The 72089-nt window shown below is 38.8% G+C and overlaps 1 protein-coding gene and 2 long non-coding RNA genes across 4 annotated transcripts; all 3 read right to left on the bottom strand.

Annotated features, from left to right (window-relative positions):
* Window positions 1-14304: 14304 nt before the first annotated feature.
* On the bottom strand, window positions 14305-64142 carry LOC308701113 (hydroperoxide isomerase ALOXE3-like). Its single transcript, XM_081383204.1, has 16 exons — window positions 64113-64142; window positions 63958-64005; window positions 63688-63838; window positions 36553-36754; window positions 35362-35443; window positions 35118-35240; window positions 31970-32067; window positions 31056-31225; window positions 30800-30943; window positions 30086-30289; window positions 28963-29049; window positions 28620-28789; window positions 28116-28237; window positions 27679-27779; window positions 15290-15460; window positions 14305-14964 (listed from the first exon to the last, which is right to left on the bottom strand). Exons 3-16 carry the CDS (start codon window positions 63829-63831, stop codon window positions 14785-14787), a joined length of 1998 nt encoding a protein of 665 aa, XP_081239330.1. The 5' UTR covers window positions 63832-63838; window positions 63958-64005; window positions 64113-64142; the 3' UTR covers window positions 14305-14784.
* LOC308700315 lies at window positions 47070-50842 on the bottom strand. Its single transcript, XR_014031292.1, has 4 exons — window positions 50770-50842; window positions 50472-50667; window positions 47950-48061; window positions 47070-47325 (listed from the first exon to the last, which is right to left on the bottom strand). It is a non-coding gene; the product is annotated as an uncharacterized lncRNA (long non-coding RNA).
* On the bottom strand, window positions 55595-60741 carry LOC308701114. Of its 2 annotated transcripts, XR_014031394.1 has the most exons (8): window positions 59122-60741; window positions 58232-58425; window positions 57930-58064; window positions 57799-57846; window positions 57531-57638; window positions 57398-57439; window positions 57142-57203; window positions 55595-57017 (listed from the first exon to the last, which is right to left on the bottom strand). It is a non-coding gene; the product is annotated as an uncharacterized lncRNA (long non-coding RNA). The 2 variants fall into 2 exon arrangements; XR_014031395.1 differs by having other exon boundaries at window positions 58232-60739.
* Window positions 64143-72089: the final 7947 nt, after the last annotated feature.

Genomic DNA, 72089 nt, shown 5'->3' with positions numbered 1-72089 from the left:
TCTACAGCTCGAGTGATAACATCCACCAACTCCTCATATGCGTGGGAAAGAGATGGCGAATTGTCTTCCCCCTTATTATGTGTGTCACTGCCAGTGCTTAATACATCTACCTCCTCAGAACTAGAGCACTGAAGCACTAGGCTCACTTCACGGGCGGGAGAATCCGCAGAGCGGGCTCCCGACACGGAAGAGAGAGCACTAGATCCCCCAGGTAAGGGAGGAGAAAGGATCCTCGGATCCGTCTCCAACCCTCCTGAAAGACCCATTTGCGAACCCCAGGTATGCCTTCTCCGTGCTGCCTCGGCAGCAGCGGGTCCAGCACCCTGAGGATCGCGAGCCTCGCCACTTTCCTCGAAAAGTGACAGGTGAGAGCGGAGCGTACGGAGAGGAAGCCGTTCACAATGCTGGCAATCAGCCCCCTCGAAGGCTGATACCGCATGCTCCACTCCCAAACACATTACACAAAGCTCATGTGTATCCCCACCCGTTAAATAATGCGGGCAAGGATAATCACACTGCTTGAATACTTGTTTCGCCATATAAACGTGTGACAGACAACAGTAAATATAGACAGACAGTTTTGACACAGATCGCTTGCTGAGGCAACAGAAGTTAATGCCGGTTGCACCGGATGCGCTTTTATCTCTTCCTGGTCATGACGTCACCCGCCCGTGACGCTCATTCATTCCATTGGACTAGTTGACATAGATGTTTCAGACGCAATCACGCTAGGGGCGTTCCCAAAGCGTCATCGACGCATCGCGAGTTCCCTCGAAAGGGAACCCATTTTTTGTTGGAAATTGTGTGTCCTCGTGCCTTACTATTTGGCTTATTGCAGCCCTGATAATGTACAAACATGGTCTGCAGAATCCTTGCTCAGCAGTCTCAGGACGAGGCCCGGACTGGTAATCTGGCAAACCAAGTTGGAGCCAATCCAACTGCTGGAACGTGAGCCCGTCTATTTAAAAATTCTCAGGGTGAGTGATGTCCTTGATGATGTTATTGGCCCTTCTCAAACAGCGAGTGTTATGAAGGTGTTCAAGTGATGGCATATCAATATAATGTCCTTGTGGCGAGCAGGACGAGGTCGAGGGCCGTGGGAGGACGGCGCGAGATCGGTGGCGTAATTGTGATGAGCTACACCTGTGAGACGCACCGGTCTCGCATCTCTCACGGAGGAGCGGAGGCATAAAGGAGGAGCGACGACAGTGAAGAGCGAGAGAGGACAGGCCTGTGTTTTAGTTCATGTTTTGTTTTTGGTTTGTGTTGCCAGCAGTCGTCCGTGAGGGGCTGCTGGCTTTTACTTTCATTTTTGTATTTGTGTGTTTATTTATTAAAATCTTTAAATGTTCGCCGGTTCCCGCCTCCTTCTTCCCGTAACATCTGAATCTCGTTACACTGGTGCCGAAACCCGGGAAGAGGGAGGGACACGCTGTCGGAGAGCCCTCGCTGCTGGGAGGAATCGCGGTGCTGAGGAGGTCGGGCAGCACGAGGGAGCGTCGGCCGCCGATTGCTGCCCGAGGCGATGGTGCTGGAGCGATGGAAGATCTGGTGGGACAGAGAGCTCGACACCGTGCTCCTGGATCGAGGAGGGGTGGCTGCCGTCAAGAGGGAGCGGAGGAGTCGCTCCCGTTCGCCGTGGGCCGGAGCCTGTTGCCGTCGGCCATGATGGGGGCGGAGCAGGGAACGGGAAACTCGCTGCCGGCTGCCCTCGAGAGGAGTCACCGCCGGCCGCCAGGAGGCGGAAGGGCGTCGAGCCGTCCCCCAACGAATGTCCAGTACCATCGCATGGCACCGCGAGTGACTCTCAGCTGGTTGAGGACCGAGCGGCAGTGTGTCCGGGAACCGGATCAAGAATTTTTTTTTTTCCTCTCTCCCCTCTCTCGTCTCTGTCGCTCCTCATGCTTCCGGCTCCTCATGCTTCCGAGTAGGCGCAGCCTCGGTGGTACCCCCCGGCCTGCGAGGGGCGATGGGGGTATGTGGCGAGCAGGACGAGGTCGAGGGCCGTGGGAGGACGGCGCGAGATCGGTGGCGTAATTGTGATGAGCTACACCTGTGAGACGCACCGGTCTCGCATCTCTCACGGAGGAGCGGAGGCATAAAGGAGGAGCGACGACAGTGAAGAGCGAGAGAGGACAGGCCTGTGTTTTAGTTCATGTTTTGTTTTTGGTTTGTGTTGCCAGCAGTCGTCCGTGAGGGGCTGCTGGCTTTTACTTTCATTTTTGTATTTGTGTGTTTATTTATTAAAATCTTTAAATGTTCGCCGGTTCCCGCCTCCTTCTTCCCGTAACATCTGAATCTCGTTACAGTCCTGTGCTGTTTTTACAACCTGGTGCAGAGCTTTTTTTGGCAGCTTTGGTATAGCTGCTATTAGTGTTGCTTTCGTCAACGAAAATTATGACGAAATATTGTCGTCAACGAACCGTTATCACCTGACGAAAACGAGACGAGACGACACGAGACGTAAATGCTGGTCATGTGATGATGACTATAATACATGTATAATGCAATATCGTTGACGAATAAAAATGAGACTAAATGTGGTTTACAAAATGAAAACTATGCTAAAATGTCTCTTCATTTTCGTTGAGCAAAACGAGATGAGACGAAATGTTATAACGTCACGACGAATGAGAGAGTTGTGCGTGAACCCATAGCTTTGTCAGGTTTAAATTCTGGTTTGCGATCTGGTCACCCGATTATCAGCGAATTTAACAATATTACTCCATTAGTTATTCTATTAAAATGTCTCATTGATATATTTGACACATTCATAATCATTACTTTTGCCGGTTCTTTGTGACAGCTGTATGTTGTTGGCAGCGTCTCTGGTTACATGAACGCGTCACCGCATCAGCACCAGAACATGGAGATTTTATTTTAGAGCATAATCGCACAACCTATTCGATATTCTATAATTAAATAAACTAATCGAATATCCAAAAATCGTGACTCATCCCTGCATGGAATCTCTTGTTTCTTTTCCCAAATCTTCCCTCACGTCTCACCCATTTTCTAAAGGGATTATAAACGTTTCTTCATTGGTTCGCTTTTAATTAGGCCTATTATATACGTATTCTTTACTGTGGTAAAGTAGAAAAACGCTGTAGGACTGATAGCCTACATTTGTACTTGCATGTCAAATTCTTTTTAACCCCCTGGGGTCGGCGGTATCGCCGGCGATACCAGCACGCTTTTTTTTTATCAGTTCAAAAGAGATTAATTTTGCTCTGTTGACTTTGATATTACAAACACATTTCATACATCAATCGATTCTGTTAAATGTGTATTATTTTTGTGTTTACTCACAATAAAAACAAAGTGTTGTGCTTTTTGCCAAATAAAGAAAAATAAACATGATGTGAGTTCTGCTTTCTCTCTGTCAGTGTAGTCCATTCTGAAACGCGTCCGAAAATGAACAATAAATCAGCAAATACTCAGTCAAACAGACATACAGACACACAGACATGAAGCTTGAATTCTCTTCTTTTAAATGAAGTAATTTATATAAAAAACAAATATTGTCAGTTCATGTAATCTGTAAGAAAAGAGCGAGATGTCAGTCGTTCTCATCTCAGCTAATTATTTTTAATGTGACTCCTCCCACGGAGAATGGCTGAGGTAATCCACGCAAACCTGTGAACGCCCCCATATCAGCTCGAGAAAACACAAGTTTAATCAGATCATGGTACATGGTACGTCTCGCGGCGCTATGATTAATAATAATAATGGAAAATGTAACTCAGAAGTGCTGGTATTTCGATGAGCAACGGATGGAATACTGTAGTAAGTTTTTTTCATTCTCAAGTAAATCGCGTTTCTGTGTGAATGAATGAACGGCAGAAATGCGCTGTTTACCACAACACGCAAAAAGATGGTTTAAATTTGAATTGCGTTTCTGTGTGTGAATGAATGTTTCGCTTTTAGCAAACTATTTTGCTTTACTGAGTAAAAATCGACTGAAATATGTTGAAATAAAATGTATTTGTATAAGCAACGTATTAAACTGCAAATTAACATTTATATTCCTTATAATAAAAACGAAAGACCTATGTTACAGACATATGATAGACAACATTTCGTTGACTAGTTTTGGATAGATTACACATTTTGGGAACACTTTACGGTAAGGGTACATGAATTATCATGAATTCATGTATAAATGCATGCATGAAATATGCATTAATTCATGCATTAATATTTCATGAATCATCAGGAACTAACACGAGTTCAACGTTTTTCATTCATGACTTCATGGATGAACAACAGCTTAATTAAAACATTAACTAAGATGAGTACATCATCATGAATTATGATTTATTACGCATGATCATGATGTTTTCTTTGTTCACACAAAAAATTGGTCTTTACCACCCATTGTGGATAAAGCTACAGTTATGGTACATGAATCATCATGAATTCATGCATAAAAAAGTATTAATTCATGCATGCAAGACTACTCTTCGAATTATTAAAGGAATGGACAAAAATCCACATTATCTAATGCATGCATACAGGCTAGAACAGTATATCAGTATATGAGAACTTTTTTTCTGAATTATGATCTGAGTTATCCAGCATGTTCATGTCTTCTTCATAGCCTGCAGGTAAATGGACAGACCCCAAAATTGGCCAATCACAGCACATAACATACGAATTCTGTTGGCGTTCAAATACTAGTCATCATTAACTAAGCATTATTTATCAATGATTTCATCATGTGTGTGGCCCCTCAACTAAAGTGGTGACTTGGTGCTTTGAAACACTGATGAACAATGTGGCATAACTGTGAAATGACATGAATATGAGCATGAAAGTTCAAGCCTTTGCAAACAATGTTTAACCCGGGGCCTGACTTAAATATTTTAACAACTTTAGGCATATTGCACCTGTGGGGATTGTATGCATATGCAAATTATATTAGATCATTTACTGCCATATCACAGCCACAATGTACGGGTATACCTATAACTGGGGGCTGTTTTCCCCATTCTAGAATTTTAGCTCCTACTACTTTTATTTCACCACCTTTTCCGATTTTATCTTCTGATTCTGAACCACCTTCTTTTAATCCTTTAGTTAAAACTGTTAAAATTCAGCGATCATCTCATCCAAGAAATAGTCCAGCTAACCCAGCTCAACTTGGTAGCACCAGAGGCTTTAAAATCTGCCACTTAAATATCCGTAGCCTTGTTCCTAAATTAGACGAATTTAAAATCTTGCTTGCACAATCAAAAGCACATGTAATGGCTATCTCTGAATCATGGTTAACCCCCAATATTCCTGATTCTTTTCTCTCAATTGAAAATTATGAATTGTATCGAAAAGACCGCAATAGTAAAATCGGCGGCGGAGTGGCTTTCTATGTGAGTCGGAATTATGCACATGAAATATCAATTTCTGAAACTGAAACTGAAACACTAAAACTTATTGTACATTTTACTCCGCAACACGCAATTACCATCATTCTCACCTACAAGCCACCTAATGTGAGTGAAAGTTTTTACCTATCTCAGCTTTCTGATCTAATTAAATCTGTTACAACAAAAGAGCTTGTAATTCTGGGTGATATCAACCTTGACTGGGATGATAAATCATCAAAATCTTTGAAAGCTATTGCATTAAAACTTGGATTGTATCAACTAATCAAGGAACCAACGAGAATTAGCAAAACCCGCAGTTCCATTCTGGATCTCATTTTTACAAATCAGCCCTCAAAATATACAATGTCGGGTGTTATAGAGGTGGCTATTTCAGATCATTCACTAATTTACGCAGTTAGACGAATTTTAAAACCCAAAAAAACTCATGCTCCTCACTCTGCTCCTAAAATACCAACCTCAAAATTACCACAATTTAATGCCGATCTTAGTGCTACTGACTGGAATGATGAGCTGTCATTACAAGATCCTGAACAAATCCTAACACAGTTTCATTCTAAACTACAGAAAATACAGAATAAGTATACTACAACTAGCAAGGTTCGTCCAAGGAAAAATAAATTACCTTGGATGAACACTGGATTATTCCAACTCCTTAAACTGAAGGGCACTCTTCTTAAATTATATAGATTAAATCGAACACCTGAGACTAAAAACAATTTTATACAAATTAGAAATAAAAGTACTCTTGAGCTGCGTAAAGCTAAGGCGGTCTATTTTAAACAGCAAATTACTCAGTCTGCTAATAACCCAAAGACATTATGGCAGACTCTTAAGGCCATTACTGGTGAAAAAGAATCTGAAAAGAAAAATAATGCTAACACTCAAATTTCTCTACGGGGTACTCTGATCTCTGACTCAGAAAAAATTGCATGTGCTTTTAATGATTATTTTGTATCATCAGTTAGAGAATTAGCTATGGATTTTGCTACTCCCTCTTTGCCTTCACCAATCCTCAACTCAACATCTGACCAGTTCTCTTTTTCTGAGATAACACAGAATGAGGTGATACAAGTACTACATATTGTTTTATGGTGTTCAATTTAATCCCCCTTATAGTTCTTAAATATCTGCACCTTCTACCTTATTTTAATTATTCTCAGGTTAAGGTAAAGTAAGTCAAATTCGTACTAAACAATAAGTATTCAAATGTCCATACTCACAATCCAGTCGAAAGACTTCTCCGTGGTTTTGTTCAGTTCAACTCTTTCATAAATTGGAGACTTATAGCAAGTTGGTTCTTTTTGTATCAATTATAAGTGTTTTATTTTTCCTATAACAGTTGTTCTACGCACAATATCAAAATTCACTACAAAGTTCAAAAGTTGTCAGTTCACAAGCTTCGTCAGCAGGTGGCAGGCTTGGATCATCAAACAAGGGAGAGGCCGTCTTTCTTCACAGCGTCTGCCTCTCATATGTCTCACTGTACTTTTTATAATTCATTTCATCACACCCCTTCATTACATATTCAATTACATATGGATAATTTCTCCAATCCCAGATCTGGAACAATTGTCAACTCCTTCATTCTTTTCACAATTTTCTTATAAGACGCCTTGCTTTGCCTTGCTCTCTTCATGCGAGCTCGGATCCTCAGCTGTCTCCTCCTCTTGGTCTAGAATATGACAACCAGGTAATACTTTTTCATTTTACTGAATATGCTTTCTAATACATGTTATCTTTCTTTCTAACCTACTTCTTTCTTTGATGCATGCTTACAACACAGGATATACTTCAGTCATTTCAGTATTGTAATGTAACAAACTTGACTTGACTTGACTTGACTTAATATTTCAATAAACATATTTTTCTCTCGAATGGTTCACAGTGTCTTTTACTATAAACCAATTAAACAATTTCCAATTAAACATGTCTCAGTGTCTTTTACTATAAACCAATTAAACAATTTCAAATTAAACATGTCTCAGTGTCTTTTACTATAAACCAATTAAACAATTTCAAATTAAACATGTCTCAGTGTCCTTTACTATAAACCAATTAAACAATTTCCAATTAAACATGTCTCAGTGTCCTTTACTATAAACCAATTAAACAATTTCCAATTAAACATGTCTCAGTGTCTTTTACTATAAACCAAAGTCAAGAGTTTCTTATAAAAACCTTTACACTTGTTTTCCTTTACAAGGTTTCTTATAAAAACCTTTACACTTGTTTTTCTTTACAAGGTTTCTTATAAAAACCTTTACACTTGTTTTCCTTTACAAGGTTTCTTATAAAAACCTCCACACATCGATTTCTCTTATAAGGAATCGCATTACAGTGTTTTTCATTTACCTATCGATTATAAGCCTGATTACAGGTCATAACAGAATCAATTGCATATTTTACACAACAATATGTTAAAAAATTCTCATGCCCATGATATATACGGTTTAAACACCATATTTTTAAAGACTCATGCTAATAGCCTGATACCTCTGTTTTTACATTTAACCAATCTTTGTATCAGGCTTTCCATTTTTCCGAATGAGTGGAAAGCAGCACAAGTTATTCCAATTTTTAAATCTGAGGATCGCACTCTTGTCTCAAACTACAGACCAATTGCAATACTACCAGCAATGTCTAAATTGCTGGAAAAAGTCCTGCATAACCAGCTAAGTGCATACCTTGAATCCAATAACTTGCTCAGTGACTGTCAACACGGTTTTCGTGCTAAGAGATCAACTATGTCAGCACTACTTCTTTTCACTGAACAATTACGTGACTCTCTTAATAAAGGTCACATCACGGGAGCTATTTTTATTGACTTTCGCAAAGCATTTGAAACAGTGAACCATCAGATATTGCTGAACAAACTCCACTCGTTTGAACTGTCTCCATCGGTGATTGAAATGCTTTCCTCATATCTGACAAACAGATCGCAGACAGTAAATTTTAACCATGTCCTATCGCAGCCATTAGGCTGTAATATGGGCGTGCCTCAAGGCAGCATTCTTGGCCCCCTACTTTTTCTTTTATACATTAATGATTTCTCACGAGTCTGCAGACATTCAAAATGCTTATTGTATGCGGATGATACTGTTATGTTTCTTTCTGATTCAAATCCTACTGTCATAAACTCCAAATTATCATCTGACCTTCATCTCTTACATGACTGGTTGAAAAAGAACCATCTGACCATTAATGTAAAAAAAACTGAATGCATGTATTTTCACTCATCCAGAAAATGTTTTTCTTTTAATGATTGTATCAAATTTGCAAACCAAAATCTTGTTATCACAAAGACCTATAACTATCTTGGTGTTCTACTGGACTCGCATCTCACATACCAAGAGCATATTTCCAAATTAACAAAAAAGCTGAATCAGAAACTCTATGTTTATAATAAGATAAGGTCGTATCTCTCTTTCTCAATCTCTGAAACTTACCTACATGCTATTGTGTTCTCAACAATGTCTTATTGTTTGCCAATATGGTCTCTCACGACAAAAGAAATCACCGAACCGATAGCACGACTTTACTACAGAGCACTCAAGATTCATAGTAACCTCCCAAGATGGTCTCATCATTGCAATGCCCTAACACATACAAAAGCTTTGACTTTCCAGAACTATGTAAACTGTCATGCCATTACATTTTACTCTCAGATTCTAAACAGCACTTCACCAGCACTCACAGAGCTTCTTCCGACACACAAGATGAGACCACAACGTCTCACTAGGTCAGTCTCTCAGGAACTTATCCCAGTTCCGTCTTACAAAAATAATTTTGGTAAGAGATCCTTTTTCTATACTTACACCAAAATTTGGAATGACATTCCCTATCACATTCGAACATCTTCTATCATACTTTTTAAAAAAACATATAAACTATTTCTCCGGGATAGTCATACTTGCACACATTAATTTGTTTATAGATTTGTCTTCATGTATTTTATTGTTATATTGGTCGGTACTCTGTTTAGTCTATGTCTATGTCTTGTAAAAATGTACTGAGCTTGTTCATTGTTTTATGTTGCTGCAGAACAGGAACCTGCTGTAAACCAGTTGCTTAAACTGAGCCAGGACCGTTTGACGGTGACTTAACTGTTACTTTTAACTTTTCCTGTATAATAAATGAAATGAATGAATGAATGTACTGTGGACACAAATGGACTTTGATCTTAACTTGCAACGTGATCTCATGAGAATACATGTGTATTTTTACGTAAAGTGTAGTTCTACCATACGTACATTTATTTATGTTTTATACACACAGAAACGTATAATACTGACAGTGGACAGCACAAAAACGTAATTTATTTACTTATAAACAACTTATACAAACAACGACGTACAAATTTAGGCGTATTCCTATTTAACTTGTGCATATTAAAATCGTGGCATTAATATTTTGACACATAATACACTAAAACACAACATTAATTCACAAAAGAAATCAATTTTATTAGCTTAATGTGATCCAAATCTTTAGAATCCATGCGTTGTTTGCAAGAAACAGATCCAAATGCAGCCCTTTATCCAGTGATCTTCATCTCCATTTCTCGGCAGAGACCGTCAACGTCATATCCCGGCATCCCGCGCTCGTGGTGAATTCAAATTCAAAAATTGCGCCCGAAGCGTTACGACATGTTTTACGGCAGTGATATCAAACGCTCATTGGCTCTCGCATGCTTCGTCACAGATTGCGACATGCCGTGTTTGTTGTGTACTACATTTGAAATGGAGAAGCGCGCGCGCCTTCACAGAGCGAACAGCGAACCGAAACCGGATTAACATTTTCATGGATTAATAACTTAAATTCTGCTCTGTAACGTTACCTCATACATAACTATTATATAACGTTACTGCCAGAGGGGACTGCGACACATCGTCATGTGAACGACTTTTGGTACCGGTTTTGACATTTTCTCAATAAATAAATGATTGTGATTGTCTGTCTGTTGTTTTAATTTATAATTGTAGTTACGTAGTTTTAAGAAATGGTTAGGTTTAGGGGTAGGGGTAGGATTAGTGGCTCAAACAATCTTTTAATGCTACATTGTTAATAAAACGGAAAAGGGAAATTATACAGATATCTTTATGATATGAAATATTCGTAAATAGTTTAACGTACGTTTTTTAGCTGTAAAATCGTAATAATGTTATGTAACTTTACTGCTTTATTCTGAAACCAAACGGTTAAATCAACAGCTGGAAAGAGCTGAGAAGGAATTCAGTATACACCATGAACTTTATTTTAAGTGCCTGTATATCTGAAAACTCTTTACAAAACCATAAAGCTGTTACAATTTCATGATATGGAGGAGTCACATCAGCAGCTTTATACGTTAAAAGGTGACTCTTTACCCAAAAAGAGATCAAGCTGTTTGTAAAACTTTTTTTTTTTATGATTTTTAACTGGTTTATACCGTTTAAGAATAAAGCAGTACGGTTAAGATCAAAGTCCATTTGTCCACAGTACATTGTTTGCAAAGACTTGAACTTTCATGTTCATATTCATGTCATTTCACAGTTATGCCACATTGTTCATCAGTGTTTCAAAGCACCAAGTCACCACTTTAGTTGAGGGGCCACACACATGATGAAGTCATTGATAAATAATGCTTAGTTAATGATGACTACTGTATTTGAATGCCAACAGAATTCGTATGTTATGTGCTGTGATTGGCCAATTTGGGGGTCTGTCCATTTACCTGCAGGCTATGAAGAAGACATGAACATGCTGGATAACTAAGATCATAATGAAAACACATTGTTCATCAGTGTTTCAAAGCACCAAGTCACCACTTTAGTTGAGGGGCCACAAACATGATGAAGTCATAGATAAACAATGCTTAGTTAATGATGACTACTGTATTTGAACGCCAACAGAATTCGTATGTTATGTGCTGTGATTGGCCAATTTTGGGGTCTGTCCATTTACCTGCAGGCTATGAAGAAGACATGAACATGCTGGATAACTCAGATCATAATTCAGAAAAAAAGTTCTCACATTAATTGATATACTGTTCTAGCCTGTATGCATGCATTAGATAATGTGGATTTTTGTACATTCCTTTAATAATTCGAAGAGTAGTCTTGCATGCATGAATTAATACTTTTTTATGCATGAATTCATGATGATTCATGTACCATAACCATAGCTGTATCCAGAATGGGTGGTAAAGACCAATTTTTTGTGTGAACAAAGAAAACATCATGATCATGCGTAATAAATCATAATTCATGATGATGTACTCATCTTAGTTAATGTTTTAATTAAGGTGTTGTTCATCCATGAAGTCATGAATGAAAAACGTTGAACTCGTGTTAGTTCCTGATGATTCATGAGATATTAATGCATGAATTAATGCAAATTTCATGCATGAATTTATACATGAATTCATGATAATTCATGTACCCTTACCGTAAAGTGTTACCCACATTTTTACTGTAAAATATCTGCCACCTCAAATAAGATTTTGTTTGCCAATTTTTGCTAATATGTTAAATATAGTATGTTTTGTCAATGTAGGCTATATTCAAAGTAATGAATCCTTAACTTTGAAATATGTATGATAAAATGTATACTTTAGTTTTTACAAAGAAAGATTATACTTGAATTGTTGTTGTAATTGTAACCTTTTTAATAAAAAATATATATTTACAAGGTAGGTGTAAACAAATTTTAAAAGGTAAATATAAGCCTTTTCTTTAAATAATTTTTATTGTGTTTTATTATTGACAAATTTGGGGAGAAGATACATATTCCAAAACTGAAAATACAGTATGAGAATTAACTGCACAATTACTAGACATGTTTACCTTGGATATTATACAATTTGCAAGCACAATAAGTGAAAAAAAAAATTGAGATGCTTCCAACTGTGAACCAATTTGGTAGAATATACATATATATATTGCTCTTGCATTCTTTCTTGTGGCTCAGTGACACCTGAATGAATGGCTCATTATGTATGTGGGCCCCATTGTCTCCTCAGGTGTGAATCACTAAATATGCATGATGGTGTTGGATTGTTGACGCCCCTTGCGCATATTGCCTTTACAAACAAAAAGTGTTTTACAAGATTTAAATCAATGTATTGTTATGTGAATGATTAGGCAGGATGATTTTCACATCATTTTGAAGAAAAAACTCTAGGCAATATTTAGTATGTGTTTTGTGGCCTTATTTCAGAAACTTTAGTTTTTTGTTTTTTCAAAAACCACGCATAAACATTATTCTCTCAAAAATACAAACATGTACATGCAAGTTGTTCACATATTATGGTAGCCCTGTTTGTGCTAAATAGAGTGAATTTATACCTTTGCCATTAATATGTTTATAAGCAACTGAAAAAAGCACAAATGTCAGGGCATGTCAGAACATCTCAAGGACCCCTCAGACCCCAGAGGGTTAACAGAGTTTGTGCTTGTTATATTAGACATAGGGTGCGTCAAGTTTAGTTGTAAAGCGCGTTTTACACGTGCGGGTGATTTTTAGTTTCACTTTCTCTGGCAGCGCAATCTCAAACATACCCTAAATATTTCGCCCTTGTGGAAGATAAAATTCGCTCTTCAGACCAATTTACATCAAGTAGAAAACACGAAGATATCATAAAGAGATCGATGGTCTCTTTCCTGCTCGTGTCCCACATCCCTCTCAGAGCGCAGATTGGTAGGCTATATCACGCGTCTTTGTGTGGAAATATAAAATGAGTTTTTATTTTTTTATTTTTTTAAATACCGTGGTGGTAAAAAAAAAAAAACTGCCGCCGTCACAGCCCTAAAGATACTAAGTATACTAAATATAATAAGATAACCTTGTTTGAAATTCTATATTGACTGGGTTAAATAGAATTGCATTACTAAAAAGAGACTAAAATACAATTTTCATTGACTAAAACTAGACTAAAATGTCATGAGTTTTCGTCGACTAAAACTAGACTAAAATATCATCAGTTTTCATTGACTAAAACTTGACAAGACTAAAAAGAGTATGAATGTGACTAAAACAAATAAAAACTAAAACGACAGCTTGACACAAAGACTAGACTAAAACTAAAATTAAAACAGGCCGCAAAAAAAAACACTAGCTGCTATAGTCAAGTGAAGTCCTCTTCATTTACAACCAATCACCGACAGGGGGAGGGTGTTGTGAGGTTTTGTGCTCGTGCACGGCTGCACGCGAAGTCAGAGCTGAAGAAGAAGCTGGCTCAAAACCTCACAACACCCTCCCCCTGTCGGTGATTGGTTGGAACACTATTTGTTTTGGTTTTGAGTGTTTGGCTAAACCATTTGTTTTTGTGTGCAGATCTCAGAGCCTAGGCTGCCTACAGAGACGCAGTTTTTTGACGGCATGCTTATGGGGCGGGCAGCTAGCGGATCGTTAGGAAAGATTAGATGAATGTGATAAAAATATTTTTGGGCCTGAGATCACTGATACCACCTTTAATAAGAATCACAAGCTGAAGTGTAGTAAAATACATGAAGACTGTTTTTTATATCCTTTATAGACAGACAGATTGGACCAGCAGCACACCCTCTTCTACCACTGTTTGAAGAATTCATCTTCCAGAATCTGACAGTAAGTTTTGGGAGTTCATTGTTAGTCCATCTCTGCAAAACGGACTTCAGGGTAGGAGATGGATTAACAATAAACTCCAGAAACTAATTAAAACATATTCTGGAAGATGAATTCTTCAAACAGTGGAAGCTTTCTTACACAAAACATGTCTTACAAATTTTAAAATCATTATATTGTTTTATCTGAATGAGTATGCAGGATGATTTTCACATAGTTTTGAAGCAAATATTCTAGGCTGTGTGATACAATTTTCAAAAGTCTTGTGAAGAAATAATCAGTATGGGTTTCATGACCTTTTTCAGTGACAATTTTTATTTTTATTTTTTTTCACAAACCATGCATAAATGTCATTATTTCAAAACTACAAACTTTTACATACATGCTGCTGACATTGTATTTAGCACAAACTCTGCTACAATAATGTGTAATCAGACTTTAGCCATGAAAATGTCACAAGTAACAGAAATAAGCACAAATGTCAGAGCATATCAGAACACCTCCAGGACCCAGAAAACACCTCAGACCCCAGAGGGTTAAGTATAGTTCTGGGGTCTCTATTTTCCCCATTACCTGACAACCCTGCCACACATGCAATGTTTAATATTGCAGGATTGTACTGATTAATGTCACTAGATGGCACCACTAAATAAAATAAAAAGCACCACACATTAACTAGTGCCTTTCACATTATTTATCTTATTTTCCCTGAAAGGCAACATCCATGACTCACTTTGATTTATTTTTGCTTTAGTCTTATTTTTATTGACAACGCTATTAATAGAAAGAAAAATGTATTAAGGACTACTGTTTCCTTTCAAATGGCTACACTGTTGTCCACATTTTTGGGGTTCAGATAGGTGTAGGGAAGCTCCAACTTCTTGTTCCGCTTCTCGATGAAATCTGACAACTCCCTCAGATCCTTTTGAAAATCTTCAATGAGCTTGCAAGGGACCGTTTCATCATGCAGATTTTCAGGGAAATTTCCCAGAGGGTACTATGGACAGGGTATCAAGATTGTAATAGTAAATAACATGTTGATAAGAAACATGTTTATGACAATGTTTAACGCACTTCGTATGACAGCACAATAATATTCTGTAAAAGCCCACTGCAACACTACGCTTACAGTTTGCTAAATCTCCTTCTAATGTAACAGTCAGGAAATGCAAACTAGAGGAATAAAAGCAGTGTAAGTAAGCCATTGTCATCCAGAGTAATATGATGGCATACACAAGAACACCATTCATATTTTTCACTTTTTTAACAGCTAAATTGAATTCCAGTCTTTTAACATGTGCCCTGATGGTGTAAAAACTTACATGGTCTGCAGAGTCGTTGCTCAGGAGTTTCAGGACAGCCATCCCATTCACTGTTGTGCCCACATCAGGTAGGGTTTCCAGGATCGTGTTCTCAGTGGTCTGGCCTTTCTCCTTGGGAGGGGGCTTTCTGAGGGCAGTGGGGTAGTTAGGCATCCAGCCGCCAAAGTCATACTGGGGGGAAATAATTGGTGAAAAATGTGATATATAAGCGAAATATTCATAAAGTATAACAAGAGCACATAATTAACATTACTTAGGCCATGGAAAGTGCATATGAACAGGTTTTTCTTGTCGTCATGGGCTACTTGACGGGTATTAAAGCTGACTGGGTGAACTTCAGGGAAATAAGTGATGGAAGAATGAGAGAAATTAATATTAATAATGAAATCGATTAATTAAATCGATTTAATTACTTGAGTTATAGTAGAAGCAGCAGGTCAGTCAATTCCTAGGCGTAAAGGAAATAGCAAAAAGAAGATTGTTCCATGGTTGACTGACGAATGTGGGATAGCAGTAAAAGAGCGAAACAAAGCATTTAAAAGACTTAAAAAGACTCATAACTTTGAGAACCTGATCATGTATAAAAGGATGCAAGCAAATGTCCCAAAAAAGATGCAAGCGATGCCCAACTGCCGACAGAACTCAGAGAACACGCGTGACTCAAAGTTCTTTCCCTGATCAGAATGCATCTCAGAGGGAACCCCAAAGTGAGCAAACATATCTTCTAACGGTCCCTGCATCACATATCCAGCTCACATTGTGGGCAGGATGCCATACAGGTGCGCCTTGACAACTCGTCCGCATTCTGGTGACTTTCCCCCTTGCGATGCTGAATGGTGAATTGAAAGTCCTGCAGGCATTCTATCCACCATGCCACCTGTCCCTCTGGCTCCCGGAAAGACAACAAGCATTATCTGTTCGGACCACAAAATGAAGACCACAAAGGTGATGACTGAAATGGCTGACTGCCTCTACCACGGTTAAGAGTTCTCGTCGGGTCACACAGTAATTACGCTCTGCCCTGTTGAAGGCCTGACTGTAGTAGGCAATAACCCTCTCTCCCTTTTCCCCCTCCTGGGATAGAACCGCACAGGAAGGTAACGGCTTTCTACATCAGCTGGCACTCTGGAAGCAATTTCAGACCTGCCTGGGCTATTCTGGTCATGACAAGGTCAAGGGCACTCAGGGCCGATTCAAAGTCTTTTCCATGCACTAAAATGTCATCCAAATAGATCAGGCACACCTTTCTTGGAATACCCTACAGCACCCGCTCCATCAGCCGCTCAAATGTTGCCGGAGCGTTGCACAGACCAAAGGGCATAGTCTTGAATTGCCAGAGGCCTGTCCCTGTTGTGAAGGCAGTCTTCAGTCTCGCGTCAGCACTGAGAGGGACCTGCCAATACCCGCTACGCAGATCTATCGAATAGACCCACCTAGACCCAGCGATCCAGTCCAGGGACTCATCAATAAGCGGAAGCGGGTAAGAGTCCTTGACAGTCACTTCATTCAGGCCTCTGAAGTCGATGCAGAAACGCCAGCCGCCATCCTTCTTAGGGACCAATACAACTGGCGAGGCCCACGGTCTTTCCGATGGCTCTTTAATTCCCGAAGCCTTCATCTCTTCTAGGCAGTGATCTGCAGCCGACTGCCTTATGGGAGGTAACCGTTGCGCACGTTGCCGGATGGGTGGTGCATCCCCCGTGTTTATACAATGCTGTACCAACTTCGTCTGCCCGACATCACTGGCTGAGGCGGCAAAGATGTTATCATGGCGTTCCATCACTCGCCATAATTTGTACTTCTGGAGTTCTTCCAAACCCTCACTACTTCTCTCCCAAACAGCTTTTGCCGCTTGCATCAAAACTGGGCTCTCCCCAACTTGACTGCAGTTCCCGCTATCAGGGACGGCAGGTGGTGGAAAGGTGTAAAGCCCCCACCGCAGAGCCAGGAAATGGTGTCTCTACAGACTGTAACGTTGGTGATAAAATGAAAGAGGGACCCCCTGGGCTTGTGAGCTAGGATTCAGACGACCCATGTAGCGCGACTGAGGAGCCGGCCATATAGAATTAAAATGAATTGGCACCGAACATTTTCTAGCTAGCGTTAGGGTCGCTGCCCTCAAGTCCAAAACCGCAGCTGCCTGGTGTAGGAAGTCGATACCCAGGAGACAATATTCTGGAATCTCAGCGGCCCAAACCCACATAACTGTACTCTGTCCCTCCACACAGATTTCCGCCTCACAACGACCCATCAAAGTTGCCTTCTCACCCATGACAGTGACCAGGAGAACACGAGAGGTCTGAAGGACCCTTCTTGTCAAGAATTTAGAATGAATAATGATGACTGTAGAGCCAGCATCCAACAAAGACTGTACCAGTTGTCCATCCACTTTGGCCTCTATTCGGCAGCACTCTACTGGACTAACAGACGATCCACAGGGAGGTTCTGAAATGGCTGATGGGCCGAGAGCACCTCCCTCTACTCCTGCCCTGTCCATTTCCAGACGGCGGAGTGGACACAGCCACATCCAGGGTCGCACAATCATGGCGCAAATGACCTGTTTTTCCACAGCGCCAACAAACCACAAGCTCCCTCTGGGACGTATTTTCCTTAACAGTTTGCGACTGGGTCTGCTCCGCGGAGTATGCAGCAAAAACCCTGTGGTGGCCAACATTATTGTTGCTTAACCCTCTGGGGTCGGCTGATTGTCTCGCTTTTTTTCTTCTCAGTGCAAAAGAGACTCAAATAACTCTGTTGATTTTTGTCATGCAGGCCAGTGTTATACATCATTCAAAACTGTTAAATGTTTACTTTTATTTGTGTACACTCATAATAAAAACAAAATGTTCTGCTTTTCGTAAAATAAAGAAAATACGTTCGGCCGTCTCTCTCAGTGTGAAGTTCATTCTGAAATGGGACAGAAAAATTAACTGTAACTCAGTGAATACTTGCCACCCACACGTGATAGTTATGTCTTTACTAAGCTTGGAGTCTTTGTTTTAAAATGATGTAATTCATATTGAAAACAAATATTCGTTTAAGTAATCTGTATGAAAGCAACGAGAGGTATATTTTTTCACACGAATGCTCATTATTTTTAATGTGACCACACCTACGCGCGCAAGAGCAATTGACATGCAAATCGTTCACGCGGTGCTGTTAACGCCCTCATCACCTCTAAACAAAGCATGAAGAGAAAAGAGAAACTTCATCATTGTTCTTCTTTTCATTGAGTTTGGAAGGCATCCTGTGAGTTTACACTGGGTTTACTTTAGAAGAAGAAGAACGCGATTTGAAGATTCGATTGTTAAGGTAAGACATGCATTCCCATTTATAATAGTTAGTTAGCATGTTATTGGTGCATAAACTTCACATTGTACTAGTTGAACTGGCGCCAGACTAAAATTTAAGAAATCGATGAAAACATGTTAAAATATGAACTATAGACAGGTAGGCAACCTTTCAATGATAAATAAATATACATGTACGACACGATCCCAGATAGTGCCAGATCAGCATCCCAGATAGCTTAGAAGAACTTGATATTGCAACAGAAACTTTTAACTCTCTCTTTTCCAGCACTTTAGACACAGTTGCTCTGCTGTGCTTAAAGAAGATTAACCCTCTGGGGTCGGCAAACGCGCCGGCACGTTTTCCTTGATTTTTTTCAGATAGCATCAAAATAGACTTAAAATACTCTGTCATGTTTTGTCATACATGAAAAATGAAAAAATAAACTGTTAAATGTCTTCTTTTTTATGGGTTCACTTAAAATTGAAATAAAACATTGTGCTTTTGTAAAATAAAGAAAATAAACAGGGTATGCTTTCTGCCTCTCCGTCTCCGTGAACTTTTTTTCAAGAGCACGTCTCTAAACTTAAACAAAACTCAGCAAATACTATTCACCCAGGCATGAGCAATATATCTTTATAATCATTTAAGTGTTTAGTTTTAAATTATCTAATTCAAAACTAAAACAAATATTCTCTGTTTATGTAATCTATATAAAAAGAGAGAGATATCAGCCGTTCTCATTATCGTTCTCGCAGGTCATTATTCTGTTAATGTGACACGCCCACGGAGAGCGCGTGCTATTCAAACGCAAATTATCTGAGGCAATACATGCAAAACAGTGAACGCCCACATCAGATGGATAAAACACAGAGTTTAATCAGATTAATGTAAGCTACTATGTCGTCTTGCGAGGCTGTGAGGAATAATCCTGGGAAATTTACCTCAAGTGCTGGTTTAGTTTCACTTTGAGGAGCAACGGATCCAGCTCCAGATTGTGAATAGTAAGTGCTTTATTCTTAAGTGCTTTGTTCTAATTGCGATATGGAATAGTGTCTGTGAACCGCAAAAAGACTGTTTAAATATGAATCGTGTGTCTGTGTGTGAATGAACGGCACAAATGCGCGTGGTTGTTTATAGGCACTTAAATTAGTAAATATGTTGTTTTTACATGAACACATCTAACATTACTAGTTTAGCTTTTACCAAACTGCTATATTGAGATGAGTAAAAATCGACTGAAATATGTTGAAATAAAATGTCTTTGTATAAGCAATGTATTAAACTGCAAATTAACATGTATGCCCTAATATATCATACAAACGATATTACAGACGAATATTTTGGATGGATTATAAAGTAGTTTTTACTGTAAAATAGACTACTGCCACATCAAATAAGCTTTTCTGCGTCAATTTCTGCTCATATGTTAAATATATATTATGTTTTGTCACAAATAAAGTCATCAACTAAGGTGTTATAGTGTTTGTTCCAATGTAGGCTATATTCAAACTAATGTCAAGTCAAGTCAAGTCAAGTTTATTTATATAGCGCTTTTCACAACACAGGTTGTATCAAAGCAGCTTCACAGTAATAAATTAGAACAATACATCAATGTTTGTCTACGTTTGGTAATGCTGATCAATAGTATCGTTGATTGATTAATTAAATTAAAAACTAATGAATCCTTAACTGTGACATACATATGATAAAATTAATACTTTTTAAAAAGAAAGATTACACTTGTTGTTGATTTACATGTGAAAACTGTTTAATAAAATAGCAATAAATATATTTACAAGGTAGATGTAAACAAAATCTTAATAGGTCAATATAAGCCTTCTCATTAAATTATTTATTGTTTTTTATTAGTGACACATTTGGGGAGAGGATATATATATATATATATATACCTTATAACCTTATAACTTATCAGGCCTTATAACTCTCAGAAAATACAGTATGAGAATTAACTGCACAATTACTAGAAACGTTTTCCTTGGATATTATACAATTTGCATGCAAACAAAATTTGTGGAAAAATAAAAAAAATTCAAGATGTTTCCATTTCTAACTTTGAACCAATTCTGTAGAATGGCCCATAGGTAGGCTATTCCAGGTATGACATGTACTAAAATTGTGCTTTTGACTTTCATTTATATTTGGATTTTATTGTTATATAGTGTGTGTATATATATATATATATATATATATATATATATATTAGTGCTGTCAATCGATTAAAAATTTTAACTAGATTAATCACACATTTTTTCTGTGATTAATCGCAATAAAAAAAGAAATGTTTTTGTACGTTTTTAATATATTTTATACAGTAATGTAATAATTTCACAGTTAATCAAATTAATGTAGAAACAACATAAAGACAGTATTTTTTAAATAATTGTTTAATGGCATCTTTTTATGAATGAAGGCCAGTATTACTGATATTAATACAGCTACTGATTTTTTTTTTTTCACATTTATTAGGCTTCAAAAATATAACAGTTTTTAATTTAAGTGAACTTAAAACAATGCTAACATAAACCCATAATAAATGTCATATTTATTCGTGCCCTTCCTGTCTTAACAGTTAGGAAATATACAGAAATTTAATAAAGTTATCAAAGTTATATGCAGTCTGCACTGCATAAACTATAAATTAAATAGTTAATCCTTATTAAAGCTACAAAAGTTATTTAGTCAACAGCAGTGAGTCATTTTCTCTGTTCCCTTTGTTCTTTAACTTTACTGACAGGAAGCTTTATTGGCTGCTGTCCCTTTAAGAGCAGACACACACGCCACACACACACACACACACACACACACACACGCGGATCTCACCATTTACTGTCTATGGATCTCACACGCGCCTCATTCTCTCGCAACTCTTTGTTCATTTTAGACTTTATATAAATCATTTAAGACTGCTCTTATGAGGATAATCGACAAAACGGACATTTTGGGATTGTTATTGTTATTGTTAGTTCAAGCGCGAAAGAGAACTGGATTCTGGCGCCCTGTCTATGTGTGTGTGTGTGTGTGTGTGTGTGTGTGTGTCACATAAGGACATTCACAGACAGCGCATTCTCTTTTGTCTTGCCGCGCTTGAAATGTTTGAAAGCATTTAAATGAATAAGAGCGTGATCATAATGTAAAGCTAGCCAACGGATGGCAGAAAAGACGGATGCTGCGTTAATTGCATTAAATATTTTAACTTATACCATGGGCTGTTTAAATACTCGATTCTGATTGGCTGGAAGGTGTGCAGTAAAACCGTTTAATGCACAGGTAGTTCCAGTCAGTTTGATTACAGTTCGAAATTAATCCGCTACATTGGTAACCATAATAACACAGATACACTTGCAAGCAGAGTGAGAGACGCATATGGAAACGTTTAGGTAGGCTAAATGGATGGTTTTTGAATATCGTTTAATTTGTATTGCCTGTCATTCATAAATAATTGTAATAAATCCATTAAAAAATTATTAAGTTAGCTATATGCTTAAGCAACGAGGGGACTGTAGCTGCTAGACTTTAAAGAAGAGATCGACGCACACAGGTAACTCGCGCACGCATCTCTCTCTCTCTGTTCCTTCTCCTTCAGTTCTCTGTCTCTCTCTTTTAATAATGAATTTAAATAAATGTGAATTCATTCAAATAAAAGCAATCTGATGGCTCTACTTTATTTAAAGCGGACGGAGTGCAAGAACTGACGAGCCTTAACTTAAGAAATAACCGTCATTTTTACACGTCTGTTAAAAATATACACTGTAAACATCAGTTACAGCTTTAACTTATTTTTAACTTGGCAAATAACCAAGGTATAAGCGGGATAATCCAGGGCTAGCCATGCATTAAAGAATTTTAATGCACTTCGTAGAGGCAACCACCCTCCGCTTCGCGTCGGGTGGTTCTTCGCCTCTACGTCGTGCATTAAAATCCTTTAATGCATGGCTAGCCGTGGATTATCCCTTACACGTTAAACCAGACAAAAATTAATCGAATGCGTTAACGCGTTAACGTTGACAGCACTAATATATATATATATATATATATATATATATATATATATATATATTAGTGGTGGGCCGTTATCGGCGTTAACGTGCTGCGTTAACGTGAGACTCTTATCGGGCGGTAAAAAAAATATTAATCTATTCTCAAAGTTGGGTTGGGAGCTGGGACTATACTACGCAAGCTATGACGACTTTCACCTTGATATTTTAGCGCGGATGTACGCCTAGCCAAATTCGGTTCAGTGTTCGGTACGCATTTTCAAACCGAACGGTTTGTTGGAGCATTTTTCCTGCCGACCAAAATTTCTTTATTTCAAATGTAGGCGCGTTGCGCATTGCAAGCGCGCTCATAATGTAAGAAACGCTGGCGCGACCACAACATTGTCTGACATCAAATGGCAAACGTAATGTAAGCGGAACGAAACTGAGCTACTCCTTATTGTGTGGTTGACGGACCGTTGTTTATCAGTTTGGACCAAAGCAGCGCGATCGTGATCATGCGACACTGTAACTACACAGCGCTAAGAGATCCAGTAAAGAAAGCATTTTAATTCGCCACAGAAGTAATAACATTGCTGCGAGATCTAGTGAGAAACATTCGCATTTCTCCGTTATTAACGGATCAAACAGTGCGTGGAAGCCAGGAAGAAACATTGTGCCATGAATGAACTATCCATTATTCATGACATTATGAATAAAATTGCTGCCCTCAAATGTTAATCTGAACTAAAAATAGACCTTTGTTTATAACTACTACAATATTAGGCTACATTTAATTTTTTTCCAAGGAGCTGTTTTGTTTTATATGCTCATAAGAAGAGTCTATTATAGCTCCATCATTGCTCAAAGTAAAAAAAAAATAACAATAATAATTCATACTTTATTATGTTAGTTTTAATAATAATAATAAAAAAATCTCTGGCATTTCTTCACAAGTTCTTTTAAATGTCACTTTGTATTTAAGATGTGCCCTTTAGTCATTATTTGGGTAGCACACATATTCTGAATGCCTTCGGCAGAATTCAAATGAGCCATTTTAATCTAGATTAATTTCAAGATTACAGTGAGATTAATCTAGATTAAAAAAATTAATCTATGCCCACCACTAATATATATATATATATATATATATATATATATATAAGAATTGTCCTCTCATTCTTTAGTTCCCTCTCAGAGACATACATGACTGAAAGGCTCATTATGCAGGTCATTGTCTTCTCAGGTGTGAATCAGAGCATTATTCATGATCATTCACGCCCACACGCATATTGCCTTTTCTAACAAAAAGTGTCTTACAAAATTTAAATCAATGTATTGTTATACGTGAATGATTAGGCAGGATGATTTTCAGATCATTTTGAAGCAAAAACTCTAGGCGACAACATCCATTAGTCAAAAGTATCATGGACACACATTTAGTATGTGTTTTGAGGTCTTATTTCAGAAACTTTCATTTTTATTTTATTTAATAACCATGCATAAACATTATTCTCTCAAAAGAAAATAAAAGAAAATAGTCCCAACGCCATGGTACAACAAGCACACTGGGCCCTTAAGAGAGCAGCCAGAAAAATGGAGCGCAACTGGAAGAAAACAAAACTAGAGGTATTTCGCATTTCATGGAAGGAGAGCTCGATTGCATACAGAGAGGCTTTAAAAGCTGCTAGATCTGCTTATTTTTCAACCCTATTAGAAGAAAATAAACATAATCCTAGGTATTTATTTGAAACAGTGGCTAAACTAATGAAAAAGAAAGCTTCAAACACAGAAGTTTCCAAGCAGCACAGCAGTAATGACTTTATGAACTTCTTCACTTATAAGATTGATAATATCAGGGACAAAATTATAACTATGCAACCGTCTACTACAGTATCGCATCATGGAGTGCATTGTAGTCTCCCTGAGGAAACATTTGATTCATTTATTGCTATAGGAGAGGAAGAATTTACTAAACTCGTTAAATCATCTAAATCGACAACATGTATGTTAGACCCTATACCGACTAAGCTCCTGAAAGAGATGCTTCCAGAGGTCACAGATCCTCTTCTTAATATTATTAATTCACCTTTGTCACTAGGATACTTACCAAAAACCTTTTAGCTGGCTATGATTAAACCGCTTGTTAAAAAAACGCAACTTGATCATACGGAATTAGTCAATTACAGGCCGATCTCGAATTTGTCTTTTCTGTCAAAGATACTAGAAAAAGCAGTATCCTCACAACTGTGTTCCTTTCTAGAAATAAATGATATCTGCGAGGATTTCTAGTCAGGATTTAGACCGTACCATAGTACTGAGACAGCTCTCATTAGAGTCACAAATGATTTGCTCTTATCATCCGATCGTGGTTGTGTCTCTCTATTAGTGTTACTCGATCTTTGTGCTGCATTTGACACTATTGACAACAACATTCTTTTAAATAGACTCGAACATTATGTTGGCATTAGTGGAATTGCACTAGCATGGTTTAAATCATACTTATCTGACCGTAATCAGTTTGTAGCAGTAAATGAAAAGATGTCTTATTGATCAAAGGTTCAGTATGGCGTACCGCAAGGCTCAGTACTAGGACCGCTGCTGTTCACTCTGTACATCAGGGATGGGCAACTTCAGTCCTGGAGGGCCACTGTCCTGCAGAGTTTAGCTCCAACCCCAATTAAACACACCTGAACAAGGCAATCAATGTTTACTAGATAGATACAGGCAGGTGAGTTTTTATCAGGGCTGAAGCTAAACTCTGCAGGACAGTGGCCCTCCAGGACCGGAGCTGCCCATCCCTGCTGTACATTCTACCATTAGGAGATATCATTAGGAAACATGGAATTAGCTTTCACTGTTATGCCGACGATAGTCAGCTCTATATTTCTTCAAAACCTAACGAAACTTACCAATTCACTAAATTAACGGAATGCATTGCTGATATAAAAAATTGGATGACTCATAATTTCCTACTCCTAAATTCTGAAAAAACAGAGATTCTAATTATTGGACAAAAAACATCCACAAGTAATAATCTAGAATACTGTCTAACACTTGATGGCTGCTCTGTTAAGTCTTCGTCGTCGGTTAGGAACCTGGGTGTGCTCTTTGATACCAATCTTTCATTTGAAAGTCACGTGTCTAGTATCTGTAAAACCGCATTTTTCCATCTTAAAAATATTTCCATCCTAAATTACGCAATATGCTCTCATTGACAAATGCGGAACAATTAGTTCATGCGTTCATAACCTCAAGGCTAGATTATTGTAATGCTCTACTGGGTGGTTGCCCTGCACGCTTAATAAACAAACTACAGCTGGTCCAAAATGCAGCAGCTCGAGTTCTTACCAGAACCAGGAAGTATGACCATATTAGCCCAGTTCTGTCAAAACTGCATTGGCTCCCTATTAAACATTGTATACATTTTTAAATATTGCTGATCACTTACAAAGCACTGAATGGTTTAGCTCCGCAGTACTTGAGCGAGCTCTTAACGCATTATAGTCCTTCACGTCTATTACGATCTCAAAATTCCGGCCAGTTGATAATACCTAGAATATCAAAATCGACTGCTGGCGGTAGATCCTTCTCCTATTTAGCACCAAAACTCTGGAACAGTCTTCCTACCATTGTCCGGGAAGCAGACACACTCTGTCAGTTCAAAGCCAGACTAAAGACACATCTCTTTGACCTAGCATTCACATAACACATTATAGACTTCTATAATTCAATGTTAGGCTGCATATATTAGGTCAGCCAGAACTGGGAACACTTCCCATAAATCCTGATGTACTCGTTACATCATAAGAAGAATGGCATCTACGCTAATTTTAGTGTCTGTGTTTATCCCGAGGTTTTCCTGCAGCCTGCCAGATCCAGGCCGTATCCAGATCTGATGAAGGACCTTCGCTTGGACCCGATGACAACGCAGTGCTGAAGTGCCAACTAGTCTCTCCCCTGTGAAGGATCCCTTTACCACTCTACAGATAAAGCGTTGTCGGGATAATTTTGGTTTCACGTATCTACCCTGAAGTGATACAATTCAGTATAAAAATGTTAAGGCCAGACAAGTAGTTTGTTAACCCTCTGAGGTCGGCAAACGCGAAATATAAAAAAAGAATCTGTGATATTTCTACTTTTGTATGTGTCCACTTACAATCAAATCAAAACATTGTGCTTTTGTAAAATAAAGAAAATAAACAGGGTGTGCGTTCTGCCTCTCTGTCGCTGTGAACTTTTTTTTCTTGAGCACGTCTATAAACTGAAACAAAACTCAGCGAATACTTGTCACACATTTATGAGCCATACACCTTTATAAACATTTAAGTGTGTACTTTTAAATGATTGGATTGAAACTGAAAACAAATATTCTCTGTTTAAGTAATTTGTATAAAACCAACAAGATGTCCAGCTTCTCAAACGCTTGCTCATTTTTAATTTGAACACGCCCACTCGCGCAAAAGATATTCACATGCAAATCTCCACATGGAACGCGTCTCGCTCATTACCTCAAAAACAAAGCACGAAAACACTTCACAAGTCTCTGCTGATGACATGACATAAATGTCATTATCTCAAAACAACAAACTTTTACACACATGATGCTGATATATTATTGTAGCAGAGTTTGTGCTGAATACAGTGTAATTAGACTTTAGCCATGAAAATGTCACAAGTAACAGAAATAAGCACAAATGTCAGAGCATGTCAGAACACCTCCAGGGCCCAGAAAACAGCTCAGACCCCAGAGGGTTAATCGGCTATCGGTGAACATGTCAAACTAATGGTCAAAGACTTCAGAATTTAGCCAAAGATCAGAGGAATCTTTTAGGATTTGATCAATTTGTCTCAGACGACCAAATCGTGGCCAAAATCCCACAGTGTGCACTCGGCTTAACACACAGGCTGCAAAACACTAGAACAGAACTATGAATCAAAACACATGAACACGTGACACTGAATGTACAGCTTGAGTAATGTGTGGAGCAATTTGCTGGATTTGAGGAAAAGTGTATGAGATTAGGACACACGGACTGCAGCTTTAATGGCTCTGTGAGATTGGAATTCATTCAATTGAATTAACTTGTACCAACTGACCTGTCCATTGTTTACAGCAGCATGCTGGGCTGATGCAGTGAAGATCACCATGGTGACAAACTTGATAAGCTCTTTCAATGTCTGAAAAGATGATGGTATTCCTGTGAAGAAGAAGAAAGGCTGTTTCTGTGAGGAACTCAGTTTAGGATGTTTATACATGCGCGCTCACACACACACACACACACACACACACACACACACACACACACACACACACACACACACACACACACACACACACACACACACACACACACACACACACTCACACACACACACACACACACTAGCACAGAAATAGCAAGTGGAGCCATAATTCAAACTAGTTTTGACTATTGACCTGGTTCAATTATTTTCCATAAAACAGTGAATTACACTGAAATCACACTTGCAGCATCTTCAACTGCAACAGCCCTGATAACGGATTGATAACAGACCTGAGGCATCACTTCCCAGGAAGCCATTGGTGAATATCTCACTGATCCAGCGCTGCAGCTCTGTGTCCTTCTGCACGTGTTCATCTTCTTGATAGTAGTGTGACAAGTGACCCGCAACAAACCTGTAAGCACCCACAGTCAGATGTTTTCCAGGTTTACAATATTTACAGCTTTACTTTTTTTGTACATTTTCTTTTGCATTTATTACTTAAGCAGGAATTTATTCAAAGCGACTTACAACACAGTACATGTACAGCATGTGCTTACTGACTAAACCCATGAACCTGTGTAACGGACACTGTATTTGTTGAAATATGAATCAGAAATTGCACCAGGATGTATTAGTACATCCAGTTTTTAGGGCTGAACTATGTAACACACACACACACACACACACACACACACACACACACACACACACACACACACACACACACACACACAGAGTAGAAAGCATAATGCCTATCAATAAAACACTAGACTAAACTCCACTGGTAGTCATACTTGTTGATGATATCCCACAGTCTCATCCCGTCATCTCTGTAGTAGTATTGGGGCACAGTCTCCAGGCCTCTCCCAGAGATGTTATCGGGAAGACAGAGGGCGCTGTAGGTCAGGGAGGCAGTAGCGCGCTTCAGCAACTCTTCCAATGACTCTCCACCTATTCCTGCATGCTAAGAGTAGTATCATTAATGGAGAGAAGACATGACATAAAGTTAGGTTAAAAGCTACTGTATAAACAAAGTAAACAAACCCTAACATAGGATAGTGAACTGAATTCAACAAAAAGTGTATTGGATTATAATTGAAGACCTTTAGTGCCTCTTTATCCATGACATATGCATACCGTTGTAAAGAACCCATCCTTGGATATCAGTTGATTCCGGGCCATGATGTTGATCTGGAGCGTGTATCGGATATGGGGAAAGAGGAGCTACAGAAGCAAAAGTATGTAAGAGATTAGCATTCACTGCCTTCACATTCTTTGAAGATAAAAATATATGAATGAGGAATGAATTTTAATTTCTTGTCTGCGAGTGTGTGCGTTATTGCACCTGCGTGTGTGTGTGTGCCTGCACCTGCAAGCCTGCTTTTGTATGTAGAATTCCATTCCAGTTATTTTTACATTATTTACAGAATGATTCTATTTTTTGAGAGAATTGTTAGAGGGAGGTGAATGGGTTTGAGAAAGACATTACTTGTGTACCTAATGTTCTGTGTAGTCTGTGACCACAGGCTATAGATCAGCCCCGCTCTCCAAAGGTAAATAATGAAGGGCAGGCTTTTTACAGACTGATCTCATGAAATGGCGTATGTATGACACGCCAATTCGTATTTCCATTTTTGGCGTGTCATCAACACGCATAATCGCTTTTCAGCGTGTTTATGAACGCGTTGATTTACGTTACATTACTGTATATAAATATATATATGACCTTACCCAACCGCGTCCCTAAACCTACCCATCACTGGGGTTAATACCATTTATGAGTGTTCCCCTACCATCCTAGGAAAAAAAATATTGCTCCCCAGGTGTAGATTTTCCTCCGTTTCGCTCGGACATTTAACGGCGTACACATACACGCGGAATCACTCGGACGTTTAACGGCGTACACATACACGCGCATGGACATACACGCGGAAAGCTCAAAATGCGTATAAATAACACGCCACTTGACTTGAAAGTGGCGTGTATGTTTACGCAAAGTCATGATGTCATGTTGCTTTTTAAGTGAGCAACATCTCTGAGGTAAAATAGACAGCTGTGACCACAGACTACAGCTGGAAAACTCCCCTGCCGTCAAATATTATAGAAGTAACATACATTATTTAACTGTCTATCATTCTCTCTCTCTCTCTCTCTCTCTCTGTGTGTGTGTGGATGTGGCATGTCTGGAACACGCCCCGGTTGTTCTATGAGCCCTCGCCGTTCACACGTCAAACCAACTCATCCGCGACAGATTCAATACCTTGTGGAGAGGGTGTGGAGAGGGAAGATTGCGCCATGTGGCCACGGTGAACACCTCCGCCAGCAGGTGAGTCCTCAGCAGGTGAAAGTCCAGCTCGTGAACAGCAAACTCTGCGTTTCGGACGAAGATCTTAGCCAGTATCCAGTCAGCCTTTGAATCCGTCGGGAGGAAGATGGGATTGTCTTTGCTCGGCTTTTGCATTAACTGTGCAGATTAAGTTTGAACATACATGAAAATGGTACAAACGGTTTCTGAGGGAATCTGAGTATTATTTTTCTCTTTTAAGAAAATGAGAAAGGATTTCCACAGCATCTGTCATAATTACTCTATAAAGATGCTGACATCTTAAAAAAAGGTTTATTTAATGTTTAATCATTCAGACAAGTTTGCCTACTCATCAGTTGTACATTATCTATATATCACCTTTTCTTTGTTTCTTTGTAATAATTCGGTTATTTACCTCATCTTTCAAGATTTATTCATCTGTATTTAATTTAATAAAGACTGACCATGTAGTTCTGTTTCGGTCAAAGCACTTCGACGTCACCCTGGGATATCGCTTCTTGAGCATTTCCCAGCGGAAGCCAATTCTAATCCCTCTACATGCTCAAGGAGCGATGTCCCATACAGCGTGATGTCTTGTGTTCTCCCTCAAAGAGCCGAGGTTATATTCATAACCTGTGGATTTCTGCACTCTGGATGCAAGATACGCACCTGAATGGCGATGGGCAGCATCATGCCATGAGGGTTGCAGTACAGCAGGACCAGGGGAGCCGTGAGACACTGCTGCCTGCCATCGACAACATTCCCCACCAGCCCGTCCATCATCTCATAGTCCGACAAGAAGATGTTCCCTTTCTGGGTATGGGGGTAGATCACACCAAAAAATTAAGAAACCCAGGAAATGAGACAAAACCAGAGCAAACCAGACCCAGTCACTGCAAATCATTGCCAGGAGCAAGTAGCGTACCTCCATCTCCTCCTCCAAGCTGCTCCCTCTTAGGGAGTCTTTGACCATGTCATCTGTGACAGGGAAGTTCTCAGGCAGAGTTGAGCAGCGCTGGATCATCATGGGATTGAGGCCATTCAGAAACTGGTAGCCAAAGAACTCGTCCTTATCCCAGTTTTCCTGACAGTATTCTGCAAAGCATGCTGTGTCAGAACATATCCTTACGGAACGAAAATATATTCCCCATATATAAATGATCAATATATTAAATGGTTTAACAATAATATAGTGTGTTAATATATTACAATGTTTTGAATAATACATAAGGAATTGCCGTATATAAAATATATTTATATATTGAAAAATATGTGACAATATATGTACTAATATATCATAATGTATGTAACTTTATATTCAGTAATACACTTCATAATATATAGATGTATGTGTGATTAGATATGGTACTGCATGTGTAATATATTGCCGATATATAATTAATTACTCATACAACATAAATACACATATATAGAGAAAAATAGATCGTAATATAATGTAAATAATAATAAAAAAAAATATATAAGTTTTTCATATATTCAAGCTAGTTAACAAAAGCACAAGCACACCTGCATGTACTAAAGTATTCAGCCAAGAGACAAGAGACTTGTGAATATTACATGTAATGCTTTTTTTGTCTTCATTTATAAATATTTTATATGCATTATTATATATCCATACATGGTCAATGCATATATTGCATTATATTGAAAAATATAAGCACTAGTTTCCCATATATGGACATTTATTATGTAATATATTGCATTATATTTTGCAGTATATTCCCATATATTTATGTTCAGTAAGGGATGCTACAGTACAGACAGTACTTTATTTGCAATACAGTCATTTTGAACAGTTCATTCATTTAAGATGAGTACCAGTTGCTTTCGATCTGTTTCCACAAATGTCCAGTTTGCTGATGCTTTCCCATGAATTTCTGCAGTCAGCATATCCAGTTAGCTTCAGAGCAGCTAACCTGCACACACAGAATACACAGGTACACAGTGCAAACATTAATAGTGTAACTAACCTTGATATACTACCTATGGTCCATCCTAGCTTTAGTTGTGAGCATCTCTGTAGTTACTATTAGATATTATATCATTACTGTCTTTAAGAAAACAAAGCTATTTTGCGAATGCCATCCACTTCCATGCAAAATACACTGAATATACAGGTGCTGGTCATATAATTAGAATATCATCAAAAAGTTGATTTATTTCAAGAATTCAACTTAACAGGTGAAACTAATATATCATATAGACTCATTACATGCAAAGTGAGATATTTCAAGCCTTTATTTGTTATAATTTTGATGATTATGGCTTACAGCTTATGAAAACCACAAAATCAAAATCTCAGAAAATTAGAATATTACATGAAATCACACAGTAATTACACAGTGATACCATGGTCACTGAACCAGGTTTTGGTTCTTTTGGCAGTGTGGGCCGGTGCAGATCCTGATGGAGAATGAAGGAAGCATCTCCATAAAGCTTGCTTGCTGAAGGAAGGATGAAGTCCTCTGGAAATGTCCTGGTAGACGGCTGCGTTGAGTGGACGGCACAGTGGACCAACACCAGCCGATGACACGGCTCCCCAAACCAACACAGACTGTGGGAACTTCACACTGGACTTCCAGCATCTTGGATTGTGTGCCTCTCCATTCTTCCTCCAGGTTTCCAAATGAGATGCAAAATTTGCTCTCATCAGAAAAGAGGCCTTTGGTCCACTGTGCTTTATTAAACCCAGTGTCAACGCAGCCGACTACCAGGACATGTTCAGAGCACTTCATGCTTCCTTCATTCTCCAGCAGGATTTGCACCGGCCCACACTGCCAAAAGATCCAAAACCTGCTTCAATGACCATGGTATCACTGTGTAATTACTGTGTGATTTTATGTAATATTCTAATTTCGATTTCATGGGTTTCATAAGCTATAAGCCATAGTCAGCAAAATTATAACAAATAAAGGCGGTAACCCTTCCTTTTACAGTTCCCTAATTACTAGGTATTTACCTGGTAAATATATGGTAAGTTATAGTTGGTTATTGGTAATTACCACAGGTAACAAGTATGTAAATGCAGAGAAACTACAAACTAACCACTAAGTATTTACCTGGTAAGCATATGGTAAATTATAGTATTTTAGTGTGTAATTACTTAAGGTGATTAGTATGCAATTACAGAGAAACTACCAGGGAAAAACACCACTGTTAAATATCAACTCAACAAAGTACTGTGTACTTGTTACCTGTTTAGGTTGGTAATAACTCAGATTTAATTGTGTACTTCCTCAGAATGTAGGCAGCCAATTTTTAGAAACACCTCCAGTATTACCCATCAGTTCAAGTTAGGTGTGTAGTTATCCTAGGGTTATGTTGGTAACAGTCCATGTTTATTTATTACTATCTTGAAATTAAGACGGTAGTTTCCAATAAATTACCTTGTCTTACATAGTTGTTGTTCATTGCTACACCCATTTATAGAGGGTTTATCAAATAATTGACCTTACACTTACCAGGTAACTACCCCGCAGGAACAGTTTTCCCTAATGTCATGGCACATCTTAAATACTGGGTATGTTCTTGCAGATGTTTTTACAATTTACTCAGTAAGTAAAGTGCAACTGTACTGTAAAATTAAGCCTTGTTAATTTACGTATGAACAACTCTACCGACGTCAGCTGGTATTATTAAAGGTTAAAAATAACAAATTAAATATAATGCTGTTTTCATTATAATAACAATTATGTAATGACACAAGTAAACATATAATAAATATGTAATTAAGTGCACATATTTAGCAAAATACTCCTCTCTATAGCTATTTTTTCAACTAACGTGTTGGTCATTAAATGGCTTTCCTGAGGTAAATGTAACGTTATGTGACAATTGTTCTCCTGCAGTTTTATTGACCTCTTTCCGTGGCTGAAAAACACTGATTGATCGATATTATGTGTGAGGCATAAATACCTTTCAATAAGTTGTACTGTATCTTTAAATAAAAAGTAACAGATTAACGGTTTACTGAGGCGCTACAGCGATCCGTCACGTCACATTTAAAAGCGCCAAAACTGTATTTATTGTCTGAATTTCGTAATAAAATGGACAGAACCCGAGAGCTGATAATTAGTTTCATATCAAAAGTAACCTTCTGTCTTGTCTGCCGTTGTCAGCTCTATTCTCTGCGTGATAAAGATGTGTGGCATGAGAGCTGTGAAAAGTGTCAAGGGGGATAGGATAGGAACTTGGGGGATAAATCGTCGGCAGCGTTCCTCCTTCCGCCATGCTTCTTCTCCATGTGAGGATTGTTTACATTAGACTAGAGTGCGCACGGCGCCGCATGCACTCAGTGCTTATACATGCGGGGATTGTTTACATCAGAGTGCGCACGTGTTTTGCACAGCATATACGCAGTGTTTGTTTAAGCGGTTGATGGAAAATAAGCTAATGCGTGTTCTAAAAATCTAAATTCGGATCTATTATTTTTCACGGTATTTTGAAGTGCCCGCGATAACAATATCGTGCATATCCATTACCGCGATTTATCGCATTACCGAATCCGCACGTTTAACCTGGATGCAACAGAAATGTGTAAATCGTAGGTGAGAAAAAGCAAACATGGTAAAAAACTGTTAATCTGATGAAAAACAGATGCCGTGCAGTGTGAGAAGCTACACCAACACTCAGACACAGTTGCAAAAGTGATATATTTTAAGCACGAGAATCTATCTTCTCCCTCATGTGAAACTACACTGATGGGAACCTGCTGCTGCTACCAATAACTGTGATCTGGAAGAGGAAGCCTATATGGCAAAGATTAACCATGAATAGGCCTACTGTCCATATTGCTTGTAATTTCAATTAAAATAGAGTCGACACCTGTTCAGTTGGTTCCCTACATTCTTATGGTTGTGTTGTTCTAAAAACCCAATATTGGATCCAGCAGACATGTGAACACTGAACAGTGTGTAACAAAGAGATGAACACTACAGGAGGGTTAAAAGATGACTTGGTCACTTACTGCGTTGCTGCGGTGTAATAAAACTCATTTTCCTTTGTGTAAGAGAATTGGACTTCAGGCGGCAGAGTGAGGGGAGTGTCGCAATCAATAACTTGAGGCGTGCCCTCAGCGTACACACGCCACCTGGGGGTAGAATATTCAGCTGTATTTCAACGGAAGGAATTTCATTTCTCTGAATTAATTTTAATATAACACAGACACTTCACTGTTACACCCGACTTGTATTGGCGTGCTGCCCACCAACCTAAATAGCTTTTGTTGCTCCTCTAGCTGCCTCATCCTTTGTCTTTGGGCTATTATGTTCTTGTCCAGGAACACAAGTGAAGCTGAAATGCAAATGCCAACATTAATTCACAATCTAAATTTGTTTATGTTTGCATTCGAAAACATAAAAAAAAAACCTAAAAAAAAACTAGGCTAGGCTAGGCTATATTTTGTATCGTTTCTTGACCATAGGACGATGACTTGTCATCCATGTCATTTTTTTTTTCTTAGACACTTTAATTTGATTACAAATGTGCTTTATTTGAAAAAGGCTAATAGTAGCATTAGTCTATAGCTAATATAGCACAGTCTTCTGAGATACATAAAAAAAAGATGTCTTTGTAAAAAAAAAACATATGAATGACAAGTACATACGCAGTACATCTGCAAGCCATCACCCAATGAACATCATAACAATGACAGCCAAGTAATCTCTAGTCCTGACCCTGTGCAGGAGTTATACTTTATTTGAGCATCTGACACTTTTGACATTATCTCTCCGTCATATGAAGACACAAAGGTTCGCTTAAAGGATTTCTTCTGCAATATACAAAAATGTGTGTGTGTGTGTGTGTACATGTTTTTCTATCCTGATGGGGACTTAAACCTGAATGCACACAGACTCATGGGGACTCGTGTCATTGTGGTGAACTAACCTGAGGTTCCCATGAGAAAAATAAGCTTATAGAGAACAAACAAGCACCAATGCTAAATTTTTCTAAATGTCATAATCATTTGTTAACAAACTGGTATTTTTACTTCAATGTGCTCATTATTTCTGCATTAAATTATTACATTGTTTAAATTAATACATTTTTCACTAACTGTGATTTTGTATATGTACATTTCTGAAATACATAACTTAGACAGTTTCCTCTGAGAACCCATCACCCTAAATTGTAATATGCACTTTTTTGTAACACCGCGTCCTAACTACACGTGACATGCAATAAAAGGTTATTTTCCATGTTAATCAGAGTTTTTGTCCTAACCAGCCGCGACGGCGACACGCGACGACTCTATTTTAGAAACGATTCCTATTTCTGCAACGTTGCAACGTCCGCTCACAGGTTCTTGGGGGGTGCAGTATATTTGCAAGACATCACCACTGAACTTTCAAGTACACCGGTAAATGTTAATTTTGGCCATGACTTGAAATTGGAGTGCTTACCTTTAGCAGGTCTTAAATAGAGCTTCTCGTTCCAGTCAAGCCAGCAGTAGCAAGGAAACAAAATCTCATGACCCTCTGGCGTGTTGATCTTGATCTTATCGCAGAACCACTGGTCGCAAAGACCCATAAACGGCTTGGAGTAGAGCTTGACTGTTATGAGCTCGCCCAGGGATGCTTTACAGTCTATCTTAAATTCTTGTTCCTAAAGAGACATATGTGCAATGGCGTATTAGAGCCATTGTAAGGAAAAAAAAAAAGAATAATATGCAGTTGGGGGAGGGGGGGGGGGTAAAATTCAGAGAAGGACTCTTTCATTTATCTTCCAAATGTAGCATTGACTGATAGTTTTTAGTCCAAAACTCCACACTGTTGGTTTAACCCTCTGGGGTCGGCAGGGACGGACTGACAATCGGTGCGTTCTGGAAAAGTCCAGAACGGCCGTCCAACCGAGGGCCGTCGGCACAAAAAAAAAAGAAAAAAAAAGAGTCTATTAAAGCAATATGAACAGCCAGCAGCAGGGGCACTAATATGATCACTTCCCAGCAAACATTGGTCCGACGGCAACGTCGTGTCCCTGGCCAAAAATAGTCGCGGTATGACGGCATAAATCGATAAAAATATGTAACACAGAACATTTCCTAAAAATGCATTCAGATACATGTGTGCATAAGTTATCTGAGGTTGCATGTATAATTGTTATTTTGACTTTTAGCTACGTGTAGTTCAATATATACCATGTTGTGTTTCGGGTGAGAGAGGACGTCACCATGGCGACGTCTTTTACACGTGCATTTATAGTCCATCATGACCCTCTATGAAATCAATTGTGATAAAGCTGTGCTTAATCCTTGCGTGGTTAATACTGCAATAATTAATACAATTTTTTATTAAATTAAAGTTTTAATAAGTTGTGTGAATACGTCCACTGACGTCCTTTACACGTCAGTGGACGTATTCACACAACTTATTAAAACTTTATCGGGTGAGAGGACGTCACCTGGCGACGTCTTTTACACGTGCATTTATAGTCCATCATGACCCTCCATCATGGAATCCTTGTGAAATATGCAAAAGCTGTGCTTAATCCTTGCATGGTTAATACTGCAAAAATTAATTTAATTGCCCAAGTAGTTTTTAAGAGGTTGTGAAGACGTCCACTGACGTCCTTTACACGTCAAGGCTGTGAATACACGTCCACTGACGTACACGTCTAGTCAAGCAAGACAGAGGAAAAAAAAACCCAGGAATTATCTTTATGAAATACACGAATTGTATACAAAGTAAATATATTTACTTTATCTTGTTTAAATAAATTATAATCACACAGTTCCCAGTGTGGTTAAGTGAATGCAAAGCCTCTGCATTTTAGTCATTATTTCAACCTGATACGTTGTGGGTTTTTTTTTTTTTTTTTTTTTATGGAATGTATGCATGTAAAACAGAAATATATCTGGTCACCATTTATGTCTGAGTTGGATGTAATTGCCAAAACTGTGCTGCCAAGATGTAACAAAAGATCTCCCGACATTACCAAATCCCGCGATAGGTTAGATTATCTCACGAGATGTTAACGCGTTTTCCCCATAGACTCACTCCGGAACACTGAAGTTTGAACAACCACGAAGAGAGGAGGAATTGAGGTCCATATTATTAAAAATCTACTGTTGGGTACGTACATTTTGTATTATTAGATTCACGTGCTAGAGTTTTACTTGTTTGACATGAATGAACCGAAAGAAATGATGCCCACCTTGTCAACTGAAATTGGCTAACGTTAACTGAGTTTGGCTAAAATTAGCTAGTGGGCTAAAAGTTGCTTTGAACTTATACGACGGTATACCATAAAGTATGTTTAATGATACAGTCAAAGTTATTACTGTAAATTATTAATGTAGCCTTTTGAGAGTTTCTTTCAGAAAGTAAATTATCTGAAGTAGAATGAAATGTTTAGCTGGATTTGAACATGTATGTTTTCAGTAACTGCTTTAAAATTTTTGTAATTTTAGAATTGCTAAACATGTCTATTCAGGGGACATCACAGCCCACCTGTCTTTATCAGAAATGTCCTGTTCACTTTCTCACTGTTACACACCTAGTTAAGGGTCTTTCTCAAGGGCACCACAGTGGTATTGAAGAGGCAGGGGACAAATGCTGTTTTGAATTTAGCTGAAGACCATACAAATATTTTGAAAATAAGTGCATGTCATTTACCTCAAATTTTTAATTTTCATTTATTTTAAAAAGAAATATATTCTCTTCCCTTAGATGATGTGAAGAGGTGGAGCCCACATGCTACAGACTCTGAAATTGATGCAGCAATGGCAGAACACCTGAAACACACTCCAGGAAGAGCTGGGGGTGGTGGATACAAAAAATGAGCCAAACAATGTGTTTAAGGGATAGTTCACCCAAAAATGAAAATTGTCATCATTTACTCAACCTCATGTTTCAAACCTGTATACCTTTCTATGCTAAACACAAAGATATTTAGAAGAATGTTTGTAACCAAGCAGATGTCGCTTCCCATTAATAATATTTTTTTCTCCAACAATGGTAGTCAGTGGATGCTCTATTTGCTTGGTTACAAACATTCTTCAAAATATCTTCTTTTGTGTTCAGCAGAAGAAAGAAACTCATACAGGTTTGGAATTTGGTGAGTAAATTACATAATTTTCATTTTTGGGTGAACTATCTTTATATAATAATTCAGTATTTTGCAATTGGTATTTTAGTTTGGTTAACAAATCGAGAGCTTAGAATTATAAGGTTCTATCTCCGTTTATTGTAGTTTATTGAGCATCAAAGTTTTTAAACTCGGTTTATGTTTTGTGAGATGGAACCTTTTATTTTATTAATAACTACTAACAATTTTTTTTTTTTTTTTACAAAAATAACACCACACAGGCATTAATAAACACCTAATGGATCAGATTGTCAAAAACTCAATTTCAACCAAAAGTGGAGATAGAACCTTAAAATTCTAAGCTCACGAAATGTTAAACATTGAAAAAAATAAAGAGAAATTTTGGCTGTTCAATATCAATAAAATGTTGTGCTTAATCAGAACATGCTTCTTTTTTGCTTATGTCCACAAATAATGTGTTATTGTTTTTGATGTACACGTGATTAAAACTTTTTATTGACGTTCAGGTCTGACTGGACCAATTTTGGACCTTTTTAGAACCTTTGTCAAGATGTGTAGGCTAAACCTCAAGACTTGATTGTCTTTCACGATGTTACACAATAGGTGTGTGATTATTTTATATGCAGGTTTATATATACACTTAAATTATGCAGCAACACATTTAAACACATATGACGACGCATTTAGACGTCCAGGGACGCGCAGAAGAGACGTGGAATTCACGGCCAGAAGAGACGTCGGTTCAACTTCCATTTTGGAACTATTTTTCAACCATGACGGGACGTCTCGGACGGACGTCTTTTCAACGGTCATTAAACGTCCAAATGTTTGCTGGGTTATATGCTACGTGTAAAAAACAACAACTGAGGAAGAAGAGTCGGCCTATAGTCACTGACGGAAAGTTCGTTTTATAAGGCTGCACTTTTAAATTTGCTTACATTATATTTGAATAGCAGTGGTCTCCAACGTGGTGCCTGTGAGTTGCCCGCTAAACACATTCTATAAATTGCCCCAACTTTCCGTCGGGGTTCCAGACTTCGAATAAATGGTTTAATTTTGCGACCTTTTCAACTAAACGTTTCAATTTGAACTTTTGCCTCTACAAAATTACCCAACTCTCTTTGATTATATGCTGTCATTTGCGTTGCGTGTGAGAAACATCAAATGGCAAACGCTTAAAAAGCGGAACAAAACGTGTTTGATCTGAGCAGCGCATTATCAGCTCGGCCCAAAAAAACAGCGATCGCGGACAAAGCTGACCTCGATCACGCGAACATTAGGCTATTACACAGAGCTGCGCGATCCACTGAGAAGCATTTCAATTCAGCGCAGAATTATCTATCTCTATTATAAACCCACAAATGACTATGTGATTTAAGCTTGTAAAAAGCCAGATGAAACAGCGCTGATATTCTCAACATATTGACGCAAAAAAAAAAAAAAAAAAAAACAAACAAAAAAAAAACCAGGCGAAACATTGTTCCGAGAAACAAACCAGCTAAAAGACATTTCACTCCACAACTTATGAATTAACTGTAGTAAAACAAACTTTTTTTTGGCAGAAATGAGCCTGTATTCATATTTAAAATGCTGTTATATTAATATAGTCATGTATAAATGTAGCCTATTAAATGTAGGCCTAATGCAGTAATGTTTTGTTTAGAAGTTATGGCAGTTTATTTTTATTTTTATTTTAATTTTCCTTTATATTTATACTAAATGTTTGGGCTACTGTTTTTGATAACACATACAATAAGAAAATCAACAAAAAAAATCAATAAATATTTTCATAATTTTTCAGGAATTGTTTGTAACGTTTGTAAGTCTGAACCAGAATATCAAGATATTTTATTATTTCCCATATGATGGTGAAAAGTAAAAAAGCTTCACCATGTTTTGTATAATAAATATTGGAGTATAACAAATAAAAATTCCTTCTAGATTATTTTATCCCTTGAGGTAGCCCTCGCACACAAAAAGGTTGGAGACCCCTGGTATAGTAACTAGCCTATATGTTTTATAATTACAAGTTTGTGTAATTTGGGGTTTCTGCCTGCAGTGACATTTCATTATTTGTATTTTATGGCATTGTACATTTTTTGTTTTTATTTGAAGGCTGAGGCTTCATTAATAAACACAACCCCAATAATCATCGTTGGTTTTGAGATGTTACTTGCTGTGAATATCTTGTCTGATAGGCTACATTATTGTGGCATATAGTATCAGGACATCCTGGCTAGTGTCTGTCGCACACGGCTAGGCGAATGGCCGGAAGATGGGCCTATTTGGGAGAAAGTCCAGGGCTGTTTTTTAGCCCCAGTCCGTCCCTGGGGGTCGGCAATCACGCCGGCGTGATCTGCTCACTTTTTTTCTTATCAGTGCAAAAGAGAGTCAAAATACTCTGTTGGTTTTGTTTTTACATTTAAGTGTTTTACATCATTCGATCCAGTTAAGTGTCTATTTTTTTTTGTGTATACTCACAATAAAAACAAAGTGTTGTGCTTTTCGCCAAATAAAGAAAAATAAACATGATGCGAGCTCTGCCTTCTCTCTGTCAGTGAAGTCCATTCTGAAACGCGTCCAAAAATGAACCGTAACTCAGCGAATACTTGTCACTCAGGAACGAGTGATGTGTCTTAATGGTCCGTGTATCTTTTGGTCATTTGATTTCCTGTTTGGAATGGAATAACGAGAATTGAAAACCAGCTAGTTTATTCGTTTTTTAGATTAGTTTAAAGAACGAAAAATGAGATTTTGGCTCGATTTTTAATTTTTCGTTTGTGGTTTTCAAATCGGTTTATAGGTTCGATATTTCATTTACACACGTGGGTGGCGCTGAAACGCCCCTTTAATCTGATTGGTCAAAACGCTCCGCCTTCAGTAAGCTACGAGCTTTTCTTTCTGTCAGGCAGAATAAGAGTCAGTACGAGTGCGGCACTGACAAATGCACTTTAATAAAATAATGTCTGAAACCACTACGCACAATATCTAAAGCAGAAATATGTTGCTGGTCACGTAATTCGTGCTGCTGCGACTTGCAAGTGACCCCAATAATGTGAGCCACAGTATATCACAGTATAAATATATGTATTTCCCATTGATAAAAACAGTGCAAATAGTTCCGTCTCTTTGGATAAAGGGGAAGTGGAAATAAAAATCAATAATAGGCTGAACTGTACCATGATAATATTTCCGTAACATTAGATGTCTGTAGATTACCTACTCATAACTGTTATATTAGAGTTAGGGGATAACACAGTTTGTACAGTATAAAAATCATCATGTCTAAAGTTCCCATTAAACATGAAAATCCAACAACCCAATGGGAATATATCCTTGTTGTGTAAAACATCCAGAGGTGGACAGTAACAAAGTACATTTACTTGAGTACTGTACTTAAGTACACTTTTTGAGTATCTGTTCTTTATTTTTTGTCATTGTTTTGGTGCACACTAGCTTAGAAATAACAGTAAGGCTAACATATTCCTACTAAAAGCCCAAAAACTTTAAATAGGGCACTATTTGAGGGAACAGCCATTTAGGTGTGCGAAACCATTGTGGACGTTATTGAGTGACTTATTCAATCTCACATTCAATCCCACTACTGGAACTGTGTTCTAGAAATAAATTTGATATTGATATGAGGGTAGGCAGGCGTAGATTCAGAGGCATACAGTACTTTAAAGGTACAATATGCAAGATTTTTTTTGCCGCTAGAGGGCGCTACATTCCAAACAACAACAACGGCGTAGCTTGATGACGATGTGAAGGAGCGTGGAATGATGGGAACTGTCGTTTTAAACTCCACCGTGGATGTAAATCAGTCAGACGGGAATCGAAAAATCATGTTCATGGATGAGGCTAAGTTCTATTTTTATAATGACATGCTTTTTGTGGCGAGGGGGGCGTGGTTCAGCGCGGTCTGTAATGGGAGAGAGAAGAGACGAGCGGGACACAAGTAGGTCAAGCGCAAATGACGAACACCTGTGTCTTATTGCTGTGATCCGCGTGGAGAGACGCTTATGAGCCGCGCTGGAACGAGAGAGAGGGTGTTTCTCAAAACCAAGAATGCAAAGAACGGACTTGTGTTCTTGGGGAGAACGCTCTTGCTAGTTGTTCTTGGAAGAATGAACTCACAAGGTGACGAGCACACAGAGCGTTACTGACAGTTTGAGACGATGTGTTCTTGCTGGTATTGCGCAATAACACCCCCGCACAGACGCCGTCTGCAGTGGCCAAACATAACGAGAATTATTGACAGTAACAGCCAGGCTTTATCGCCTAAGCCTACCCTCAGCTCAAGGGATTACTCTACAACTGTACACTATGTAATGTATATTCATAACAATAAAGCTACCTACGCTGGAGATTCTCACTTCCGAAAACGTTTGAGCGCATTTTCGAAAAATGCCAATATTTGTAATCTACACAGTTGATTTCTCGCATTAAATGTTCTCAGAAGTGAATTTAGTGATGAAATAGCGTACGAAATTGTAGAAAAACGACTTGCTGTATTGACATCGTTCCTCGAATGCTGAAATGAATGCTGGGATATTTCTGCCGTCAAGTTCACACAAGTTACCAACCTATGCATCCTCGGTAAAATGGGCGTATCAAGAACACTTCCGGGATTTTTAACCGTTCTTGTCAAAATGCAAACTTGTGTATTGGGACGGTACTTGGTCAGCGACTGATGACGTTTCACAAGTCCACAAGAACGCAAGTACAGACAAGAACGCATATTGAGAAACGGCCAGAGACTGGAGAGAAAATTGGGCGCAGAGAAAGAAAACCGGTGGATCCGAGCTCTCATTTTTGAACTGTTTTGTGCCGTCGCGGTTGCCACGGTGAATGCGCGTTGTGCACGACTTTTTTTTTTTTTTTTTGCTTTATTTTAATAAAGTACGAGTCCCAGTCACGCCGACCCCTGTCTTCTTCCTTCCTGACTCTTAAACCTCATCACACTTTTATTTCATTAAAATGAATTAACCGCAAGAAAAGTAAAGTAAAGTTTTAATACTAAATTGGTTATCATAGATGTTACTGTATGTCGAATTCATTGTTGTGATAACGCGGTGCAGTTTTACATGTTCTAAACAACTGTTGTAAAAGTACATTCGAACATACTCACATCATTTGCTAAAACACTGATTAGTCTTTATGTATAACATATGCTATATTTATTTACATTGCCATAAACACCAGACGTGATAAACAATGCCAATAAATTAAACACAAATCTAAAGCAATAATACTTTCCTTAAATAAACATAACTATTACCGAATGCTACATGTGGAAAATATAAAATTAAGCATGCTTTGTCGACAGAACCAGCTGCAATCGGTAAAGAATAATTGTGTTCCATAACGACTGCAAGAAACAAGCTAACGTTTGTTGCTTGATAGACGCTACAACTACAACTTCCGCATTTGTCCAGGACTCCACGCAGTACGAGCGGAAACCGAGGGTAACGCGGATATGACGCCACTGACTGGCGACTCCCAGCTCCCCCTGCTCTAACGCCCCGTTTCCTTGGTTAAAATCGCAATTTTCTTACGATTTAAAAATTGTTGGAAACATTTGGGATATTGTAAGTAATCAACTTAACAAAATATATAACACTGGCCTTGAGATTATGGGATATTTTAATGCAAAATTCTTACATATTGTACCTTTAAAGCTCCAATATGTAGGAATTTTGTAATAAAATTTCCGAAAATAACTTGCACAGTGTGATATATTTCCTCCAGTTGTGTACTAACAATATCTCAAAAGTCTCCAAAGATTTTTTATTTCAGAGAAATTCCGATTTTAAATAACTGGCCGTCCCGGACGTAAGCTCACCTCCAATCCAATTCCTTATTTGGGCTTATTTGAACTTTATTGATTTCCATTCATGTCAGGTTAAAATCGCTTCAGAATTGACTGATTTACAGAGATTTTGGTGAAAACAGTTTCACAACAAAGCTTTGAATGACCTGGACAAGGCCTATTTGACCCCTTGCCTGGCAGGGATCACTGGTGATCCCAACTATTTGTTGTTCAAAATGCATTACTATTTTAAAACATCACACTCTTACTTGATCTGGACAAAATCAGCATCATATGGAAGGTTCAAGACTCCAGCTTCGATATTTGACCACTGTTTATGATTAAACTGGTTTGCAGTGACATTAATTTTTTAATTTATGACAGGAGTGCAAAATAATTCATCTGTAACGTTCGTTATTTTGAATAGAATTAATCACTCACACAACATCCATTCTCGTCTTCTCCGGTTTATTTGTGCTCAAATACATATAATAAACAGAATCCGTCAGGGCAATTATTACAATGGTGCGCATATTTGGAGAAATATTGATTAATTATCATATGTTAGTAAAATATTTCGACAATGCAGAATACAATTCCTATTCATTTTTCACTGAATAATACCATATAAACAGCTGAAACAGCGCACGGAGCTTGCTGTGTATCTCCTCTTCCTGATTTGAGACAGACATGACCTCGAAGAAATATGATTCGGCTGTCCAGCTGTCAATCACCATCATGTGATTCAACGTGACCTCTTCTGCATGACGCGTCCTGTGTATACTTCCTGATTCAGCACATTCATGATAAACAAAGCGAACGTGACATTTCTTCACCGAAACAAGTTCTAATAAATGCACGATTTAAGTATGTGTGTTTTGTGTGTTATTTTCGTGCGATTTGGGGTATTTTTATATGAATAAAAAATAAAGGTAAGGATAAGCATAGCCCATAGCTTCATATAAAATGCTAAAAATAACATATTTCACATTCGTTTTCTGACTTAAAACCATCCTAAACCGCGACCGGAATATAATACAAACACTCGATGGTGTTTTAAAGTGAGCTTTAAATAAAAGTGTAATATTAATAAATTAAATTGTGTCATGTAGCTTGAGGCTAACTGTTGTGCTAATGCACCTGCTGCAGGAGCTGTCTATTCCATACAATCATTTTTTTAAAATAATTCGCATTTAAAAGTTCCAAGAATATTTTTTAGTTGTTTGTTTTCTGACAAGGCTTAAGTTAATAGGTGGATTATAGTCTATGAGGGTTACACATTATGTGTCAATGGCTTAGCATTATGCTAGAAGAAAGGCTATAATGGCTGCATTCAAACAAAAGAATAAGAATAAAAGAATGATGAAGACCATCACAGGTGTGAAAGCTTGGTCGATTTAAATGAAAAGAACATGAATGGGGCCAGTTATCCTTGCCAGACATAGTCAGAGACAGTAAATAGGTGTTTAGAGTGCAATAAACTATTTGTTGAGAAACTTGTTTGCTTTCTCTGAGAATTCTCCCCTGACATGGTCTCACAATAGGCTTCATAAAATGCATAATTTTAGAGATATCATTCTCAGACTTGAAATGAAGCATGACCACAGTTGTGGCTACACTATAGTTGTGGTTATAAGTTGCTATCCTAAATTCACATAATATGTTTATATATTTAATAAATATATTTTTAATATTTGTTGTTTTTGTTTTATGTTTGAGCTTATATATCTCAATATTAATAACAGTCTGGTTAATTTTGAGTCTTGAACTGTAAACTCTCAAGGGTTGGCTTTCTAAATATATGTTGGTTATGTGTCTATTCAGAATGACTTATGAGCAGCAACCTTTTTATTTTGGGTATGTCATGTATGCAGCCCTTGCCAAAATTGGGGGTGAGAGGTAAGGGGTACTAAAGGTACTAAAATTGCTTTGCAGCCGTTATTTATGCAAGATAAAAAGAAAGTAAAACAGCACAAGGAAGACAGGTTTCATGTTTAATGCATTTTTTATTGGACCACACTACAAAAATAGGATAAACACACACACTTTTTAATAACAGATTTGAATAGAATAGAAATAATATCACAGCATTAATGTAGAATCAAGGAGTTCAAATACCACTTTCCAATATCAACATTTTTAACTTTGAAACATTTAATTCTGGCCCACCGCGTTTGAGTTGTCTACGTTGTCTGCCTGTTTGCCCTCTGGCTTCGGCCAGCATCCCTATCCGAGGCTAACTGCAGACACTTGGTGATGAGCAGCTCTGTTTCCTCTTCTGCAGAATCTTTGGTCAGGGCATTCCAGCGGACTGCATCTGAGAAAAACACAAGATAGAAGAGGGCAGCATGACCACGTGATGTTACTCAGCAACCACCAAAACTTCATTTGGATGCAGGGCTCTACACTTACATTTCTTTTTAATTTAAAAAGTTTAGGAGCACAGTGAAAAATTTAGGAGCACCTTCTGATCAATGACAAATTAACCTACCCATTAAAAGGCGATATTTGATAAAATTACTTGCCAGAGCATTCTTAACTAAATCACAGCCTTTGTGATTTCATGATAGCACTATGGTATATTATTATTGTAAATGGTTTTAAATAGATTGTGTAGCCTTAGAAACGGTGTAATAATGTTATTCATGGATTCTCGTCTGTGGAATGCGCCACTTCCGGTATTTTGCCAGTTACTCAACACGGGTAAATTGCAATTGAGGATTTTTTTAAATCGAGTGCTCGACTTTAATCAAGGAATCGTTACAGCCCTAGTCTCAATGGAGGGTGCACCCAAAAACCCTCATCAGGTCAGTCGCACTGGTGCTCCTAAATACTTTGTCACCGTCACAGCCAGTAAATAAATAAAAAAATAAAATAAATATTTCGCACTGTAGAGCCCTGGGATGTCACCACAGTGCAGTTATCCAGCACTGACACTCACCCAGAACCACACTTTTAATGAGTCCCGCCAGCGAAGTGTTCATTGCTCTTTTCAGGACCCGCCCCACAGTGTCTTTAAGAGTCATGCCTCCAACCATTCCAAGAAGAACAGTCTGAAACAAAGACATGTAACTCGTTAGTTATTTAAGGAATATAGCATGAGTGAGAGTGGGGACTGACTTTTAGGAATGATCTGATTAATGCATAATTTAAAGGGTAAGTTCGGTATTTTACACTTAAAGCCCTGTTTACAGATCGTTTCTGATGAAATAGAACGGTTAAGATTAAAATTTGGACACATGCTGCTGTCCCGAGAATTTTAGGTTTCTTTCGCTTTCCCCAAAACCTCTAGAATGGGTGTATAGGTGCACTGGAACAATCCTTCATAAAACGCATTAAACTTTCGTTTACAAAGACGTGAAACTCACCGAGTGGTCAGGGGTGTTCACTGATATGCTCACACAAAAATCGCTGCAAAAGATGCTTTCCAACAGGTTTATCGTAGTTTTTGTCCAACTCCATTCAGTTTGGAGTTCAGGAGATTGTCTTGACCAGGACCACACCCCTAAATGCACTGAAGCAACTGCCATGTGATTGGTTGATTAGATAATTGCATTAATGAGAAATTGAACAGGTGTTCCTAATAATCCTTTAGGTGAGTGTATAGCTAGGCTAATTTACTTTCATAATTACTGGCTTACTTACTAATAGTTAAATTAAGTTTTGTGCAGATGTGTAATGGAAATATTATGTTTTTAATTTATTTGCTGCACAGCAGCCTATTTTACAGTCTGCTATAGCTAATGAGTTTGTTAGATAGCAAAGCCCTCAGCTTATGTCAGAGGACATTGTAGTGATCCACTCAGAAACCAATCAGACTAGTGTAGTGAAAAATGTCTTTGCCTTCAGATGAGATAACATGGATCCAGAGGAAGCTGTAAGCCTAGCGTACAAAGAAAAACAAATAGGAAGAGATATTGATTGGGAACAATGTTTCATTTGTCAAGACAAATATGGAAAATACAGCCAAGATAAAGCCCTTTGATTGAAGTGATTTTTCAGGAAGTGGTGTCTTTGTGCTCTTTCTGGAGATTATTGTAGTATAATATTGTGCAATATTTTTGCAATATAATAGACACACACCATTATTTGCATTGCGCTTAGCTTGACCTTGCTTATTCAATCCATTCAGTCTCAAAGGGATGAGACTGACAACCTGAGAGCCAACCTCTGCCAACCTGAGAGCCACTGCTTTGATGGGGAAAAACATACCTTTGCCATACGACTATTACATAGTTATTACTACTAACTAGTTACTAACCCCTAACCCTAAAGAAGTGAGAGAGCAGTTTTGTTAGGACGGAATTAATAACTATAGTGATATGTGAATTAAATATAATTTGTGTTACAACCTGGTACACTAATTAAGTCAAATAGCACCATAGACCATCATCTACAGTTCTAAATTTCCGCCTTGACATTAAAGTATTATAACTTGTGCAGCATTGCACTGTATCTCCCTACAAGCTTTAAACTTGGCTTGACTCATTCCCATAGATATGGGTACTGATTGATAGAGGTTTTGGGATACTAGGTTATGTTTCCAAGCTGATATTCACTTTGAAAACTGGTTCTCTTTAGGCGGAGATTGTTTTTTTCATGTTCTAGTTCTGTTGTCTCTTACACTGTACAATAAATGTTCATTCTGACACTTCAGCAGACATCCCATGAGTGTTGGCTTTCATTTGATACCATTTTTATGAATATGGTCCTTGTGGTTGTGGAGATATTCAACATTTACTGTTGGCATGTCGTGTTGAGCAGGAAACCAAAAAATTGGCCTGAAATTGCTTGTACAAGTCACAAAAAAAAATTCAGCTTGACAACCACCCTAATATCTTACCTATGGGTGTCTTCTAACTAAAAAAATAGGGTGACAGCTTGTACCAAAACATGTCCGCAAAAGTCTTTACGGAAACCCTTTTCAGAATTGGCCCCCTGACTACCAACTCCATTGACTTGTATTGGATGTGCTGTGTGAGGTACGGTATTACTCCGCCGCTTCTTCTGTGTATTCAATGAAGTGCCAGCGGTTTGCTTGCAATTGGCAAAGGTGCATTATCGCCACCAACTGGGCTGGAGTATCTATTATTCAAGCTCTCAACGGAAGAATCTACGGGTGTGAGACGTTTGGAAAAATAGATCCACAGTTTTACGACGAATGGTAAAACACCTGTTGGAAAGCATCTTTTGCAGCGATTTTTGTGTGAGCATATCAGTGAACACCCCTGACCACTCTGTGAGTTTCACGTCTTTGTAAACGAAAGTTTAATGCATTTTATGAAGGATTGTTCCAGTGCACCTATACACCCATTCTAGAGGTTTTGTGGAAAGCGAAATAAACCTAAAATTCTCGGGACAGCAGCATGTGTCCAAATTTTAATCTTAACCGTTCTATTTCATCAGAAACGATCTGTAAACAGGGCTTTAAGTGTAAAATACCGAACTTACCCTTTAACTCACCAAAGTCTTCTTCCTCTGGATTCTTTAATGTCTCCTCCAAACATTGTAGCTCCTCAATAGTTGAAAGTAGGAGCCCAAAATGTGTTGGGTCTGGGGTGAAGTCTGGAACTGCTGGAGATCTGTAGGAGCTGCATCAGGATGAGCAACTGCTGCTCTCTGACAGAATCAAGCTGGATGAGGATCTCCTTAGCAATTGCTGTAAGACACAAGAAAAAGCAGGCATAACAGATTAGTAGCAAAACATTGTACGTAGATATGTCAGAGTAAACCAACAGAGATCACTTTGTAGAATTCCTACCTGTGGGCACAGCCTCCCGAGAAGACCTGTTTTGTGTCTTCCATGGTGTTGCTTTCCATGGTTGTGTTGACATTTCTGCCTTTATAACTGAGGGGGTTATAATCAGAGGAAGGTTTAGTTTAAAATAAAAATGTTAAATGTAATATATATTTCTCCTGGTCCTTATTTTAAATAAATAAATAAAAATATCAATAATTATCGATATCGACCGATATGAAACGCTTACATCATGATACAGTTTTCAGCCATATCGACCAGCCCAACGGTAGCTAATAAACTTATCAAACCTGCCTGTACAGACCGCATTTAGCCAAAGGTAATGTTGATGTTAGCTATAAAGTGCGATTTATTTGCACCATAAAAGTACAACTAGAGGCCAATTCACACCGCAGACAAACGCCAGCAAACACCAACAAAAAAAAGTCACCAACAAAAGTTGGCCGTTGTATTCAGAATGTTATGAAAAATAAGTGTCATTCACACTGCCCCAACAGACACCGACAAACTCAAGCACCCACGGAAAAACACGAGATATCCATACATTTTATCAATACAAGTAAAAGATTGCAGCTTTCAGACACAACTTTCTTCTCGTTGTATATTGTTAAATGTCGAGAGTGCATCTGTTACAGGCCCCTGTGCAAAAGGCCATTAAATGCACTTCACGACGTCATACACAGCGTTCACAAAATGGCGGACGGTCTGCACATAGATCTTCGCAACCCAGAACATTAATACACAAAATATTTGCAGCATGAACATATACATCAGAATTACAGGACTCGTGTGCATATTAAGTTGTTGAATCATACCTGTAAAACCAGGAGCAAACGTGTCAGCGTAATCATAATCCCCAGCAACTGTGAGGTCGCCGGCGCAGCTGCTCCTCTAACGTTAAGAGTCCTCAGTTCATTTTCATAATAAGAGTCCCGATCTCACTCAGCAACAGACATGACCCAGCTTTCAGCATGATACCAAAGTCCCACATCATTCCTCTATTTACATAAGTAAAATAAATATTTTCTTACAGGATCAAAATGTGCACATACTTTAGGACAAAACGTGTTTGTTGGCTTTTGTCTGTGCGGTATGAATTGGCCTTAAGCCAGCTAACATTTGTTACACTTCCACAGATCACAGACTGTGCTCGTAAATATTATTCACGTAAATTGCATTCAATAAAAATGGTGTCTAGCCTAGCGACTAATTCTTTGCCAACTAGCAGAACGAAAATATGAGCTTCTAGCGCAAAAACAGCGCAGCTAGTCAATGTTAGCTTCGTTCGCGCCATAAAAGTAGCTTTCATATTACCCCCACTTGCACTACTTTACTCAGACAAGAATTTTATGTTGTCCTAATTAATAATTCTTAATTGAATTTGAATTCTGAATTCTTTCTTTTCGTTTCGCAAATATGAGCTAGCTAACATTAGTCAATGTTAGATTCGCGCCATAAAAGTAGCTTTCATATTACCCCCACTTGCACTAACGTTACTTCACTCAAATAAGAATTTATTGTTGAAATGTTGATGCTTTTTAAGGAAATTGAACACAAGACTTACCTGAAGTTCACCGTAATGGCGCAGGATCGAAAAGGGATGATTTTAAGTCAGGCGTTGAGTTTTATCTCACCGAAAGTTGTGCACACGTCTTGCGTGCTGACGCTCGCTGCAGCAACTGTTGAAATCGGCTTCATACTGGTAAACGCATCTGAGCCGAGCGCCCAGAGTTTAACCGTCACTGCTGGTAAACATTTGAAATAGCCAGTAAAATGAATTTTAGACTCAATGTTGCTAACAAGACGTTGTGCATGTAGGCTACCCATCCCATAGATATCATGTTTAAAATACACGTAAAGAATGATCTTCATGACAACTAAATATTTTTGCTATGATTAAAGAATTCTCTGTGCAAAATGACTCTATTATTATTATTATTTACCGCAGATATTTTGTTTTGGAAGTCACGACATTCGACGAGTATAACATCCTAAGATACAGTCAGGAATTTACGTCAATTTTAAAATAATTTTTATGTTAATTATTGCTACATTAAAACCATCCTTGATTTTACCTAAGCCGAGTCATTTCCAGAAGTGGTCCAGATCATACAGCAGAGCCGAGTTACCAGTTACGGTGAACATGAATCGGCCCAGTGCTTTACAGCCGTAACAAAAATGCATGTGCCAGAGCGAGCCGCGGGCCACAACCGGCCCGGTTAACACACGCCGATGCCGAGTCTGAGCCGCAGGCGCCGCGGGGCAGCCGAGCTCGGGCCGATTATACATGCTATCTGGGGTTAAAGGAGAACTCCGGTCAATTTTAACATTGAGCTCATTTTTTTGTACATTTGGAGTGCTGTCAATACAGAGAACAATGACAAAAGTCGGTGTTGCCTACACCGAGTTATCCTCTTTTTAAAATTTGCACCCTGTTGACTTCAATGGGGCAAGTACTAAACCTGCTTTTAGGCTCTTAACATCCTTGATGTGTCATTACAAGTGCACAGAAAATGTGAGTGATTCCTTCTGAGTGAACACGAGTGAATCTGACTGCAGAAATGTATAAAAATTATGTTATTTAAGCCAGCGCAAATACCTGTATTTTTACCCGAGTTCACGCGCGTGATCATCGGTAACTAAACCGATGCGCGTGAACTCGGCAATCGACTACTTTGGACTTCAACCGAAAAACAGGATGTAAACACAGGTATTTGCGCTGGCTTAAATAACATCATTTTTATACATTTCTTTCACATCTACTGCAGTCAGACTCACTCATGTTCACTCAGAAGGAATCACTCACATGACCTGTGCACTTGTAATGACACATCAAGGATGTTAAGAGGCTAAAAAGCAGGCTTACTACTTGCCCCATTGAAGTCAACAGGGTGCAAATTTTAAAAATAGAATAACTCGGTGTAGGCAACACCGATTTTTGTCGTTGTTCTCTGTATTGACAGCACTCCAAATGTACAAAAAAATGAGCTCAATGTTAAAATTGACCGGAGTTCTCCTTTAAAGCGTTATTGCCATAGACTGTATGGTTATAGCTGTTATGGATCACGATTACTCTTTGGCGAGTATAGAAGTGCCAACAAAACGAAAGCGTCCATATTCGGATACACGCAGACTGTGTGACAAACGGAGGAATAAAACCCGGATAAATATCAAGTTCAAGGAGTCTTTATTATCCCCGAGGGGTAATTCGTAGTGCAGCAGCATGTGACATAAATGACATAAATAACACACAAATTATACAAACATCAACATACAATCAGATAAAAAAACAAAATAAATACATACTATATAGAAGTCCACAACTCACATTGATTTATTTAAACAGCCTATAGCAGCAGGAACAAAAGACTTTTTATGTCTATTGGTCCTGCATTTAGGCAGACTGAATCTGCGGCCCGACGGTAACAAAATAAAACAGCTGTTTAAGGGGTGATTTGGGTCAGCCAGGACTGAATTTGCCTTCTTGAGAGTCCTTGACACATATACAGAATTTAAGTCTGTAAGAGAGTTGTTGGAAATTTTGCCACACACATTGACTATAGATTGCAGCCTATTCTTGTTTTTAAGTGTAAGGGGCCCAAACCAACTCACAAGAGCAAAAGAAAGGATGGATTCAATAAAACAACAATAAAACATCCTCATAAGGGAATTATCAACATTAAAATTACGAAGTTTACGAAAAAAAAAACATGCGTTGATGTGATTTCTTACAGACAGCGTCAACTTGTGGCTCAAAGGTGAGTTTGTCGTCGATTATAATACCGAGGTATTTATATTGCTTCACCACTTCTATAGCCTGATCATTAATAACGGTAGAAGAATTCGGGAGGGAGGGAGTGTTCTTTCTAAAATCGATCAGCATTTCTTTAGTTTTTGCCCCATTAATGTTAATAAAAGATGACTTACACCACTCTGTAAAATCATTTAAGATAGCGCCATGCTCAGGGTCCTTGTGTGTCAGCAGCGACACTATAACCGAGTCGTCTGCAAACTTAATGATATGACGCCTAGTGTGCTGACTTTTACAGGCATTTGTATATAAAATAAATAAGATCGCGGATAGGACACAGCCTTGGGGAGAACCAGTGGAGGTAAAGAGGACATCAGATAAAGTATTATTCACTCTCACGCGATGAGACCTGTTAGTTAAAAAGTTCATCAACCAACAGATAAGACAAGGATCGATATTAAAGGCACTCTTTAAAGTCTCTGCTAGAATGTGTGGTTGAATACAATTAAAAGCTGAAGAAAAGTCAATAAAAAGCAGCCGTACAAAGCTCTTTGCACCCTCAAGATGTGTATGAATCAAATTAAGAAGAGTACAAACTGCGTCTTCCACACCCCGGTTCGGTCTGTAGGCAAATTGAAACGGATCTAGTAGATCCTGAACAGAGTTCAAAAGTTGGTCCTTTACGATTTTCTCTAATGTTTTCATAGTGAGGGACGTAAGCGCCACCGGCCTAAAGTCATTAAAGGAAGCTGGAACTTTATTTTTAGGCACCGGGACAATAATTGAGTCTTTCCAAATACGAGGAACGCTATGGAGGTGTAAAGACATTTTAAAAATAAAACAAAAGATGTCAACCAGCTGGTCGGCGCAGTTTTTTAATATACGTCCTCCAATTCCATCTGGGCCAGGACTTTTCCTTTCCTTTATACCTCTGAAGAGTGTCAGAACCTTATTTCTGTCAACCTGGACTTTGCTTTGCCCAGGGGCAACGTTATTAAAAACTGACAGCTCCTCACTAAAATTGTAACTATCAAAGCGATTATAAAAAGTGTTCAGATCATTTGAGAGGGCAAGGTCTGACATGCCATTTAGAGAAATCGGACACTTCTTAAACTGCATCCCCATCATAGCTTTCACACCCTCCCACGCAGGACGTGATTTACCTGTACTCAGCATATCGGCAGGCGTTTTCGAGATGGAGAGAGCTGCGCGACTATCTTGGACTTGACAGAGACTCTGCTCTCGCGAGTGTATTGAGACAGGTAAGACATGCAACTGTCAATAATAGCACTTATAAACAAAGTTATATTGCTCTTTGTACTTTGGTAAGGCTTTTTATTACGTGTGGTGACCGAGATTATGGCAGTACAATTAAATACAATCGGATATGATGTTAAAAAAAATATATTTAGTCATTACTTGCAAATGTTCGTTCAAATTTACTTTTAGATATTGGTTTGAACACGTAAAACAACACGGCATTAACCATGAAAACGTAAAACTGCACAACATTAACCAAACAAATCATTTGACAAATAGCTGTATGTTGTAACGGGATAATATAGCATAACATTTCACGTTCCTTCCCAGCAAACAATATGACGTTGTGACGACGTCACGTGCTGGTCATTTTTAGTCACGCTTACGTTAGCATATGACGTCGCCACAACCGTCAAAGTGAAACATCAAAAGAGGTCGCTACGACGTCGCTAACCGACGTCGTGACAACGTCTCCAGTACGTTGCGACAACGTTATTTAATTAAGGTCGCCGATTGGTCATTTGATGACTTTTGACAGTTTTTCATATATTCATATATATATTCATTCTGCAGTGGATTTATTGACATCCATTTATACTAGCATTTACCTGCCACTACTGTCACAGCAACATCGATAATTGTGGTTCTTGTTCAGAACTTAAGTTTGTTGTTTCAACTAGCATTACTGTTCAAATCTTGACATTTTACTCAAACAATTGGTAAAAACATGTTTAAACATTCACTAATGTAAACATGTTAAAAAACATTGTAGAATAATTGAAAGAACTGAAAAGTGTTTTTGCAGATTTTATTTAACAGAATTTAACAGACACTATAATAACAAATGGGGAAAAAAATTAACACAACTATACATTAAAGCAAAAAATTAAAAAAAAAATAAACGTCAGTATGTAAAACACTTTAAAAAGCTCTTCATCTGAATCTTAATCTGTGTCAACTGAATTGCTGGTTATTGATCTCTTGTGGGACCGCCACTTCTGAGACTGACTGCATGCACCTAGACAAACAATTTAAATAAATCTTAAATAAATCTTGTAGTCCGGAAGCTCTTTCAGTTTTGCCTCCAAGACAGCAAGTACTTCCAAAGACTGGGCCACATCGATTTCTGTTGGAGTCTCCGGACCCTGGCTGGCTCCTCCAGTCTGGTTTAACCGGAGGAGGATCTCCTGGATGTTTTTTGCCATCACATCCTGGCGGGTCAACATTGCCTTAAGTGTCTCTGTTTCAGAAATGCAAAATGTTTCAAAGACATTAAAATGAAGGTCAGAAATGTACAAAGTGCAAAGATAACACATTGCAGTTATTAAATGACTGAAATTTACCCACAATAAAAATGAACATACCTTGCATTACTGTAACCGTTTGGGTTAAGGCGGAGATAGAGTCTGACACACTTGAGGAGCAGCTGGCAGTTTTATGCAATACAAAATGCAAGCGATTAAACTCAACACTTAGGTTCAGCATGTTATAAAACAAGAACTACCAAATTTCAAATCACCAGGCTACATTTCTTGTGTGTCACCATGTTGATAACTGTAACACTTACAAATAAACAAGATTTTCAAAGTCATTAAACCAACAATAAAAATATAATCATACCATCAGACATCTCAGGCTGAATAGGACTTACTGGATCAAGGTCTGTAATAAATAAAAAAAATGTCAACATAAGGTATATTTTAATATAGATCCGCACAACTTGACAAAGCTTATGCAACAATTGTTAACTTACTGTTCATAGTGTTTGTCTGCGGAAAGAAGCAGATGGGAGGTGGAGGGTGAGGTGGTCCTGCAGAAGATTTCCGTGTAAGTGGCACCTCTGGTGGGCCATGGGACAAATCTAGATGATACATATTACCAAGATACTTTGGTTAATCATTCATTTACGGGACCCTGTCTAATGATTTCCAAAAATGTAATGCTAGCGATTTTCTTATAGAGGACAGTCTTGTGAAGCATGGCATGCTTGAGAAATATTGAACAATTATTTAATATCATACCTCTGGATTTCTTATTAGTATGGAGGACCTGTTCAGCAGAGTCTTCTTCTAAAAAGCATACAATAAACTCCAGTCAACAAACCAGTCAGGGATACAGCATGTAATAAATAACTACGTTAAAATGTAAATACCCTCATCGCTGCTGTAAGCACATTTTGCTGGCCTTTTTGATGTACTTTTTGAGAGCACAGTCCCATCCTCGGCACTTTCCACGTTTTACATTGTTTCGGCCTTTCTCAACCACCGAAGTGCCTGGTTAAAGTCAGCTACAAAGAAATGTGAACATTAGGGAAAGTACAAACAATATAGGATTAGTTGAAACAGTTCACAAGTATTCTACATGATGCAATGTATTTTGCTTTCTTAGCAGCTTTCAAAAAAATTACTTAAGCATGCACAGCAAAAACAGGACAAGAAATTAATACAACTGTACCTGTAACACCACTAAACACCTTGACTTTCCTGGAAATCCAAGTATCAGGATCAGGTTGTTCCCCTCTTCGTGACAGTCAGATATTCCCTGTCTGGCTCGCACGGGCATTTTCAGCCTGGCTTGCATGGGGTTTTTGGAGAGTGCGTCTGGTAGCTCTCCAGGACTGTAAATAGATTCTCCGACTTGGCTTCATCCTAAAATACAATCAAATTTTATGATGCCAGTTTAGCTAGAGAACCTAAAACTCCATGTAACTACAACGCCCTAACATAGTGAAAAAGTATGGTTTGTGAATAAAATAAGCAAAAGCAATTATCCACTTGAAACCATGTGTTGTGTAAGGATATGATAGCCAATTGATATGTTTCTGAAAACGCGCGAGTGGGCGTGGTCAAATTAAAAATGAGCAAGCGTTTGAGAAGCTGGACATCTTGTTGGTTTTATACAAATTACTTAAGCAGAGAATATTTCTTTTCACACACTTAAATGATTATAAAGGTGTATGGCTCATAAATGTGTGACAAGTATTCGCTGAGTTTTATTTCAGTTTATAGACGTGCTCAAGAAAAAAAAGGTCACCGCGACGGCAGAACGCACACCCTGTCTATTTTCTTTATTTTACAAAAGCACAATGTTTTGATTTGATTGTAAGTGGACACATACAGAAGTAAAAATATCACAGATTCTTTTTTATATTTCTTTTTTCTGTATGACCATAAATGACGGAGAAATTTAGGTTTATTGTGCTACAATGTGAAGAAAATACCGCAGGCGCGTTTGCCGACCATTTTAACCTACATTTGAAACAGAGATCTTGGTTAAAATGTAAAATTCGGAAAATACTTTAGAGAATGTGTGGGAACCTTATGGCGGGTTGTATTTACACTTACCTGTGTTTCATCGTGAAGGAATGGTGTATTTCTTCTTTCTTCGATTCAACACAACCTGCAGCGGAAGCTCTTCTTTTGTGGATAAGGGGAGGTTTGAGAGTTGCATATATTGCCCCCTACTGTACCGAAGTGAAATTGTTGAAATCTGTATGACTTGAATGAGTCTTAAGTGAGACACTACAGGTGAATAGGGTCACATTTTTAAATAATAATAATGAATGAAATTACTGATATAAATCAACTTTTTGATGATATTCTAATTATATGACCAGCACCTGTACATATAAAACATCTGAAAACAAATTCTTCTATTAAAATGTACATCTGCATCTGCAAGTCAAGAAATACGTGGCTAAGACGTGGTGAGGAGGTTAGAAAATGACCAAAATAATTGGTCATCAGCTGGTCTTTAGACAACGTTGTGGGAAGGTAACGAAGCGACCAAGAGCTGTGGTCACGAGACTACCTTGTGATGACGTTGCCACAACGTCGTGGCATAGTCTTTTGGTGACGTGACGAACCCACGACTAATACTGACGTCACTTTTGGTCGCCGTTACGTCACGTGTTTGCTGGGTTGCAGTTCATTAATTATGATGACATAAAATAATACGATCAGACATACAGGTAATACAAAAACGAATAAATTACCTCATCCGTGATCATGATTCATTAATTCCATGTAGATACATCGCTAGATGGTGAAAACGCATTAAAAACGACATCTCCCATCGTCACCTCCTTCATAGCGTCATCAAGCTTCGCCTTTGTTATTGTTGGAAACTGCGCCCTCTTGTGGTCAAATACCAAAGTCGCATACTGGAGCTTTAAGTATTACATGCAACAATGCAACAATAATAAAACAATGCATTGACATTTACTTTTGATACTTAAGTACTTTTAAAAACGAGTACTTCTGTACTTTTACTTAAGTAAAAATCGGTCTTTACAACTTTTACTTGTAACAGAGTAATATTTGACCAGTAGTATCTGTGCATTCACTCAAGTAAGGAAGTTGTGTACTTTGTCCACCTCTGAAAACATCTGTTCATAATCTGTGACAATTCCAATACGAACAGCCCCGGGAGGCGCCTGGAATAACTCTGCAATGATCAATCTGCATTTTTAAGCCAGTTAATTTTACAGGAGGCTCATATTCAAAATGTCTTTCTCACATAACGCCAACAACCGCACAAATGGGCTTTGTGAAATATAGCAGACCACCGTTTTAAATAACATTTTAAAAAAGGTCTGCTATTTTTCTCAAAGGAAGCTCAGTCAGATAGATAGATGGATGGATGGATAGATAGATACAGTAGATACAGTAGCAAATTTGCAGAGTAAAAACAGAGTTTATGTTGTTGAATATTTTTTTTTCTAGTAGGCTACATCTTAAAATATAGAGCTCATGACAAATAAAAGTTCCAGATAGACAAACTTTAAATGTAAAAAACAGTGTGAATAACAATATGTTAAAATAAAGTAGAGAGTGGATACACAGATATGGCCTATTTATGAATGAAATTAATGCATTTATTTGTCATTTAAACTGATGCAGACAGGGAAAGAGTAGAAAAGACTTATTATCCTATCGCCCCCCCCCCCCCCCTCTAGTGGACAGCATTAAGTATTACGGCCTTCATTGCTCAGATAATGCAAGTCAATGAATTTTTTGGAAAAAAAAAGGAAGTCTGACCAGAAAAGATATAAGCGAGTCAGACCAGTCTTAAGGTCTGAGCTGAGTTTGGTGAAGCATTAAAGTTCTAGGCGGAGTCAATTTCTCATAATAATTATAAATAATAATAATAATGTTCAAATATGCTGGCTTTCTTAAGCCAACATAATAAAGAAAACTCAGAGAAACATCGACCAATTCAGTATGTAATAAAATTTTACTAGTTTTATAATAAAACTAATAACATTTTAAAGGTATGCCGTGCTCTTCAACCGACATGATTTAATTAATCCCAAACCTGGTAATTTTGTCAGTATTAATGTACGTTCACTGATTCTAGCTTCTCTCTTTTCTGTCTCTTTCTTTTCATGTGAACTGAGTAGGCTACACATATGCTTACATTCATAAATATAAACTTTATTTCTATTAATTTTCTGAATTATTTATAGTCTACAGTCTGGCATATGTCACACACACATATGTGTGTACATTTCACGAGTTCACATGTTAATGAAATCTGATGTAATATTATAATGCGTATTTGGCTTGCTGTCCGGGGGGAGGCCCGACCCCAGAGTACTCCCCCCTATGAATGTATAGATGACGGGTATCTATGAGCAGACCCATCTGAATGTGAGGTGATGGGGTGGTGGCGGGATGCTGAGAAATTTTGTCATGAGACAGGAGGTAAGGGAAGGCTTTATTTATACTGGCTTCTTCTTGTGCTGATTGGATGATTACCTGAACATGCTCCTCCCGAACTTTGTTACATAAAACTTCATATGTCACACACGCCTTTTGATGTAAATACAAGACGAGAGTGGTAGGCTACATGTTACGGACATATTATCATGGTACAGTTCAGCCTATTATTGATTTTTATTTCCACTTCCCCTTTATCAAAAGAGACGGAACTACGGTATTTGCACTGTTTTTATCAATGGGAAATACATCATGCTAAAATAATCAGTCATATACTGTGGCTCACATTATTGGGGTCACTTGCAAGTCGCAGCAGCACGAATTACGTGACCAGCAACATATTTCTGCTTTAGATATTGTGCGTAGTGGTTTCAGACATTATTTTATTAAAGTGCATTTGTCAGTGCCGCACTCGTACTGACTCTTATTCTGCCTGACAGAAAGAAAAGCTCGTAGCTTACTGAAGGCGGAGCGTTTTGACCAATCAGATTAAAGGGGCGTTTCAGCGCCACCCACGTGTGTAAATGAAATATCGAACCTATAAACCGATTTGAAAACCACAAACGAAAAATTAAAAATCGAGCCAAAATCTCATTTTTCGTTCTTTAAACTAATCTAAAAAACGAATAAACTAGCTGGTTTTCAATTCTCGTTATTCCATTCCAAACAGGAAATCAAATGACCAAAAGATACACGGACCATTAATGAAGCTTGAATTGTCTTGTTTTAAATTAAGTAATTTATATAAAAACAAATATTCTCAGTTTATGTAAATATTCTCAGTTTATGTTTTTTCATTCTCCCTTCATTAACTTTAATGAGCTGAGGCAGCCACGCCCCCCGGCGCTTTCACATGGTAATAGTTTAGGTGATCTGCATCGCACACGCCCCCCGATCAATGCTACAAAAACACAAAGGATTCGCTGATAGTTCATCGCGTTTTTGAGGATGGCACGCTTCTCCAGAGGCCCTTCAGATGATTCTGGACAACGAGGAAGAATATTCAGAATTCATTTTTTAGTAATGTTGGAAACAGTTGTGCTGATTAATATTTTTTAAAACCTGTGATAGGTTTTTCAGGATTCTTTGAATAAAATATTAAAAAAGAACAGCATTTATTTTAAATATAAATTTTCTTTTTTGGAAAGGATGTGTTAAGTGATAGTAATGACTTATTAAGAAAGGTTTCTATTTTGAATAAATGCTGTTCTTTTTAACTTTTTATTCATCAGTGAATCCTGAAAAAAATCAGGATCAGGTTATAAAAAAATATTAAGCAGCACAACTGTTTCCAACATTGATAATAGCTGATTATCAAATCACCATACTAGAATGATTTCTGAAGGATCATGTGACACTGAAGACTGGAGTAATGATGCTAAAAATTCAGCTTTGATCAAATAAATAAATTCTAGTTTAAAAGTATATTAAAATAGAAAATCATTATTTTTAATTGTAATAATATTTCACAATATTACTGTTGTTTATGTATTTTTGATCAAATAAATGCAGGCTTCTTTCAAAAATATATAAAATAGTAATGTGTCCAAACTTTTGACCGGTACTTATGTTTATATATGTAGCACTGTGATCTTGTGAGGCACAACATTTAGTTCCTCCACATAGAGGAATTACAATAAAACAGATTGAAAAACAAAACCTTTGAATCTCCTCTCGTTCCTTTGTTCAGGCTGCCTCACAGCACCTTGATGGGGCATTAGCCATTGGTATTCACATTAATATTCATGGCCATCAACACGCCCACGCATACAGCAGTGCTGACACAAAAACTGACTTACAAAGTTTAAATCACAAATATTGTTGTTTGTGAAAGAGTGGTCAGAATTTTCACATCATTTTGTAGTAAAGATTCTAGCCTACAAGAATGGTAACGTAAAAGTCTTGTGGACAACATTCACTGTGTGTTACTGTTATATGGTCTTATTGTGGTGACAATTTTTTCCCCAAAACGTACTAACCACGCATACTATTTTTTTTCTATAAAATGCAAACATGTAACTCCATTTTGCTCACATATGATTGTAGCAGAGTTTGTGCTGAATACAGCAAAATTACATGTTGGCCAATGGTATAAGTAGCTGAAATAAGCACAAATGTCAGGGCATGTCAAAACATATCAAGGGCCCCAAAAACACATTAGACCCCAGAGGGTTACTTGTGTGTACTTACCGATCCTGGCCAAAATCCCTGAAAGCAATATAGATTCTGTTCCTCACTCTCAGCCTCAGTGCCACGCAGTTTGATGTAGATCAAATTATTGGTGCCCGCCAAATGCCTATTTCCTGTGTACGCCGTTACTGTGTAGATCACCATGGCTGTTCTGCAAAGTAATGGACAATGATTTTTAAGAGAAAATACAAACATGATGAGACCACCAAAGAATATCACCACGTCCAGAGAAGGAGAGGGAGAGTACGTTAGTGAAAGAGAGAGTCTCACCTCTTACTCACAATGTTACTGCTGTAAGAATTGCAACAACTGTTGTAACTAGATTGATTGTAAAGAGATAGCAGTTTATGTCATGGAAATTACAACAAAAATGAAATAGATTTTAATTGAACACTCCGTTGCAAAGATCTCCAAAGTTTTATTACCAGGTTTTTTTTTTGCCAAAACAACGACCTTGTTCCTTTCCAAATGACCTGAACAAGAAGAAGCCAAGCATTTTATAACTTCCTTCTAATGTATTCATTTTCGTCAGTGTCATGACACCCGATCTAAACAGTAATACCTTTTTTTGTAGAAATAAGGAAACGTCTTCAAACTTAATCTTATGATTGGTTGCAATGTTTCGTGACACTGACATTTACCCCTCTGGGGCCTGAGTTTTTCTCTGGGATCTGGAGGTGTTCTGACATGCTCTGTTATTTATGCTGATCTCTGTTACTTATATAATTTTCATGGCTAAAGTCTGTTACACAGCACTGCATGAAAAGGGTAAAATCCGGAAATATCTGGCCATGGTAAACTGCAGTGTAATTTCAGGTTTGCTGGATGTAGGTGGAAAAATCCTGAGCCAAATTACACAGAACAGACAATTTCCAGAAATACCCAGATTCTTGGTGTACATGGACATATACAGGAATCCATGAAGTTTCATAGACATACACAGCTGAAACACTGTTGGCTGTCAGGTGTGAAGACCTTTCATATGTTATTGACTGGCAGTTAAGGTGCTTGCTGCGTTCTCAGATGGAGGGAGGGGGGGTGAGCCAGGGAAGTTTCATAAAACAGCCTCAAAAATAATCTTAATATTATTGAACTCAAATATAGCTAGCAGTTCCGCATCACAATCCGTACAGCGGCTCTTCCGTAAAATGAATCCGTACAGTGACGCTTTGAATCAAATGTACAATGAATCACTTCCAGGTCAAATAAAGTTATATATACCTCTGCAAACTGTGTTTTGTCCTCTTTAATCTTCTTCACGCGTCGTTGAAGTCCACGCCCTTTGAAGACGACATTTGACCGGTAAGTACAATGACACCCGAGGGGCATTTTAAAATGGCGGTGGGCGGGGATCTCGCGTTGACTCCGGCGAAGGAGGGAAGAGAGTCCGCGAATGAAATGAATGAAGTTTGGTCATGTGGTCTATAGTATTGAATTTAAATGTAATGGCTAATGGGTATTGAACATTTGTAACCTAAAATGTGTGTTATAAGGATAAAAAATCCCATTTTAAACGGCGGTTTAAAAACTATGCTCACGAGGTCTTGGAAACGACCTGAGGTGACTGAACGTGCCATTTTTCGTAATGAACAATATTTTGCAGATCAGCGATATAAGGTCTTTAAAGTGAACCAAAGAGTCAAATGTGAAGTAAATTGTGTCATAATGAAATCTAACTACTATAAGACACCCTGCACGATGAGGCAGAGTGTCCATAAACGAAGTAAGTAGCAAGATAGCTTAAGCAGAAGAAACTGCACTTTGGCGTGCACTTTGACGTGCGCTAGAAACAGCTTTTGTACACTTGAATGAATAGCGCTGCTAGCAGCTAAATGCTTATAACACATACATTTTGCTTCAACTCAGTGATCTCAAAGAACTAACTAATGAATACATGTATAAACATTGTTATACCCATTTTATTAAGTTTATACACATAGCTATAATGTAAGCCACCCAAGACAAATGTAAACATTTTGATAGCAAAGAACTTAATGCACAGGTGAATGAATGAACCATTTATTCATAATTTTTTTAAATCAAACTAAACAGAAAACTAAAAAACGTTTGTGTTTTAGAAAATGCAAAAACAAAACAAAGGTTATAAAAAATGGTCCGAAGAGGACATGAAGGCGGCCCTGGAGGAGCTGGAAGCAGGGGGGAGCCTGAGAACGGTGGGGGCCCGCTACGGCATCCCCCACAACACTCTTCAGGACCATCGACGAGGCCGCTACGCCTACCAGCCCCACCCCAGCCGTGCCCTCCTCCCGGAGGAAGAGGCATCTTTAGTTGCTTATATCATATGGATGGGCAGGCACGGCTTCCCCGTGACAAGGGCCGTAGCGACGCTGATGGCCACTGGCATTGTGAAGGCCTCAGGACGCCAGACAATGGTGAACTTCGAACATGGTCTGAGCCGTATGTGGTGGTGCCGTTTCCGGGAACGCCATCAGGTGTCGGCCAGGACCCCCGACCCCCTGGACCGGCAGAGGGTCTTTGGTGTGACGGTGCCTCGGGTGGAGGCACTCTTCAAAATATTGGAGCCCATGTTTGCAGAGAAGAGCTGGCATGATTGTCCTCACCTGGTATTCAACTGTGATGAAACAGGTTTTGGGGACAAACAAAAAAGCAGAAAGGAGAAAGTTTATGCACAGAGGGGACAAAAACATGTGTATCGGCAAACTGTGGTTACTAGGAAGCACATCAGCGTCCACTGCTGTGCTAGCGCGGCAGGTGTGAGCATCCCTCCCATGATAATATATGCCCAAGGCCTGCCTAGTAACAGCTATGCACTAGATGGCCCCCCCAACGCCCTGTACGCCATCAGTGAAAAGGGCTACATGGATGGGCCCCTGTTTGTGAGGTGGATTGAACATTTCTTGAAACATGCTCCGGCAGAGCGTCCACTCCTGCTTACTTGCGACCAACACGAGACCCATATGTCCAAGGACGTGGTGGACCTCTGTCGGGGCAATGGTGTGGAGGTGGTGTGCCTGCCAAGCCACACCACCCATGCCCTTCAGCCCCTCGATGTGTCCCTCTTCGGGCCACTGAAAGAGGCCTTCACCAAGCTGGCAACAAATATGGGCCTGGTTAGGGGAGACCTTGTCCTGGGGAAAAAGCATTTTTCATCGATATTAAAATTTGCTTACCCAAAGGCGGCCACCGTGGAGAACATAAATAAGGGGTTCCGGTTGACAGGCTTGTTCCCCCTGAACAGGCACGCACTGGAGGACAGTGATCAGGTAGCTACAAACAAAACAACCAAAAATAGACACTGCATAAATGCAATAGAAACAATGCAAACAATAATTTACTAATATCTTTATATTAGATATAATGTAAAGATATTAAATATATTTTAATATTTGGCAGGTAAATAATAATATTTAATATGGAAATACATATTTAATATTTTAATCATTTAATATTACAGATAATATATCTTCATATTATATAAATAGGCCCAGATATACTAATATCTTTATCTCCACTAATTTACATTTCAGATGATGATCATCCCTCCAGTGGCAGTCCAGCCAGCCCCTCTTGGCACAACCATCTCCACGGCCCAGGTCCACCCAGCCCCTCCTAGCACCACCATCGCCCTGGCCCAGATCCACCCAGCCCTTCCTAGCACCACCATCGCCCTGGCCCAGATCCACCCAGCCCCTCCTAGCACCACCATCTCCACGGCCCAGATCCACCCAGCCCCTCCTAGCACCACCATCTCCACGGCCCAGATCCACCCAGCCCCTCCTAGCACCACCATCTCCACGGCCCAGGTCCACCCAGCCCCTCCTAGCACCACCATCTCCACGGCCCAGATCCACCCAGCCCCTCCTAGCACCACCATCTCCACGGCCCAGGTCCACCCAGCCCCTCCTAGCACCACCATCTCCACGGCCCAGATCCACCCAGCCCCTCCTAGCACCACCATCTCCACGGCCCAGGTCCACCCAGCCCCTCCTAGCACCACCATCTCCACGGCCCAGATCCACCCAGCCCCTCCTAGCACCACCATCTCCACGGCCCAGATCCACCCAGCCCCTCCTAGCATCACCATCTCCACGGCCCAGGTCCACCCAGCCCCTCCCGACATCATATCAGTGCCAGTTGTTGCTGGCTGTGTAGAGTGCCCCACCTGCCATCGCCCGCCAAATCCGTTGGTCGCGGCTGGAATTATCCCTGCGGGGCTCGCCCACATCCTGGTCCCGCCACGATTTGACCAGTCGGCCCGGAGGAGGCGGCGGCAGCAGGTTCCTGCTGGAGCACGCTGCATTACCAGTGATGAGTTCGCATCTCACCAAGCTGAGAAGGAGAGGGAAGAGAGGGAGAAGCAGGAGGCGAAGAGAAGGAGGATGGAGGAAGTCAAGGAAAGGAGAGCATTGATGGAGGAAGAGAAGAAGAGGAAGCAGAGAGAGAAGGAGCAGAGAGAGAGAAGGAGCAGAGAGAGAGGGAGAAGGAGCAGAGAGAGAGGGAGAAGGCGGAGAGAGAGAGGGAGAGAGAGAGGGGGAAGGAGCAGAGAGAGAGAGAGAAGCAGAGGGAGAGGGAACAAGAGAGAGAAAGACTACGGAGAGAGAGGGAGCAGGAGCGGCTCCAAAATGACATCTGTGCCTCTTGCAAGCACCCAAGCCCCCCAGGATCTGGAACAGAAATACTGGAGTGGGTGCAATGTGAAAATTGCACCCTCTGGTACCACACTGAGTGTGTCACTCATGTGGTACCAGAGGAGGCATGGCTATGCAGGGAGTGTGCCACGAGTCGGGATTTGTAAATGTGTTTATGAATAGTTTTGTATATAGTTTTGTTATATAGCATATATCAATTGCATGTTTTATTTATATATATATATATATATATATATATATATATATATATATATATATATATATATATATATATACTGCATTCTTTGTTTATTTGTTTTAATAATAGTTTTGTATATAGTTTTGTATATATATCAATTACATGTTTTATATATATATATATATATATATATATATATATTTATATATATATATTTATATATATATATATATATATATATATATATATATATATATATATATATATATATATATATATATATATATACTGCATTCTTTATTTATGTGTTTTAATAAATATGTTCATGTTCCTAAAACATTTTTCAAAATCAAAAGTGCTTCAGTGTTTTCTTGTATTTCCTAAAACCTAAAGCCATGTTTGAAACAGTGACCGTTATTGACGGGTTATTGACGGGTTTACCTCAGAAAAATATATATAGCAACTACTGAAACTAAATGATGATCTAATGAAGGACTTTTGGTGGAGGATACAAGCTTTCATAATACACACAGCCTATCAAATAATAAACAGCAGAAGCTAAGTTTATCAAATAAAACATTAGCAGCTACCTACGCACCGTTGAAAACACGTGCACGTTTATACTGAAACTAAATACACATTCAAATCGTTTTTTTCGGCCTGACAACAGATAATATACATAGCATATGAAGTAACAAACAGCAAAAGTTAAGGTAATTCACAAATTTATATAGAAACGATACCTTCACGTCGTTGAAATCATGACGCCCCATTGTACGGTTTCATGTTACGCTCCCAACATGACTGTACGGAATCTTGTGACGCTTAACATAGTTCCCCACACAGTGCCGCCTCAAGCAAATCGCCATTTACGAGCATTTCATTGGCCAAAAATAAACCAATCAAAGCTAAGAAACGAAGACAAGACCCTCCCCCAGTAAATGACACATCAAAAGTTCATTGGTCTAATCCGTTAAGGGTCGCTCTGACATTTTTACGTGCCCGGAAGCGAGATTTAGTGTACGGATTGTGATGTGTAACTGCTAGCTTGATCAATTCTGACAGAGCCATTAGAGAGCATATCTATGTATGGGTTAGTTCACACTTTCACACTTCTCGAGGAGTCGTTCAAACACACCAACAGCTACAGACTGAAACACTGTAATCCTGCACAGTTCTGAGCAGAATTCACTTTAACATCATGCACAACACAGGTAAGACTGATTCCCTTTCGAGAGGTCTCTCGTATTGTGTAAGCTTTCGCTTTGGTAAAAGTCCGTTTCTTGAGAATATTGAAGCCAAATTGAACACCTAGCCGAGTACGAAGAGCGGTCATTGGCTGTGCTGCGGCAACTGCACAAACCTATGGCGAGGCAGCTAATGCGCACGAACCAATCAGGTCGCTTTGCGCCCTGACGTGTTATAGCCCACCAGAATGGGTGTGGCTTATGACTATAAGTATAGCCCATTTTTGCCATTCACCAGATTTTATCCCCTTCAGCGAGTCTTCACTTTGTTGCCGTTGAAAAGGCCCTCTCAGCGGAACACGCGCCTGTGACGCAGCCTGAGGACGCCGGCTCCTGTTTCTACTTGACGCTGCCTTCAGCCTGCTGTTCTGCTGTGCCATCCGGTGCGTTATATCCTTTGCAAAAAGCTAATTCAAGAGTGCTCGCAGCCGTGACTCTCTTTCAAGAAAGAGCAATTTCCAAAGGCGTTGTTTCAAATTCCTCGGGTTTCCTGCGCCTCGTGCAGAGGCTCGCTCTTCGGCGGAGATTGCCACAACCTCTGCGCTTCCTGCCTAGGCCGCGACCACGCAGAAGCTGCACTCTCTAAGGGCGGCTGCCCGGAGTGCGATGTGATGCCGCTCTTGACATTACGGGCTCAACTGGCCAGTTTTGACGACCCGCGTAAGAAGAAACGCCGCGCACAAAGGATGCCTGAGCAGACTGTTACGAGTGAGCACACGCCGGCTCAGTCCCCGCGTGCCTCACTCTCGCCTAGAGAAACCCCCTCGCCAGCCCTGTTCACACAGGTGGACCAGCGCCCCTCTCAACGAGCAAAGGCCTGCACCTTTCTTTCCTGAGGTACATGATGAGCTTACGAAGTCATGAAAAGCACCGCACTCAGCTACTCACCGCACTCTAAAGCCATCATTCTCTTCAACGCTCTCGACTGTAGACGTCGCTGTTGAAAAAGGCTACGAGGCGATGCCTCCCCTTGAGGTAGTGGTGGCCGCACATCTCTGCCCGCACACCGACACGGAATGGAAAGCTAAAGCGACTCACCCGTCCAAGCCTTGCCGCGTCACTTCAGCGCTCGTCAGCCTCGGCGCTTCATACCATGGCTGTCCTCCAAGTTTTCCAGGCCAAACTTCTCCGATCAATGGACGAGTCTGGACCTGAGACAGAAACTTTTTAAGACCTGCGCAGCGCGACTGACATAGCGCTGTGAGCTACCAAGACAACCGCCCAGGTGATTGGCAGAAGTATGGCGAACCTGACAGTACTTGAACGTCATCTCTGGCTAACCTTAACCCCCTGAGGTCGACAATCACGCCGGCGTGATCTGCTCGTTTTTTTTATATCAGTGCAAAATACTCTGTTGATTTTGATTTTACATACTTGTATTGTACATCATTCAAAACTGTTAAATGTCTTCTTTTATTTGTGTACACTCATAATAAAAATAAAATGTTGTGTTTTTGGTAAAACAAAGAAAATAAACATGATGCGCGTTCTGCCGTCTCTCTCAATGTGAAACTCATTCTGAAACGCGACAGAAAAACCTGTAACTCAGCGAATCTTTGTCACACAGACTTGAAACGCATGTCTATACAACGCTTGGAATCTCTATTTTTAAAGTATGTAAATAATATAAAAAAAAAAATATTCTATTTTTAAGTAATCCATACGAAAGCAGCGGCATGTACAGTTTCTCAAACGCGTCCTCATTAAATTTAATTTGAACACGCCTACGCGCGCACGAGCGATTGACATGCAAATGATCCATGCGGAGAAACGCAGACCTGTAAACGCCCTCATCACCTCAAAACAAAGAAGCAGAGACTTCATAACTTACTCCTTACTGTGTTTGAAAGACGCGCCAGAGCTTACATTGGATTTAGGCTACCTCAGAAGAAGAAGAACGCGATTTGAAGACAAGAAAGATTTAAGGTAAGAAATTTTTACATATTAGTTTGTTATTGTTGCATAAATGTCACATTGCAATTGAACTGTTGCTAGATATATGGGGAATATTATAATATTTAGACCCGTGTTTACTGTTAGGCCTACTGTGTTTGTGGATATCTGGTCAAACGTAGATATGTATATGGTAACCATAATGTTTTATATTTGAGCGCGATCGCGTTTGAATGTATCAGATTTTGCAGCGCGATCGCGTTTGAATGTATCATTTGAAAATTTGAAAAGCAAAACGCACCAAACGGCTTCATGTTTTTACTATTATCTCATTTCATATCATCATAACGAATGGAAACATTTGAAGTAACATGATAATCAATATATTTTTCTCTAGCTTGTTTGTTACTGAAATATTTTGGAAGATTTATACTGCTATCTATTGTTATTATT

The sequence above is a fragment of the Scardinius erythrophthalmus genome, assembly GCF_964197995.2.
Source record: "Scardinius erythrophthalmus genome assembly, chromosome: 13".
NCBI classification, from domain to species: Eukaryota; Metazoa; Chordata; class Actinopteri; order Cypriniformes; family Leuciscidae; genus Scardinius; species Scardinius erythrophthalmus.
This window is presented reverse-complemented; position numbering and strand designations above follow the sequence as displayed.

Excerpts from the sequence above, each read along its gene's own strand:
- LOC308701113 (XM_081383204.1), bottom strand. The coding sequence starts at position 63,831 with ATGGTGATCTACACAGTAACGGCGTACACAGGAAATAGGCATTTGGCG. Across the intron at positions 35,444-36,552 it reads CTATTTAAGACCTGCTAAAG|CTTCACTTGTGTTCCTGGAC; the intron begins GTAAGCACTCCA and ends TTTGCATTTCAG. Across the intron at positions 30,290-30,799 it reads TGCTGCCCATCGCCATTCAG|TTAATGCAAAAGCCGAGCAA; the intron begins GTGCGTATCTTG and ends TAATCTGCACAG.